The sequence below is a fragment of the Panthera uncia genome (assembly GCF_023721935.1).
Source record: "Panthera uncia isolate 11264 chromosome C1 unlocalized genomic scaffold, Puncia_PCG_1.0 HiC_scaffold_3, whole genome shotgun sequence".
NCBI lineage: Eukaryota > Metazoa > Chordata > Mammalia > Carnivora > Felidae > Panthera > Panthera uncia.
Genome location: NW_026057584.1, coordinates 3651289 through 3721343, shown reverse-complemented (window position 1 = coordinate 3721343; position 70055 = coordinate 3651289). Strand labels below are relative to the sequence as shown.

At 55.6% G+C, this 70055-nt stretch overlaps 1 protein-coding gene across 3 annotated transcripts; it reads left to right on the top strand.

The window, feature by feature from the left end:
* The first annotated feature begins 22325 nt into the window (after positions 1-22325).
* On the top strand, positions 22326-67673 carry MLPH (melanophilin). 3 transcript variants are annotated; one of them, XM_049614610.1, is made up of 16 exons: positions 22326-22548; positions 26479-26609; positions 40056-40277; positions 40405-40517; positions 43135-43173; positions 44707-44810; positions 45975-46091; positions 47230-47431; positions 49488-49627; positions 54111-54296; positions 54565-54720; positions 56163-56255; positions 56789-56866; positions 58438-58495; positions 60599-60699; positions 63243-67673. In XM_049614610.1, the coding sequence occupies exons 2-16, from the start codon at positions 26500-26502 to the stop codon at positions 63267-63269; spliced, it is 1746 nt and encodes a 581-aa protein (XP_049470567.1). In that variant the 5' UTR covers positions 22326-22548; positions 26479-26499; the 3' UTR covers positions 63270-67673. The 3 variants fall into 3 exon arrangements, with proteins under 3 accessions (XP_049470567.1, XP_049470569.1, XP_049470568.1); XM_049614612.1 differs by lacking the exon at positions 43135-43173; XM_049614611.1 differs by lacking the exon at positions 63243-67673 and having other exon boundaries at positions 60599-60799.
* The last annotated feature ends 2382 nt before the right edge of the window (positions 67674-70055 follow it).

Here is a 70055-nt window from a genome sequence, read left to right as displayed (position 1 = left end):
CCTCTTTCAAAGAGAGGTTGGAGATTGGGGATTTTTATGAGAGTTTTCCAGATTTTTCAATGTGAGTGACTGACTCAAAAGTTGTCAAGCAATGGGAGAACCACCCGTGGCATGTCACAGACTGAAGCCCAGCCCTGGCCGTGCAGCCTCCAGCCCCACTGAGAGAGACCCGAATGCACATCTGTGGGGGCCACCCTGCCCCTCGTTCTTCTCTCAGCATGGAGAAAGGGCCGTGTAACCAGGCTCGGGGAGAAACGGGGAACCGAGAAAGTCACCTGCCTCTTCCTCCTGAAAGATGAAAATGTTACTTAAGGAGGGTCCTTTTGTTTCAGTGATGCATCATTATGAAAATGTTCAAACATACAGGAAGGGTGAAAGAATATTACAGCGAATGTCCTTATCTCCACCACCTAGGTTCCGCCATTAATAATTCGCGGTATTTGCTTTATCGCATACCCACCCGTCTATCCGTCCCTCCAGCCACCATCTACATAGACTCGTAATGAGGCTCCGGGCAGATTAGCAGGGATGAGGTCTTGGAAGATGTCCCGGCTCCTTTCAGATTCGTATCCTGACTTTTCCTTCCTCTGCTCTGATTTAAGGGAAATAGGATTCCCAGGCCCTGTCGTCTTCTAGCTTGTGGGTGCAGGCAGAGACACTGGTAGAGGCCGACAGGCAGGAGAGGGATTTGGGCATTTCTACTTCCCTCTCTCTGTTTTAGGTGGTCCCCAACTGCACTAGAAGGGACCCGCCAGTCATCCTCCTGGGGTCTCGTCTCCTACCTGACATGCCTGAAGTGACTCCAGCATCTATCAGGTGGCCGGAGATCCTGGGCTCCAGAAACACCTCCTCCTCCTCCCTTTGACCCTCTAGTCCTAGAGGGGACCGTGACTTCCTGCTCCTGTCGATGTCTTGATTGCCTTACCATTCTGTATTTCACCCCTTACCTCCCTCCATCACCGTGGAAACACTTCCCTGCATCGCATCCTCTATCTGAAATCAGCAATGTGGATTCTATTGTCTTGATTGGATCCAGGCTGAAACAAGAGGTTAGTACATCTGTGACCCTCGGTCTTCTGGGAGGCACAGGCCACGACACGAGATCCTTGTTGTGGACAACACCTGCGAAAGAAGGAGGGGAGGGGGCTGTAGAGGAGGAGACAGCCTCAGAACCACCATGATGGAGGCTATCTGACACCAGCCAGGAGGAAGAGGGTCGCATGGACCAGCCCTCAGAAGGTCCTGCGGGGGTAGGAAGGACCAGGCTCTATCGTCCACTGTGCCCAGAACCTGCCAGGAGCTGCTGACAAGGAGAAGCCTTGGCCCACACACCCCTTCAGGGTCCTAAAGGTGTTGCAGCTGGAGGCTTCCCCACAAACTCACCCACTTTCCAGAAAGTTCTTCCTTGAAGGGAGAGCCAAGTGGTATGGCTCCATATCCACAACAGCAAGCCCCTCCTCTGGTTTTTAAATTTTTTTTAATGTTTATTCATTTTTGAGAGAGGGAGAGACAGAGCGTGAACAGGGGAGAGAGAGAGAGAGAGAGTGAGAGAGAGAGAGTGAGAGAGAGAGAGCGCAATGGAATCTGAAGCAGGCTCCGAGTTGTCAGCACAGAGCCCGACGCGGGGCTTGAACCCACAAGTCATGAGATCATGACCTGAGCCGAAGTGAGATGCTTAACCCACTGAGCCGCCCAGGTGCCCCTCCATGGGGACTTATAAGTTAGTGATTAATCACATGGGTCATAGTGGATGGGATGGTTGGGGCCCAGCTGAAATCAGTTAAATGCAGAGAAATGTTTTAAGAGATAAATCTCATCCAGTTGTCAACTGGGACATGAGAAACTGTGCTCTAAAACTGACAACCAGAACCAGCTCTAGCCGCTGGACTGAAACACTCCAGCTCAGACTTAAAACCTTTGTCATCAGTTATAATTTATAGCCAATAAAATGCGCTCCTTTAAATGCACATTTCAGTGATTTTTGATGAATGTATACACCTATGTATCTGAAGAGTACATCTTGATGAATTACAACGTAGCCACCACCTCAATGAGGATATAAAACGTTTCCATCACCTCCAAAAGGGCCCCCTGTGCCTCTTATTAGTCAACCTCCACCCTCAGCGCCAGACAACTGCTTACCCAAACCAAATCGGATTTCTCTACTCCAGAGTTTCCTATCAATGGAAGCTGATTCTACCCTGTTTGCTTTTGTGTCCGACTTCTTTCATTCAGCATAATGTCTTTGAGAGTCACTCAGATTGCTCTGCGTATCATCGGTTTGTCATTTTTACTGAGGATACGCTAGCATTCCCTTTCACGAATGACCCCACTTTGTGTACCCAGCCACCTGTTGACAGATGTTTGCATTATTTCTGGTTGTAGACAACGATGTCCTGCCCTGCTGTCACCAGGTTTCATTTCTCTGCAACTCATTCATTGTTTTAATATTTTCCTTCGGGTAATGGTAGAATCGCATGTAGCTCTTAAGAAACACTACAAAGAGACCCAAATGTCCTTTACCCAGCTTCCATCAAAGGCAGCATCTTGTATGACGATAGAACAGTACCAAGACCAAGAAAGTGATCTTGCTACAATTCGTCGACCTTATTCAGATTTACCAGCTATGTATGTGCTCATGTGTGTGTGCGTGTGTGTGAGCGTGTGTTTAGTTCTGTGCAACTTTATCACACGTATAGATTCGTGTGACCCCCACCACGCTGAGGAGGCAGACCAATTCCATCACAGGATCCCTTTTGTAGCCACAGCCTCCTCCCTGTCCCCCTCCATAACCTGGCAACCACTCGTCTATCCGCTGCTATAAGTTTATCGCAGCAATGCTATTTACATGGAATCATGCAATTTGTGATGTTTGGAGGCTAACTTTTTTCATGCAGCATAATTCCCTTAAGACCTATCCCAGGTCTTTATGTGTATCAACGGCTTGTGCCTTCTTATTGCTGGGAAGTATTTCAAGATATCAACGCATGAGTTGGTTTAACATTTCAGCCCCTGCAGGACACTGAGTTATTCCCAGCTTAGGACTAATACAAATAAGGCTTCTCTGAACGTTTGTATACAGATTTTTTGTGTGAACACGAGTTTTCCAATTTCTGGAAGAAATGCCCAATGGTGCAATTGCAGGGCTCTATGGTAAGAGCATGTTTAGTCTTGTAGGATAGATACTGCCGTATTCTTTTCCAGAGGGGTTACATCCTCTTACATCTCCGCGAGCAAGCTTAAGTGGCCTAGTTGTTCCTCGTCCCTGCCAGCATTTGATGATACCACAATTTTTTGTTTTAGCTATTCTTACGGGTAGAAATATGTCATTTGTGGTTTTCTTTTGCATTCGCCCCATGACTAATGCTGAGCATCTTTTCACGTGCTCATTTACTATCTGTGTGTCCTGTTTGGTGACATGTCTGTTCATGCCTTTAACCCATTTTCTAATTGGATTGTTTGGGTTTTAGTTGGTTTCACTGTTGACTTTTAAGAGTTCTTTATATATTCTAGGTACTAATCCTTTGTTGCAAGTATGTTCCCCCGGTGGGTTGCTTTTCTTTTTAGCCTCTTAACAGATTCTTTAACAGAGCAAGAGTTTTTAGTTTTGATGCAGTCCCATTTATCCCATTTATCCATTTTTTTCTTGTTTTTCTATTCTTTTTTTTTTTGTTTTTGATATTTATTTATTTATTCTGAGAAAGAAGGAGAGCTAGCAAGCATGCGAGTTGGGGGACGGGCAGAGAGAGAGAGAATCCCAAGCAGGCTCTGCACTGTGAGCACAGAATCTGACATGGGGCTCGATCCCACAAATCATGAGATCATGACCTGAGCTGAAGCCAAGAGTCAGACGCTTAACTGACTGAGCCACCCAGGTGCCCCCCTTTTCCTTTCTTTCTTTTGGTGTCAGGTCAAACAACTAACTCTTCACCTAGGCCTGGTTTAAAATATTTTTTTCATAAACATTTAGTCATTTTATATTTTACATTTAAGTCTGTGATTCCTTTTGAGTTGAGTTTTGTGTAACATGTGAGATTTAGGTTGAAGATCATCTCATTGCCCACAGATGTCCATTGGCTTTCACACCATTTGTTGCAAAGGCTCGCCTTCCTTCATTGGGCTGCTCTCACACCTTTGACAAGTATCAGTTGGGCATACGTGTGTGGATCTATTTCTGGGTTCTCCATTTGTTCTATTGACCTGTGAGTCTTTCCCTGTGGCAATTTCATACAGTCTTGATTACCGTAGCTATATCATGACCCTGACATCATAACCCATTCTTTAAAAAAAAAATAATAAATTTGAACTAAATTTCTCTTTAACTTCTTTCACATACTTTGAAGATCTCACCGGAGATGGGACACAAGTGAGAGTCAGGAAAGTTAACACAGAGGGTCCTGAGCTAAGCCAATTCTTGAGCAAGGAGGAGGATGGGAAAGGCTCAGCAGGATTCCCACTCCCACGGGGTGGTGGTGGAGTAGGGCTTTAGTCACATGGCACTGGAGATTGGCACACAGGGCAGGAAGTTTTGGTAAAGGTCCTGCCATTGGGCTAGACCAACCCCAAGACACAGAGCACTTAAAGGAATTATACCAGAGGGATGCTCAGTGCCACATTTTTGTGCACATGGAGCCATTACTGGAGGCTACTTATTGGTAACCCCAAGACTCTGTGTCTGAGGCATCTTTCCTGAAAATAGGACCCTCAATCCACAAGGGGCAGGGAGCTGATAGATAAAACCTCATCCTCCTCAACCCAGGATGGAATAACTCAGAGGTATGATCTCTCCTGCCTTCCCGTCTCCAGGCAGGCATGGGCTCCAGCTGCCCATGGGGGCAAACATCTTGATCATATACTCTTTCACCTCAATTCCTTGTCCTACATTTCCCACTCACCCTGCAGGTGCTTCCCTGGGGTGGCTTCTGAAAATTAATTATTTGCATCAAATGTGCTCAGGGTCTCCTTCTAGGGGACACAAACCAAGACAGGGGCCGAGGGCTGACTTTGAGCTGGTTGCCCTTGGCCTACAGTTTGTGTTGGTGCCATATTGCTGTCACTACATGTCTGGATTCTTATAAACCAGCCGTTCCCTAAAAATTCCCATTCTTGTGTGATGAAACCTCCTGTCTCAACTAACAGCAACCTGCATCTTAGGTATTTTAACCTGGAGACTTGGGGAGGGGGGCAATTATTTGAATGCTGTACTTTATTCTTAGCTTATAAAAAGGAGTAGTGATGTGGGACTGAAATTGTCGCCCCCAAATTTATATGCTGAGCCCTCATCACCCTCCTCAGTATGACTATATTTGGATATTGGACTTACAGGGAGGTCCCTAATTTTAATGAGGTCGTCAGGGTAGGGGCTCTGATCTAATAGGATTGGTGTCCCTATGAGAAGAAAGAGACCACAGATCGATCTCTCTCTCTCTCTCTCTCTCTCACACACACACACACACACACACACACACACACACACAGAGTGAGGCAAGGCCACGTGAAGGCCATATGAGGACACAGCAAGAAGGCAACCATCTGAAGCCAGGAAGGAAATTCTCTCCAAGAATCAACCAAGACCTTGGTTTTGGACTTCTGGCCTCCAAAACTATTCAAAAAGAGATTTCTTCTGTTTGAGCCACTCAGCCTATGCTCTTTTGTTATAGCAGCCCAAGCAGGCTAATACAAGTAGTAGATAGATGGGGGGGGGGGGGGAGACAGGGAGTGAGGGGGGAGGGAAGGAAGGAAGGAGACGAGGAAGCTAGTTCATACTAGTGAAGAGTCTCCTTAACTCAAAACAACTGAGACCGTGGGGGGAAATCTTTAGAAAGGCCAGAAGCGGGGAGTCAGCTTTGATCAACACTCACGGTACCAAAGGAAAGGAACCAAAGTAAATGACACATTAGAGTACTAGAAATGCTTCCCACGAGATCTGAAAGAGGCATGACTATGGAATTCTGTCATCTTATCTGGGTCTTATGGAACCAACTCGTCTCGTCTCCACAAGTAAGCTTCTGCTCAGCTCCCGGCCCCCCTTGTCTGACGGTGGCAGAGGGCACGAGTGCCCAAATCTGAGCAGCACTGGGGACAGAGCCGCCCCGGCTGCCCCACCAGGGCTCTGCACTCGTGTGCAGGGACACACAGATGCACCTGAGGGGCTCTCACCACCTGACTGGGGAAGCTCTCCCAAGAGGCTCGCTTCCCAGGCTGGCAAACGTGGTTCCAGATTTGACACAGGGGATGTTTTTGGCCGAACCGCTGCTGACTCTAGCATCCAGACGTCTGAAATCATTCTGCCTGGGAAATGAAGCAGAGACGTTGTAAGATTCCAAAGAGCAGCAACTTGAAACTGGACACCTAAAGACGTGGCAAGCCATTTAGCAAAAGAGCCTAAACGTTAAAGCACTAAAGCATGCCCCTTAGGTCTGCTCAGGAGAAATCTGCCTTCTTCTAGGTGCCTCAGACCCTAACGGAGACCAGATGGGCAGGCTCACAGCCACCCAAGCTCCTCACAGTGGGTGGGGAGGGTTGCTTAGGCTCACTGTGGGCTCCGGGTCGGGGCAGATGGTCTCGTCACGCCGATGGGGGTATGCCGCGGGGCTGGGAGTATGTGTGGTCGCTCTGGACCTGTGCTCACCATCCCGAGCACCCCCCACCCAATCCCGGGCTCCAGGCGTGCAGGGTCAGCCTCAATAACCCACTCCGGCCAATGGAGGGCAGCAGAGGGCAGCAGAAACCAGCCTGCTGTTCAGGCACCAGGGAGCCTGTCCCTAAAGGGTGGTGGCTGAGAGTGCCCAGGCCCAGAAGGAAGCTCTCCCGGGATCCCAGCCCGGTGAAGCTGTTGGACAGAGGCGGACAGAGTCATCGGGCTCCTGCGGCACGGGCCCTTGGGGACGCTGGTTCTTTCCTCCATTCCGGGAGGAGCCACTGGCTGGCTTAGACGTCAGGGTCAGACCTGTGTGCCGCTCTCCCTCCCGAGCTCCTGAAGGGTGGTGCTCCTGCTACGTGCACCTGCTATGTGCCAAGGCCAGAGTTGCCGCCAGCCTGAGGCGGAGGAAAGGCCCGCATGGGGGCTCAGCACTGCAGGCCCAATGTCTGAGCGTGTGGCAAGGACGGGGTGCAAAGCAGGGCTTGGACGGAGCCCCGGAGCACCAGGCCACGCAGCCGAAGGACTCAGGGCCCCGGGGAACAGGGAAGGCTAATGAGGAGATGTGCGTGCCAGAAGCTCCCTAGCAGAGAGGTGAGTCATTTGGCTGCAGGGATGAGTAAGGCAGCACTGGGAATCTCTCCAGGGGGTTCGTTCCAGGCCCCGGGTGCTGGGGCCGGGTCAGGCTGTGGTGGGAGAGCGGAAGGAGGGTCTTGGAGGGAAGGGTATTAGAGAGGCAGACGTGGAGTCCTGATGCCTGATGGAGCCCAGGGTGACTCCCGCCCGGGGTCTGGCCCAATCATCACCAAATTCGGGATCAGTAGAGTTGCCTTCAGCCATCAACTTCCCAAGGATCACCGAGGCCCGGAGCCCATGCTCGCTCCAAGACAGGCCTGAGTGGGAACCCCAGCTCCACCCACACTGCCCAGTGGCCTCTGGAAAGTCACTTAACTGGCACTCATCCTGTCTGAGCCTCTGTTTCTTGACCCATAAAATGGGGCTGTGTATAGCAGTGCTTACCCCCCACAGGAGTGTTGTGGGGACTGAGATCATGTACGTGACACTAAGCACAGGGCCGTGCGTGGTTTAAAGGCTCAGAGTCTGGGAGCCACTGAACATCACATGGCCGTCACTTGATGTGTAGCAGGAGCAAGTGACCGTCAGCTGGGCCCAGGGCAGGCCCTGGAGGCTGCTCCCAGAGTGACTGCCTGGGAGCTCACGTGGCCAGGCTGGTCAGGTGCCTGGGATTCAGGCAGCAACCTCTCAGTTCACCAGCTGCTGCTCATGAGGGCCCCCGAGGATCCGGGGGGGGACCGAGAGGGTTGCTGGAACTCAGAAGCCCAGGGCCACGTGGGGCGATCTTGTGCAGGACCCCCGTCTGCCCCTCTGGAGGCCCTCCCACCCCCTGCATCCTGCCGTGTGTCCCAGACTCTGACCTCTGCTGCCCACACGCGCTGAGGCCCTGCCTTCTGGCTTCCGCGTGGGCTCAGCCGATGACGGGCGCCAGCCGGGACCCGGAGTGCGGGGAGCCAGGCCGTGGTCCTTACCCCCCTGCCTCCCCGCTCATGGCCCTCACTGTGCCCTACCCCACAGTGCTGCAGGCACAGCGGCTCTGCCAGCCACGTCCGGAAACCACTCCCTCCTCTGCCCCTTAAGGCCTAAGGTGGCAGATGGCTTTCTCTGTGACTCCTGTGGCTCCAGGAGCAACTCAGCCTCCCTCCCTGGTTCCCTTAACTCCACCCACACCTCTGCCTGGAGAGGGGGTGGTGCCCTGCCCAGCCCCTGGCCGGCAGGGAGAAGGCACGAAGGGAGGCCCCTGGGGTGCACAGCCTAGAGCCCCCGTGAGGCCAGGATAAGAAAGCCCGGGCTTTGTGCTCAGGCCGGGAGCACTTAGGTTACCAAGTCCTGCAGGGGAGACCAGACAGCACAAAACCCAGGGTGTGGGGACAGAGGTCCCAGAGCCGCCCCAGCTCAGACTTGCTGTGGGTTAGTTAGGCTGAGTGACGACACCAGAGGACACACACCCACCAGGGAAGCCCCCGCAGGTAGGAGATGCTGGGCGTGATCGGGCAGCGAGAAGGAGCCCTTCCCAGAGTCTGTACGGAGCCCTCGCTCCATAGAGCGGAGCCTGGAGCCCGGAACACGTGTTCCAACAGCCACAGTGGTCCGGCCCCATGCCAGAAACCACACAACCCATGACATGACTAACCTGCCAACAGAGACAGCCAGCTTCCCATTGTTTCCTGGGAAATGGCAAGCCCAGATCCCACGCCTTCACATCCTGAGAATTAGAAATAGCGTCTCGCCCCTTCTCCCCTCCAGCCCCCACCCCCGCCGGGGCCACCCGCCCACGCACTGTCCCCCACCCTACAGCTGTGGCCAGATGGGATGCCCCTCCAGGGCCTGCCCCATGGAGGGAGGCAGGGACCGGGCCTCCCCGGGTGGGGGTGGTTCGGGTCAGAAAGGGAGTCGTTGGAGGTTGGGTCTTCCTAGAAGTAGCTGCTAATTGGGGTTGGGAAAGAGGGTACAGCTCTGAATGGAACAGCCCCAGGCAGCTGTGGGTGGGTCCCTGGAGGCATCTGCAGGCCTTGAGGTCCTGGGGCTGTGAAGGCACTGGGCCAGGGATCTTGACCCTGTACTTGAGGACAGAGGGAAATCCCAGAAGGCCCATTCCCCTGCCCCCACCCTCTGAAGGCCCAGGACTCCCTTAGCTGCGCTCCGGGATCAGAAAGTCAAGTGATGCAAGGGGCTGATGGAGTTAGCAGCAGGTCCCAGACGACAGCCTGCTGAGAAGTGACTCCGAGGGGCCAAGTCAAGGGGACTTAGACCACCAACCAGCTAGGCAGGGGCACCGGGAGATGAGACTTCTTTTTTAATTTGCTATTAAAAACAAAACAGAGCGAAACAAAAAAGCATTCAAGTAACTACTGTGGATAAAAACACTTGGCTTGGGGGCACCTGGGTGGCTCAGTCAGTAAAGCGTCTGACTTCGGCTCAGGTCACGATCTCACGGTTCATGAGTTCGAGCCCCACGTCAGGCTCTGTGCTGACAGCTCAGAGTCTGGAACCTGCTTCCCATTCTGTGTCTCCCTCTCTCTCTGCACCCCGTCCCCCTCGTGATCTCTCTCTCTCTCTCTCTGTCTCTCAAAAATAAAATAAACATTTAAAAAAAAAAAAAGCCACTTGGCTTGAGGGCCCAGTGCTAAATTTCCATAACTTATCTATAGTCTGGTTTTATTTTGTGTTTGTTTTTTTAACGTTTATTTATTTTTGAGACAGAGAGAGACAGAGCATGAACAGGGGAGGGGCAGAGAGAGAGGGAGACACAGAATCTGAAACAGGCTCCAGGCTCTGAGCTGTCAGCACAGAGCCCGACGCAGGGCTCGAACTCACAGACCGTGAGATCATGACCTGAGCCGAAGTCGGACGCTTAACCGACCAAGTCACCCAGGCGCCCCAGTCTGGTTTTATTTTGAATCATACGATTGGGAGGGAGGAAGAGTAGGGCCACCTAATATGTCCAGTGTTCTGGGTTTACAGGTCCTAGTCGCCACTGATTCCCCATAATAGTGTGGCTTGTGACGAGAGTCTCCCAGTAAAAGGGCATGAGGCTGGGGGCCCTGTGTTCCAAGGAGTCAGGGCCCCCGGGAGTCCACAAGGAAGGACTGGAGAGCAGAGGGCCAGCATTCCGGGGTTTCTCTGTTGCTGCCGGGCTCCTCCGGGGGCGGGGGCCACAGGGGCCACATGCAGCCCCACCCAAGGGGCAGATGTGCGACGGTGGGGCGCCTGCATGCTTGTGAGGGGCTCACCCTCCAGCAGAAACCACATCCCTGCCTTTAATTATGCATTGAAGTTAAACTCCCTGGAAGCTTGTTGGCCGTGCGGAAAGCCTTGAGGCCCCAGCCAGGCCTGGATTGGGGGAGGGTACCCGGAGGGGGAGGTGGGTACAGGGGAAGGAGTTGGGCTAGTGAGAGAAGGCATCCACACTGCATTGGAAATCTCATCGCTCAGCACAGGGCCCTCATTCCAGCCGCAGGGGGACCCATCCACGCTGCACAGAATTCTGTTGAAGGCTCACCTGTGCCCTCTGAGCCCAGACGCCAGAGCTGGGGAAACAGTCCCAAGGTTAAATGTGGGCAAGCTGAGGCCACCACGGGCAGGAGTGTGGGCCCCCACGCCAGCTGGCCTTAGGAGGATGATGGCCCCGCTCCTGCCCGCCCACCCCTTTAGAGCAGGGCTCCCTCTGTCCCTCCCCAAGCTGCCATCCGGGGCAGGAGGCTGTGTGCCAGTCCTGCCGCTGTTGGGGATCAGCCTTGGAAGATGCGTCCAGCCCTCGGCAAAGACAGACCCATGGTGAGAACGCAGGAAGGAGAGGCAGGGAGGACAGACGTCCCCGTGTGATGAGCACCGTCCTAAGGGTCTTTAAAATCCTCGAATGGAGCCAGGTGCCAGGAAGGTAGGGCAGGTGCATTCCTACTCCACCTGGTAAGTACTGTGCATCTTAGACAACGCCCGCCCCTCCATTTAGTGCCCTCTCACATGGGGACAGCTCTGGTACCTTCCTCGTGGGAGGCTGTGCGTATGGACTGTGACCACGGGGGTAAATCCTACAGAAGAGCGCCTGGCACTCAACGAACTGACCCCAGCCTTGCAGCACAGTGAGGCTGACAGTCTCCTCCGAGATGACACAGCTAGGGTGACATCCAGTCTCCCAATTCGGACTGTTGGTGTTTTTATAGACTGATGATTTGTAATCGACTGTCCTCGATGTGAAATGAAAGCATTTCTCTGACACCGATTTATGAAACATGTTTACGACAGCTGCGTTCAAATCCTCGTCAGGTCCTTCCGACCTCGGATTCATCTACGTACTCCCACCTGCTGTCCTTGTCCGTCCCAGAGGCATCCCTGGATCTCGGTATGGTGGGGATTTCGTGCTGTGTCCTAGACATTCTGGTTATCGTGTTAGGAGACTTGATCCCAACGAAATGTATTTCAGCAGATAATCGCCCGGCTTCTGTTGAGGTCGAACTTGCGGGCGTCAGCTCCAAGGACGGCTTAGTTTTTGGAACACACGCTGTGTCATTTAGGTCCGCTTCATTCTTCCCGTGCTGCTGGGGCTGTGGCTCCATCCCTGCAGGTGTGGTCCCCGGGGGCAGAGGTCACTGGGCCCGGGTGTCCTTACATCACCAGGCGGAGGGCAGTGAGACACATGGCTCCTGCGGCTGCAGGCAGGCGGGCCCCCGGGGGTCTGGCTGTGGAGGGGCCGGGACAGTCGCGGCTGCTCCCAGATTGGCCGGCCTGCTGCAGCCCGGTGGCTGAGCGGGGCTGGGGCTGTTCACTGAGTCTCTGTTGGGTTCCCCTTTCCCAGCCTCTTGGCCAGAGAAAGTAGGCTTTTTGAGATTTTCTTTTCATCTCTGCCTGTTGGAGGTTCTGACTACAGGTCTTTCTGGCACCCAGATAAAATGAAAACCCAGCGAACATCATTCCTCGGGCCCCGAGATCTCCGGCCTCCACCTTCTTGCAGCCTATGTTTTGTCCACGGTGAACTCAAAATCATTTTCAGGGGGTCAGGTTATTTTTAGAATAGAGGAACCGGGGAAAGGAAGTCCAGCATCATTTTTCCAGAATCAAAATCCTAAGTCCTTTATAACCACACGTTCCAAATCTTCTCTCACCAGGTCCCACTAAATACCCCCAAATACACACTAAATACCCCCAAATAGTTCCACGGGGCTGGCTGGTCTTCTCAGGGGATGGTTCCGGATAAAGGGCTCATCGTCAGTCGGATAAAGTAAGATCAGCCTTGGCGAGAGGAAGCCCGTGCTGCTGGACCCACGGTGCAGACCTCCAGGTGACCAGGGACAGAGGCTGGCCTCTGACGGAGGATGAGTCCCCAGCACACCCACTGGCTCAGCGTCTCCTCTGCAGGGGACGGCCTCTGGTGAGCACTGATCTGAGATAAAAACGCAAACGTGGTGCCCACTCCCATCTTGGATCTTGGGAGAGACACGTGGCTCCTCGTCTCGGATCTTCCCATCTTCCTTCCTCTGGTTCCCTGACCAACCAGAGAGGCTCGCACCACAGCCCGGACCTGCTCAGCACCCTCCCGTGCTTGCAGCCCAGCTCAAACCTGTCAGCCTTCCAGGTCACTTGCTAACTGGACTGGAGCCCTATTCCCACGTGAGGCATCTGCTGCCTCCAAAATCCAGAGTTTCGTCTAATGCTGGTGGCTCTGTGTCTGCCGTGGGGATCGCGAAGGGAATATCTTGCCGTGACCGAGAAGGCATGTCCCAGCATGCTCTAGATCACTGGACCCCTAAAAATCCCCCCAAAGTTGCGCACCCCCGAGTCTTACAGGATTTGCTTCCAGTTCCCGATACTCATGTCCTACCCGGGCAGCCAGCCTCCCCGCCGCTCCCGATGTGCCAGGTCGAATTAGAAAAACATCAGTACGTGGGACAAGCATGCTCAAGGTTCCTGAGGATTCTATGAAGACGCCGATCAGAGAGTTAGGATTGCCCCGAGAGAGCAGAGAGGAGACGCTACTTTCTTCCTATGTGAAAGCGAACTCACTCCGGATCCTCTTTCCTGATGACGATGTGGAGGCTCCCTGACGAGTGTCAGCCCAGAGTCCGCATCCAGTCACCCTCTTAAGGCCAAGCATCTTCCTTCACCCAGTACACAGTTACTCTGCCAAACAGCCATAGGTCCCTCCGGGGGAAGGAATGTGGGATATTCACGGCATATATTGTAATGACCTTGCAAGGTCTGTCCTCCAGGGGCCCGGCTTCTCCTTGGGTCAGCGGGCTCTGGGTCTGAAAACTAGTTTCGATCTGGAAACTGGAGGGGATTCTGATTTTTCATTGCAACATCTGATATCAGCCTTCTGTTTTTACTAGTTCCTGGCTTCTTCCGCATAGACCAACCCAGCAATGTCCTAGCTGGAGCCTCGTCTTTTGCGTCCCGAGGAATACCACGGTCTATTAGCCAGCCCCATAGATACCAATGGGCCAAGGGGCCGTGGTCGCCTTTCTGGATTTTCTGCCATTATGGCAACTCTGCCCGCCTTGCCTCTGACGGTTGAGCACCTCCACCTAAACTCCGTTTGACGATCCTGACACCCCTTGACACTAGGGAGTGAAGTTCCACGGCACAATCTACTGTCAACATTGACAGCATTGAGCACAGCCAGTACTGAGTTGCCCAGAAACGCAAAACCACTCCTCAGAGGCGTGTTCCTTACTGTCTTGGCGAGAGAAGTGTCCTCCGGGCCTCCCGGGGAACACAGTCAAGTGATAGAGCCTTCAGCCTCACATGATGGATTCCTTCCCGCATCTCTACTTGCCCAAACCCTCTCCGCTCTTTCTCGACACTCTAGAGAGACAGCCTCAGCACGACACCTCGCCTACAGCATCTGGATAACTCCCAAGTATGCCTGCTGGGAGGTCAGATCCTGAGACACGGCCACACTCTGCCAAATCAATAAACCCAGTTCATTATCTTCCAGTCTGCCCCACACATTTCTTCTGTCGCTCAGTGACATATACAAGCCGGGACCTGCGCTCCCATCCGCGAAGAGGCCGTTTACGCCCAGAGCAGGAATTTTGTTTCCTCACTTGGGCTTCGCTGAGACCTGGCCCTCGTCGCTGGCCTAGAGGAAAGAAGGACAGACGGGGACAGGTCTTGAGAATGGCATCCTGTTGTCGGACAGCTACAACAGGTGAAGCTGATGTCCAGGCACCAGCTGGACCAGAGGCTGCTTCTTCATGCTCAGAGCGTTCTGGGGTATCTGGGTGTTCAAGCTCAGACTCATCCACCCAAACGTCCCCGTCCCAGGATGCCCCCACTGCCCTATGAAGGCCCTGGCTGCACCACAGAAAACCTATTCAGGGCATTCCCTCTGTAGCTGTGGCACACATTTGCCAGATATCGGTATCAGCTGTCCCGTGAAACCTGAATTTCAGAAAAAGACCGAACATTTTAGTAAAAATAAGTATGTCTCGTGAAATATTTAGAACATACTTATACTTGGGGAAAAAAACAACTGTTTGCTGTTAACCTAAAATTGAAATTTAACTAGGCAGCCCGAATTTAATCTGGAAACCCTCCACTGGCACCCTTACATTAAAAGCTGGGTCTGATTATCAGCACAGGCTGCCCAAAGGTGTCAAGAGATACGGATTTCTTTCAACAGCATCACCTGGAGGCCCTCTGGCTTTCCCAGTATGTCCTGAGAGACACCTGTACCTGCCGCTTATTTCTCAGGTTTGCGTTAGGGTTAGGGTTAGGGTTAGGGTTAGGGTTAGGTTGCATTAGGTCTGTATTACAGTTTTTAAATGACTTTAAATACCTGAAAATTCTAATCGAGTGTCTCCGAAACCCTGAACTGCATTTACAAAACTAATTTCAGGGGTGCCTGAGTGGCTCAGTCAGTTGAGCGTTGGACTCTTGGTTTCCCGTCAGTCATGATCCTGGGGTCATGGGATTGAGCCCTGCTATCGGGCTCCGCACTAATGCGCAAAGATTGCTTGGGATTCTCTCTCTCTCTCTCTCTCTCTCTCATTCTCTCTCTCTCTCTCTGTCTCTCTCAAAATAAATAAACATTAAAATAATAATAATTATAATTTCAAAAGCGGTGACCTAGCCCATGCTCCTGGGCAGGGGGATCTGAGCCAGTTTGGAAGGTTAACTTGGGAAGGGTGGAGTTCGAAAGGGAAGGCACAGAAGCAGGTGGACATCAGGTTTCCACCCTGGACCGAAGGCACATCTGTGCTCTAGGAAACAAGTGTGCCCATCTGGGCTTGGGGGGCAGGAGCTCTGGGAGAGGGGGCCGGGCATTTGAACTGGCTTGGGGTGCAGGTGGCTGGTTCACGTGAAGACGGGTGAGCATGGGCATAGGGGAGGGTGGGGCGAGGGTGAGTGGGCACAGGGTGGGCTGCAGAGTGGAGGGAGGACGGGGTGAGGGGCCGCGGGGCTCTTGCTCCTGGCTCTGGCTCGCTCTCCGGTTGGCCCTGACCTCGGAGCCCTTGCTGGCTGGTGGCGGGATGACCTGAGGAGGTTCGGGGGCAGCGGTTCAAGGGAGTCAGCGGGTGACAGATTAGCCACACGGCCGATGTTCGGGAACATTCGTTACAAGAGTGTAATGTGAAGTATGAAGTGCAGCTCATGTGGTCGAAACTGAAATTAGGTCACTCCGAAGTGTGGACGTGAAGAAGAGGTGGGGAGAGTTGGGGCGCCTGATGTAACCATGGTGACGCGGGAAGGGGGGGGTCACGGCCACCAGATGTCTCGTGGTGCACGGTCAGGGGCTCCCCGGGCCGCCCCCGCGCTTTGCTCCAGCAGGTGAGCCACAGAGGGGCTCTGGCTTTGACGTCCTGGTCTGTTCCTCTGACCGCACTGCCCGGGCGCAGGTGGCCTCCCCTGCGGTGCTGGTGCCCCGCCGGGCTGCGCTTCAATCTGGTCTCCCCTCTCTGACGGTGACAACTGGCCCGGCGTCTGGGCTTCCTCACCTGCTCAGCCCAGGTGGTGCCAGCAGGCGCCCCACACACGTAGTCAGGCACCCACGCTGCCCGGCACTCGGCGGGTCTTCAGGGAGGACCGGCCCTCCTCCCTGCGGAAGGGGGTCTTGGCACGAGATAGAGCATGCAACCATATGGCCCGGTTTCTTTCCCTTCCATTTGAACCACTTCTGCTCCGGGCCTGAACCCCTGGTAGCAAGAGCCCCTAACTGAGCTCGTCCAGGGAAAGGCAAGTGTTCACTGGCCCGTGCCTCACATGACCTGAAGCCTCCAGAACCCCGAAAGCCTGAGTGGTCTGACGGTTTTAGAGTCACGGGCTTCGTTCCTCGGGCGACTTCTCTCTCTCTTCGGCCTGGGCCTCTCTGGCTGCTTAGAGCTTCCTCCCAGCAATATCAAAATCTAATTCCTTACGTGTTCTGATGAGGAAAAGCACATTGCCTAAACGAATTTGCGAATCCTACGTTTCTGAGCCCTTGAACACGGGGTAGGAACAGGCAAATGAAATCCTGTCCAGCTTTGGGTAGAAGGAAACTGTTTCTTGCCCTCTGACCTCCTTCCTGGGGAGAGAAAGCAAGGACGACCTCGGCCCAACTCAAGATAGAGGAGGAGGAGGCTGAGCTGGGTTGGGGCCCGGGATCTCCCAACACTATAAGGGCCGGGGGGCGGCAGAAGCAAGAGGAGAATGTCGGCCCCTTCCCAGCAGACCCCTTTCCCCAGGAGGGCGCCGTGGGCACTGGGTGGTAGGGGCAGAGCTCTGTTTGGAAAATGCCCATCAGTCAAAGTTAACGACCAAGGCATCATCATCGGCAATGACACGGATGGAGCTGGAGGGTATCACGCTAAGTGAAATAAGTCAGAGAAAGACAGATACCATTTGATTTCACTCACATGTAGAATTTAAGAAACTAAACAAATGAGCGCAGGGGGGAAAGAAGAGAGAGAGGCAAACCAAGAAACAGACTCTTAACCACACAGAACACCCTGCTGGTTGCCAGAGGGGAGGTGTGGGGAGTCGGGGGGGGGGGGGGGGGGGGGGGGGGGGGTGGGGATCAGGGAAACAGGTGCTGGGGATTAAGGAGTGCACCTGTCGTGATGAGCACCGGGTATCGTAGCAAAGTGTTGAATCACTACATTGCATACCTGAGACTAATATTACACTGTAGGCTAACTCACAGGAATTTAAATAAAATCTTTCTTAAAAATCAAGGACATCACCAAAACATCATTCTGACTACCGGTTTATTCAACAAATAGTTCTCAAAGACCTACTGTGCACCAGGCACATCAGAGTGAACATGCCGGTCCTAGTACCCTCAGAGACTGGAGCAGGGGAGCCCAGACGTGAGCCAGGTCCCCACACACATGGCAGGTAAACTACATAGGGGAGGTTCTGCAGGAACGTGCAGGGAATAAGGGCACCCCATGTGGAGAGGGCTGGACGCTCCGAAAATGCTTTTCAGAGAGAGGGGTGTTGAGCTAGGAATGAAAAAGGGAGAAAGATCAGACCAGGGGAGGGGAGGGGAGGGGAGGGGAGCCATCCAGGGCTGGAGCTCAGAGAGCAAGGGGGGAGGGCGGGACAGCTCGGAGACAGCAAACGGGTGTGTCACAGAGGTCAGGGTCAGTGTGTGTCCCCAAAGGGGGGGGGGGGGGGGCAGTCACGGGGCCCTGTGCACTGAAGAGCTGACTGAAGCAGGGTCAGGTGACACCGCCTCGAAGTGATTCCCTGCCCGGTCCCCACAACCACAGAGCCCAAAGAGTGCTTCCAAAAAATGGGATTTTCCCCAACTTCTCAGATTCGTAAAAGAAAAATGAAGTCATTCGGTACCTGATGAGAACATGTTTTCCTGTAACATACAGGTGGTTTCCTGAACATGGCTGGGGTTTGGGGCCCTGTTTCATATGCGTTCAGCTTCCTGTAAGTTCACCTCCAAAATTCAGTTGCCTCTTGCTAACCCAATGCCGACCTGGCCCAGAGGATTTAGACAGGGGAGAGCGAGGGAAGGATTTTAACGGCTGCCTGCAGCGACCTAGAGGACCCGGGAGAGGCTGTGGGTTGGGGACAGCCAGCCTTTCAGCACAAATCCTGGACCCTGCCACCTCGGAGATGCTGTAGGGTGCTCCCTGGTAGGCCGCGGACCTCCTTCCCCCTGGAGCCCCCTATCTATGAGCAGAGATCAGGCTCAGCCCAAGCCCAGGCTTCAGCGAAACTTGCCTGCGTGGCTCTAGCCCTGGAGAGGTGGGGTCTCCCCAACTGTGAAATTCAAGGATCCTTTTCTGAAGGCCGTCTTCCATGTTGAGCTTCCTGCGGGAATGGCCCAGACCCTAATGCTTCCCTGCCTGTCAGGCCTGCCCCGACGTCCCAGCAAAGGCAGGGTCTCCAGACAGCCACCCCTAAGACAAGGAGGTGGGGAGGAGGCCTCTACTGCCCTCTGGTGTCCACCCATCAACCAGATTGCAGAAGAGTCTGATGGCTCCGTGGGCAGCTCACTGCTAGAGAGGTAAGCTGTCCCTAACCCACTGTGTGACCTCAGGTATGCACCGCCCCTTCTCTGTCTCTAAGAGACAGAAAACACTAGTTCAGAAAGATACAGGCACCCCTAAGTTTACTGCAGCATTATCGACAATAGCCAAGATACGGAAGCAACCCAAGTGTCCATCAAGACTTGAGATGGATTTCTGCAAGGTGGTGTAGACAGACAACGAGCCATAAAAAGGAATGACAGCTTGCCACTTGTGACAACACGGATGGAACTAGAAGGTATTATGCTAAGGGACCTCAGTCAGACAGCATGACACAAATACCATGTGCTTTCACCAGATGCGGAATCTAAACAGAACGAATGAAGAAGCAAAACAGGAACAGACTCACAAAGGCAGAGGACAAACTAGTTGTTGCCAGAGGGGAGGGGATAGGGAGATGGGCAAATGGGGGAAGAGGAGTGAGAGGTACAAAGGTCCAGTTAGAAAATAAGTTAGTCACGGGGATGGGGGTACAGTCACACTATTGTAATAGCCTTGTAGGGGGACAGGTGATAACCACACTTACCGTGGTGAGCACAGCATCATGCATAGAATTGTGGAATCCCTGTGTCGTACACCTGAAACGAACAGGACATTGTTGGTCAACTCTGTCAATCGATCAATCAATCGACCAAGAGATAGGATTAAACCACAGAGCACTGAGAAGGAGAAAGCCAGCCCCAAGCAAGTGAACAAGGAAGGATAGTCACAGGGGCAGGAGCAAAATGTCAGGGAACCAGAGGGTACCACCAAGGGCACACTGGGAGCCCTGAGAAGCTGGGAAGGGGTGGGGGTGGGCGGAGTTCCAAAGGTGAGGCCCAGATAAGGCAAGAATGTTGGGTGACGACAAACAACCGAGCCCCAAGATCCCGGCCAGAACCCACCAAGCGCCACTGCTGAGCTCTCTCTCTTTGCTTCCCTGTCCTCTCCTGGTTTCCCCTAAATAGCTAAAGTAGGAAATCAAGGTATTCTCAACTGGATCCTACGCTCCAAAGGATATTATTGAGACGACTGGCGAAATTTGGAAGGGTTCTTGTGAGGAGATACGGCAATGGATCACGATTTTGCCAGTTAGACCATTTTTGGAGGAAATTGCCCTTGTTTGTATAAAATACAGACTAAAGAAAAATCATGTCATCAACTCACAAATGGAGGGGAGGAGATCTTTGTGCGATAGTTGCAAATTTCTCTAATTTTGAGATTGTTTCTACAATTAAAAATATTTTAATTCTAGAGTTTCCTTGTAAAAATTGCATACATTCTTTGACTCCACGATTCAATTTTAGGATTTTATTCTATAAATATATCGGTATAAATATGTATGTACCATGATATGTATCATTATAAATATGTCAATGATATGAAGTATTGTCTACAATATCTACATGACAGAATTTTTTTGCATAGCAAAAAATCAAACATTGGCTGTCCATCAATAGGAGAATGGTAAAATAATTACGATAAACTCATGCAATGAATACTCTGCAACAATTAAAAAGAATGAATTTGGGGGACACCTGGGTGGCTCGGTCGGTTGAGCATCCAACTTTGGCTCAGGCCATTATCTCACAGTTTGTGAGTTCAAGCCCCGCCTCGGGCTCTGTGCTGACAGCTCAGAGCCTGGATCCTGCTTCGGATTCTGTGTGTGTGTGTCTCTCTCTGCCCCTCCGCGACTCGTACTCTGTCTTTCTCGGTCTCTCAAAAATGAATAAATGTTAAAAAAAATTTTTTTAAAGAATGAATTGGGTCTATAGCAGTAGCTGTCAATATTTACCAAATATTCACCATATGGCAGGTGTCACCCAAGCGCTTTATGTATATTGATTCAGAACCACCTACTATGTGGATCCCACTGCTATCCCCACCATGTAGACGGAGAAGTGAGCCCCCCCGAGGGGGGTGGGGAATAACATGCCCAGGACATCACAGCTAGAAGGGAATACACCCAGTTGGGAGTCCCAATCTTGCATTTGGATCGAGTCTATGTCCTTTCCCACAACCACAGTAATTCCGGAACAATACACGAGACACCATTAGCAATAATTGCCTTTGGGGAGCGGGGTCGGGAGCAGAAACAAGGGCAAATCTGACTTTTCATTTTATGCCGTTTATGTCCTTTACCACAACTCTTTATCATGTATCACCAAGTATCACTACAGTGCATTTTTAAAAACCCACCCATTAAAATAAAGTATAAAAAATAACATTGAAAAAAACACACTTCTGCCCTTAAGGAACTTACAGTCCCGATGCCAACTTTTAAAGGATTTATTCACTTTACAAGAAATAGTAAAATACATGGTAAGGAAATGAAAAACGTAAGAACCGGCTCATATGGGCTGTGGAAACTGGCTTATAAGTTGCAATTATTTCCAGGGTTTGCACCCCCACCCACCCCACCCCCTCCCCCCACACACACCAGTTGATGATGTTTGGGGAGGGTTCCTATCCTAATGGAGCCCAAGCTCCTGAAATACCCAAATTCACTTGCGGTGCTTCGTGGGCACAGCCAGGTAACCAACCACTCTAACCGGGTCGCAATTTGTGGCTTCTGAAAACTCCTTACGAATCATACCTAATGTGACTTCCCAGTGTTCCTACAAGGTTTAGTTTCCTCTTCTGTATGGAGACGATAGTATCTGTTCACCTAACTGCGCCCATTATGTATCTATTACTCATCCTACCCCCATTTTGCAGATAAGGAAACTGAGTTTCAAAGGTACCTCCTGGCGCAGGGGGCGGTGTACTTTTCATTTCAGAATTTTTTAAGGATAAGAGAGACGGTGGAGGGGGGAGCGCTCTGATGCGCCCAACTCCGGAAGACCGCGGGAAGTTGGGAGCTTCCCTAATTGTCCCCGCGAGTTCCCAAGGAGCGGCGGGGGCCGGGGCTGGTGGCGGCGCTTGGAACCGGAACTCGAAGCGCCCCTGAGCGCGCGCGCGCGGGGTCCTGGCGGGGAGGGTGCGGGGAGCTCGGAGGAGGGGTCCCCTCCACTGCGTCCTCCGAAGGCACCTCGTCTGGTCTGCGCGCCCCGTCTGCTGACTCCGCCCCCAGCCGCGGCTGTGCGACCCGCGGGACTGTCGTCGGTAGGCAAGGCCCGGGTGCGCTCCCCGCGCGGGGCTCCTGGCGCTGTGGGCTTCCCGGCCCTGCCGCGCCCCGGGCAGGATGGAGGGCGGCCAGCGGCAGGACCCGCGCGACGAAGCCCTGGGCTCCCGGTCCCGCTTACCAGTCGGCATTCCCATTTATTAGGCGGTGGCTTTCGGTAAGGCTCTTTCCTGAGCCTCAGTTCGCCCACCGGTAAAGCCGGAGTAAATTGCGTTCGCCTGCAGCATTGGGATGGCAGTTCAAAGTCCCGCGCGCTCCGAGGGCGCGTTCAGACAAGCGGGTCGTGGCGCGGAGGGCCGGGCCGCCGCAGCCGCGTCGCCCCGGCAGAGTCGCCGCAACTCCCGGTGTGGGCTCAACCCTCCCCCTCCCCGCCGCCACCTTTGTCCCGGAGGGTGGCTTGGGGCGCGGAGTCGGGGGCGAGCCTCCGCACCTGCGCCTTCAGCGCCTGCGCCCTTCGCGCGGCACCCGGAGGCGCACCCGGAGCTGGGCGGGGCGGGGCGGGGCTCGGCCCTCGTGACCCAGGCGGGCCCCACCCGGCTGTGGTCCGAGCCCGGCCACCCTTGCAGGTCAGGTGCCCCGTGCCCGGCGCTCCGCGCCCTGCCTGGCCCCCTGCGCTCAACGCCCCGCCTGGCCCCGACTATACTGCCTCGCCCCAGTGTACCCGGACCCGACACCCTGCCTTGTCGCCTTCTTTTCCCTCGCAGGACCGGAAAGAGCAGCCCCGGGGGCCGGGCCAGGGCCTGCACACCCCTGGAAAGGAGCCGGTGAGTGCCGTCAGAAGAGGGCATGTGGAGGCCGGTGTGGCGCCCAGGACTGGGGACTGGGCGTAGGGAGAGTCCGCGGTGACGTGAACAGCCCCACCGGCCCCCAGCGGCTCCCAGGTCTTTGTCCCGGCTAGTGGGGGGGGAGGGGGGCGCTCCCTTTCCACCGAACCGGGCCTCCCTTTCCACCCTGATCAGACCAGCCTGGGTTCTCAACCAGCCCGTTTTGGACAAACGAGTGGTTTCACCCAGAGCCCTGCCGCGGGTCCTCGTGCCAGTGGGGCTGAGGCTGTGGTCAGCCCAGGAGACTCAAGGCTGCATGCCCAGGGGCCCGAGGCTAGCTGATCAAAGACTGACCTCTGCACTGCAGTGCCGATTTGGGGGCACAGAGCCCGGTGATGTTTCGCCATGGGAGAAGGGTCCTGGCCTTCCTCTGGGCTCCCGCAAAGCCCCAGCTTTATCACAACCAAATCACCTTCTGTTTGCCAACAGCCCCCCTCCTCACCCACCCCCACCGCCCATCCACCTGCTGCAGAGATGTGGGGAAGGGTCCGTGGGTGGTGGACATTGCGTAGCCGGCCCTGGTCCCACTATGGGACATTAGCTCCTGGCCTGAGCTCAGCCTCCCGTAGAAATCCACTAGAGCTCCATAGACTTGGACCCCGGTTTCCTACTAACCTTAAGCAGATGCAGAAAACTCCATTTTCAGTTGGGTCGGGCTTTTACATTTTCTTTTTCTATGTGGTGTGTTTTGTAAAAATCTTCTTTCCTTCTGAGAGGTTGCAATGGTGGTGGGGGAGGTGAGGCCCACTAGCCTGTGGCAGGCACCGGTCATGGCTGTGGAGCCCACAGAGCTGAGGCCCAGGGAGGAGGCCAGCTGGTGCCTGAACTGAGACAGGAAGCCGGCTCCCGGCTCCTGGCCCTGTCTTCTCCCACAGCCTCGCCCTGGGACCCGTTCTTGCTGTGGACACTAGAGCTGAGGCTTCAGCCGGACATGCAGAACCCACGTCCGGGTATACATGAGGATTGCCAACGACTTCCCAGGGACCTGAGAGAGCAGAGAGGATGGGCAGGTGGGCAGGCAAAGCTAGAGTGCCACCCAGCGCGGTTGCTGCTGGGGCAACTTGTGCCTGGTGCCCCTTGAGCAGGGGTTGGGGGAAGCTTCTGGATGGAAATGCGCCACTTTGCAGCTGACGAGGGCTGGGGCTTTGGTGGCTGCAAATGGACAGCAAGTCCTGCCCGCGGGAGTAACACCAGCCAGCGTGAGGGTGGTGCTGAAAGACAGGCAAGGTTAACACACGGGGCCCCCGAGTGGGCACCTCCACCTGTGCTCAGGAACGTGCCTGCACCTTTACCTACAGACGCACCAGCTCGGCCTTGACCGTGAGTCAGGGAGCACTCCTGCCTTTGTTAGCTGGGCATTTGCTGAGAACCTTTGACTTGCTTTCCAGTTTTATTCGCTCAGGCGGGTGACCACTCCCAATCGCCATTGTGCTCCAAGGCTCCAAGGGCAGCTGACCCCAGAGGTGGTCAAGCCAAGTGTCGTGTGGGTGGAACCCCGGCCCAGACTTCCCTTTGATTTGGCCAGAACGTGAACTCAGTTCTTTAGCAGACAGAGACGGACACACCATCGAAATTCAGTGGTCTGCATCTGGGGTATCCACTTTATAAGACCCATTCCGCTGTCTTTGCAACTGGTCAACCTCCTTGCCCTAATGGCTTTTCTCCACTGTCACTCCGAACCGGTTCGGGAGGGCTAATGGTCTCAGAGATTAAGACTGTGATTAAATCCGAGCAGTGGGACGGGCAAAACTGAAAGCATTTCGTTTGGGAACCTCGTGACCAAGAGTGATCGGCTCTGAGACAGAACTAGGAGCCTGGTGGAATCCGCCCGCCCCAACACACGTGCCCTGGGAGGTCCCCCCACCACCCCGCCCCTGCGTTAGCCTTCTGCCGTCATGCTTCCCCGTGACTGCTGCGGGTGGAGGGGTTTCAGGAGCAGATCGGGGTCGGGGCGAGCCAGCATGGTGTGTAGTGATGGGAGAGGAGATCGCTGGCTGAAAGGCCATCCCCTCCAATGAGCCCAGCGGGGGGGGGGGGGGGGTCCATGGTGTGGCTGTGTCTGGCTGAGGGACAGCCCACATCTGTGTCCCAGTCGGAGCCAAGCCAGGGCGGGTGTTCGGGACGACAGGGACTTGTGGGATGTGCGTTTTAAACGCTAAACTCAAACATACTCTCCGTTCAGTTTAAGGTAACTTTTTAAACATAGTTTTCAAAAAGCATGAAAAGCCTCTCCATGTCATTAATTCACTACATGGGAAGATTCGGTCACAGTAGATAAAGACCCGTGTCGTGGGCCACTGGCTCTCAATCCCTGGCCATGGTGGGAACACGCTCCCCTGGGGATCCACCCCCCCCCCCCCCCCCCCCCCCCCCCCCTCCCCCCACCCCCCCCCCCCCCCCCCGCACCCACCGCCTCCCCTGGGAGCTGGGTCCGAGCTGAACGTAAGCATCAGAGTAAAATCTTTCAGGTGACGTCGCACTGGGAGCGAAGCACCTGTTGGTTTAGCTGTGCCGGGTGTATGTTATTCAAAGTCTGTTATCACATCAGCTCTGGTTTTAGTAAACACCGCATAGCGAACAGAGGTCACTTCCCTTAATAACTCAGGGTCATGACTGGCACGTTCTGGAAGGTGTTAGGTCACACTTTGTGTAGAAGCAGGTGGGGCCACCGGCCACCCTCTGCCTGCTGGTCTCCCCTATTCACATCTCAGCTGCTCCTGAGGCCTCACCCCCTCGGCAGGCACCCCCCTCATCACAGGTGCCCAGACCCACTGGGTCCAGCATGCATCTGGTCCCCCCGACCTTGGTGATCTTTGCTATCCAAGCTGGGAAACCAAGCCATCATTACAAGCAAGAAGCTTCGGAAAGAAGGAACAGGTGGGGAAGGGGGCTTGGGGGAGACACGTCCCCAGCCTCTGGGGCTGAGGGGGCAGCTCTTGACTAAGTAGTGGCCTCCTGTCCATCCGCTGACCGGCCACTGACCATGCTCTAAGATACTTAGGTGCGAAAAGCGTGCTACTTTCCTTTTGTTTTGCTTTGCTGCCTCACCCCTCGCCGTCTTCCAGGAAGCCCGGAATTGTGTCCCTTCAGAGAGGAGACAGAGTGGGAACTAGTCAGCTGACAGTCACAGCTCTCTCATCTGCTCTGAAAACAGAGCTTCAATGAATGTGCTTCTTATGATACAATTTTTTTTCAAAAATGGCAAAAAAAAAAAAAAAGAAAAGAATAAACTTCAGTCATCTATCAAAAAAGAACTTTTTCATCCAGGTTTTTAAAAACCAGACACTATGGGTTCTAGGGAAACAGCAGTGAATTTTGTTTTCATGTTTTCTTGTCCAAAATCTAAATTTGACCATAAGTGAATATAGTCTGAATGACTCTGGCATATCAGGGCAACTTCTGGATGCACCATTCACAGCCAGCATTGTGCTTGAGGGTGGAAATACTGAGGGTTTGGTGCAAAAAAAATTTTAAGAAATTGGGGTGCCTGGGTGGCTCAGCTGGTTGAGTGTCTGACTTCAGCTGAGGTCATGATCTCGCGATTCACGAGTTCGAGCCCCGCATCGGGCTCTGTGCTGACAGCTCGGAGCCTGGGGCCTGCTTCGGATTCTGTGTCTCCCTCCGTCCCCCTCTCCGTCCTCCTCTCCGCTTGTGCTCTGTCTCTCAAAAATGAGTAAACGTTAAAACATTTTTTTAATTAATAAATTATTTTTCACCAATTTAAGGCACAAGTCAGGGAATATTTTAGTTGAGTGCCATAGGACCTCTGAGGAAGTTTTCATTTTAGATGCTGCCTGGGTGATGGTCACTTGTCATAATTAACCCCTTGTGAAACAAATCAGAGTCCATTTCTATCCTGTCTTATTCCAGGTGTGATCCTCACAGGCAGAGATGGGGAAAAAACTGGATCTTTCCAAGCTCACGGACGACGAGGCCAAGCACATCTGGGAAGTGGTTCAGCGGGACTTTGATCTGAGAAGGAAAGAAGAGGAAAGGCTGGGGTGAGTGTATGAGGCCGAGCCTGTCCCTCCGGTGTCCTCTGGAGGGGGCACCTCCCCGGGACGCTGGGGGTGAGCAGACAGCAGGGAGCTTGGGGGGCAGGACACCGGATGGGAAGCCGGATGCTGGGAAACGTCCTGCTGTCCGGGCTCAGTTCCCTCATAATTAAAGCGAGGGGATCTGACTCCCCAGCCTGCATTCCGGTGCATCCCACTGTGCCCTGAATACTTTTAGTTCATCCTGGTCCAGCTTCAGGTCCCGTCTCCTGAGCCAGGAGATGCTTCAACCGTGGCAGGGCAAGGTGAAGGTGATAAAATACGGAAACACCCGGATGTCAGGCTGGAGGGGTTTTAGCATCAAGGCTGAGTTTGTCTTTCTTTCCAGTGTATTGGGGGGGGGATCCCATCCCCCAATGGGTGGCCATGGACTGAGCCAACACCCTCTGCCATTATCTACTCCTCCCCCACCTCTAAGGCTTAGCTGTGCTGTGTGCTCGCTTACGAGACTTTCCTGGTGTCCGTGTGGCTGGAAGGCCTGTCGAGGAGACACGGGGGCAAGGGCTTCTGGCGAGGGTGGGGCAAGAACGTGTCTGAGAGAGCAGTGCAGGCAGGGGCAAGGCCGCAACGAGAGCGGCTTCTGCGCTGCCAGCTGCGGGCCCCCGGGACGCGGCCAAATGTACCGGGAGGGCAGAACCAGCCAGTCTGCCCACGACTGCAGGTGGGGGTGACGAGGGCGACTCGTGGCCTGAGTGACCCGGAAGGTGCATCGGGGTGGAGCAGGCCTGGGGGAAACCAGGAGAGGGTCGGACACGGGGGTTAGGTTGCCTGTCGGATGCCCGGCGGACAAGAGGGCTCCACGCGTGCTGGCCGCGAGCCCAGAAGGGATGGTGGCATTGTCACCGGTAGATGATACTCGTGTCCGTTTCCTGGGGCCGCTACAGTCGCCACAAGTCTAGTGGCTTCAGATGCACAAATGTCCCGTGGTTCTGGAGGCCAGAAGTCTTCCAGTCACGGTGTCGGCGGGTTTGCGTTCCTTCTAGAAGCTCCAGGGGAGAGTCTGTGTCCTTGCCTTTTCCAGCTTCCCGAGCCCCCTCCCCCCAGCCCTGCCTGTCTTCAGGACCTTCATCACAGCGTCTTCCACAGCCCCCGACTCTGCTCTCCTCCCCTTCTCCCTCCGTCCCTTATACAGACCCGTGACGACACAGGGCCCACCCAGGTAACCCAGGGTAACTTCCCGCCTAAGATCCTTAACTTAACCGCATCTGCAAAGCCTCTTTTGCCATGTGAGGTGACGCGTTTACACCTGGGAACCAGGGACGTGACATTTTTCGTGCGGGAGAAGCATTATTCAGCTGCCCCCGGTGTTTAGGCACCAGACAGGAGGAGACCCCGCAGGAGGGGATCCAGAGAAGAAGGCAGGACCCCCGAGATGACAGAGACAGACCGGGGCTGGGAGGAACTCTAGGTCCCGACATGGGACAGAGGCCACGAGAAACAGACAAGGCACGAAGAGAAACAAGTGTGTTTCTGATCAGCGCCCCCAGGGTCTGTGGGGAGGGGTCCAGGTCAGTGCTGCCAGGCTTCCAGCTGTTTCTCTGTGCAGCCCCCTGCCTTCCATTCTGCCCTGGGCTCCCGGGTCACCCCCTGGGCTTTTGTCGCTAAGACACTTCCACCCTGCTGGCCTCCAGGGATTGTCAGCCGCTCACCCACCCACATGAGACCTGACACCGGGGCCCATGGCCAGCCTTGACCTGACCCGACTTCCGAGTACCAAGCAGGGGTCAGAGCTTTGCACCCACCTGCCCCAGCCCGGCCGCCTGGCTCTGCCAAGGCCCACGATGCCTATGCCAGCAAAACCAGCCCAACCTTTCCCGTTCACAGCACCCTCTTCCCCGGGGAGGGACCAAACCCTGCCTCCAGGCAGCTCAGCTGTTGGCAACTTTTATTTGAAATGTATACAGAAACACAGATAAATGGGACAGGAGGGGAGCCCAGCTCCCCAGGGAGCAGAGGGAGGACCCCACGGGCCAGGTCCCAAGAGGCACCCCGTTTCCCAGAGACCCATGAGCTGGGCAGCTCCTCCTTCATCTAGACGGCTGAGGTGGGTTTTGCAGAAGTCCCTGTGTTTCTTGCATGAAGGTGAGTCCCTTCTGACGTCCGTCCTTCCTTATCTTCCTACTCCTTTGGTCATTTCGCATTGCAAAGAGGAAACGGGCCCGGGGACCTCTCCACACTGTCGGAACCAGAAGGCTCCTACAAGGATGTGGGCTGTGTCACCCCCTATCGGGCGCACAGCCTGTAGCTCAGGCCAGGTCCCCGGGCCAGTTATGGTCAGGGCAACCCCCTGTCTCCTCGTCAGGAGGTGCCCAAAGCCGTCTGCTCAGAAAGGGCCAGGGTGGGGAGTGGGAGGCAGGGCGTGTTGGGGGATTGGCCCGTTCTGCCGTGTCTACTCCGTCTTACTTGTGGTTGGGGACGGGCTTCTTAAACACCCCCCATCAGACATCAGACGGGGAGAGGTTGTACGGGGAACGTTAATGCAGTGGGAGGTTGTGTCTCTCCCAGAAATGCAAGCATGCAGCGGTGTGGAAAGTTTGTGTCCAAGTAACATTAGGTCAAGGGCAGGGACGCCCAAATGGCACTACCGTGGCCGGATCTAGCAGGTGATCACGTTTGGGAAGTAAAGAGTCGTTTCAGGGGGTGCAGGGAGGGAAGGGTTTTTACATTTCTTATCATATTTGATGGTTTTGCCTCAAATACAAAATTAGGATGTTAGTACAAAAGCGGGGTGTTCACGGCATTGTTAAACACGCCACAAAGAGTAAAGCTGCTTCTGTCCGTGAGGAACCTTTCCTCCAGTGTCCCCTGACCCCGGGGTGCCGCAGGACCCAGGCGCGAGGTCTCGAGGCAGGTAGACGTGATGAGCACCATGAGGTCAGAACCCACGGGTTCGAGTTCTGCCCAGACGGGCAATGCTGCCTAGAAATGCTACAACCAGCACAGCGTAAACACTCTGGGTTCCCGATGCCAGAACTCGCTCTACAGAGCCATTAGCTAACATGCCTCACTCTGGTTCTCTGATCTGTGAATCAGTCCTGGGCTGAGCTGAGAAACCAGTCCTCCAATGACCACCAGGTGGGTGGCAGCTTGGGGATCGCGCAGATGGGTTTCTGATGTCTTTGCCATTCCCCCAAAGAGATGCCGGCTGGACAGACAGCAGAGCTGGAGGAACCCGCCACAGTGGCTGACAGAACGGAGCTCATGGGGGAAGAATTATGAAACCAAGAAACAAGCATGTTCGCTAAAGGGAAAGAATTCTCCTGCCCTGAATGTGCCTCAGGTGGGCACAGTGTGTGGGCCTGATTCCCCAGGAGCAGACCTGCCAAGGGGCGCTTTGCTAAACAAGCAGTCCACCGAATAGACCAATTTGAAGACAACAGCAAGAATATTTCTTTCGATATTTACAAGTTAAGGAAACGTGTGTCAGGCAGACCTCTCCCCAGACGTGAGAGTACCAACCCGTTGTGGAGGATGCTGGGGCAGGGCCTGGCTGAAGATCCCCGATATGGGGAGGACGAAGTCCACGTGGCTGTGAGACTGGTTTCAGTAACACCCACAGGTAGTAGAGTGTCCCCCAAACACTGAAGCCCCTGGTCCCTCGCCGGGCCTGGCCCTCCCCAGCCTGTGCTGAGGACACTCACAGCCCCGTGGGGAAGACAGAGCCCGTCCCAGCTGTGAGAGGCAAGGGGTGAAGGATTTTGGCCGCTGCCTCAGCCCGAAGCTCCTGACGTGGCCTTCCAAATAGACGACACAGATGGCTTCCCTCTGAATCGACTAGGAGGAAGGTGGAGGCCACGCCATCATTGGCTTAGCCCCAGGCACGCAGAAGTCGCCCCCTGAGGGTGGCGTGTGGGACCAGGGACTGGGGAGGGCCATGGTTACCATACAGGGTGAGGGTGTCATGTTATTCCTGGCTTCCCTTCAGGACGTGCTGCTGCACCCCAAAGAGTGGGAAATTCAAAGATATACAAAATCAGGGTGTTCACACCATTGGCATCAGAAAGGTGCTTTAGGATAGATTTCACATACTACCTGTTTCCTACCATCGAGTCCTGAGCGTTGGGCTATAACGAAGATGCGTGTCTTCCTGTGGATGAACTTTGAGCCTTCAAACATGGCGGACGCTTGGGTGAGACAATGGCCCCCCTTATGCTAAGTCTGCTACCTGGGGCAGGGCTTGGGCCGTGAGCCTTCATGAGTGTCAGGGAGACAAAACTTAGAATTATCTCAGTGCCACCGAGGAGTGTTTGGTAGTGTGCTCTTTCCGATCTTTTTTTTTTTTTAATTAGTAAAGTGGAAATAAAAATTCTTTCTTAACACGATAAAAATATCCCCCAAAGAATAGCCATCAGGATAGATTAATGTTAGAAACAAGAAAAGGATTTCTATCGGCACCACTCATCACCACTAATTTATCATTGTTTATCATTGTTGTTGATATGCTAGCCGATGCGATTAGAGAAGATAGCAAAACAGAGCTATTATCTACAGGTGTGAAAACCCAAGTTCTCTGAAAGACAAAGAAAAAAGAGAATTGAGTAGCCTGCCTAATTACAAAAGAATGTAGAAGAAAATCGGTGTCCCCCTCTTAGACACCAAAAATAATAAGAAAATATATAGAAAAAAATTCTATTTACGATAAAAACATGAGGTACCTAGAGATACACGTATCAGAAATGTACAAATGCGGCATGACGAGTAGCACAAAACATTATTGAGCAGCATACAAAAATTTTAAATAAATAGCAAGTGATACCATACATTCTAAGTGGTGCAAGCATCATACTGCAGAGGAATCAGTGAATTGTAACCCCAGTCAAATCCCCGCGGCAAGTTGGGGAATGTGAGAAAATGGTATGGAGGAACAAGGACGTAAAAATAGTAAGAAGGACCTTGTTCCGTGAGATAATTTATTTCAGTGCTACATTAATGAAAATAAATTGGTTCTCCATGGCTGTCATCAAGGAAACAACATGGAAAGGTCTAAAACACAGCAAAGTATGTGTAACAATTTCTAGTACAGTAAAGGTAACATTTTGTAGCAGTGGGAAAGGTTACTTTAGGGACAGTTGACCACGGGTGAGGTTTAACCTCCGTGAGATTTGTAATTGATTTGTTAAAAATATAAAACATGCAACTATGAAGATTCCTGGAACAGAATAGAGATAAATATGAACTTAGTATTGGTCTATGAACTTAGTATCGACTAAGTAAATATATGCATTATATGTATGTGAATTTTAAAAGAAAAAAATTTTTTGTAAATTTTAATGTTTAAAAAGTTAGAAGAAACAATTTAACAGAAATGGTGACGATTCATATCCTCGATGTATAAGAGCTTCATAATATCAGAAAGATAGGTAAGTTTTCCAAATTAGAAAGCCATGAAGAGCCCAATGAAATAGGAAAAGAATACAAACAGGAAATTCACCAGCTGAAAAATGCACGTAACCAATAAACACAAAGCAATAGCTAAAAGCATGACGATAGAAATACAAACTAAACAAAATATATTGTTTTCACATATTTCCAAAGATGAATGAGACTCCCAGTCTGCAGCCTGGCTAAAGGGTTCAGGCAAATGCACAAAGAGAGGGATAGAGTTGGCCTTTGCAGAGGCCAGTCTGGCTGGCATCACGTAGCAAAAGCCCTAAATGTGTATTCACCCTTTGAACCTGTGAAAAGTCATCCTACAGAAAGAATTAGGAGAAGCTATTCCTCACAGCAAGGATCATAAGAGCAGAGAACTAAGACCCGAATGTCCAAAATTATAAGCTTTGGTTATGTGGAAAAAGCATATTGTGATTTTTTTTTTAATTTTAATGTTTATTTATTTGAGAGAGAGAGAAAAAGAGGGAGAGAACGCCCGAGCAGGGGAGGGACAGAGAGAGAAGGAGACACCCAATCTGAAGCAGGCTCCAGGCTCTGAGCTGTCAGCACAGAGCCCGATGCAGGGCTCGAACCCATGAACCGTGAGATCGTGACCTGAGCCGAAATCACAAGTTGGACACTTAACTGACTGAGCCACCCAGGCTCCCTGACATTTCACTTTTTAAAAAATGCATAGAAAAGTCTAGCAGTAACGGAGGCTCCGTACCCACTGAGCTTTTTCTTGCTGCCCACTCGTGTCGTGGGGTCCAGCCCCTTCTGTTTCCTTTGCTGATCTTCCTGGACCCCCCAGTATTCACTTTCAGAGGGTCCGGGGCCCCCACCCCTTCTCACCTCTGTGCACACTCGCTCCCGGAGCGGTCTTCACTGCACTGTGGCTCTAATGCCCTCTAGACCAGCACCGTCCCGCTGGCCTCCGCACCTGTTAAGCATTTGAAATGGGCTCGTGCAACCGGGGAACCAGCTTTGTCTTTCTTTTTTTCATTGTAACTAAAATAGCCACATGTGCCTAGTGGCTGCCATATTGGACAGTGCAGGTCTCGACAACAAGTCCTGCAGTGATGCCCTCAGCCGAGAACTTGCCTCTGAACCTGTGACACATGGGGACGAATGCCCACTGAGCACCTTGGCCGGGGGTCTAACCAGCATCTCTAATCCAGCCTGCCTAAGGCAGGTCTCGATTCACCCAAGGCCCCCACTTCCCCATCTCGGAAACAGCCTGGTTGCTGAGGTCTAGTGCCCAGGGATCACGGTTGGCTCCTTCCCCTCGTCCCACATTCCGTGCCTCAGCAAGCCCTGTTGGCTCAGCCCTCGAAATAAATCCCAGCTGTGGCTCACCAGCCACACGGCCAACCCAGTTCATGCCACACCACCTCTGCTGGACGTCTCCCCTCCGCCCTCCCTGCCCTGTTGTCTTTCTCTCTGTGGCCCCCAGGAAGCTCCTTTCCTCCTATTGCTGCCTCCTTCACGTCCCTTCTCCGATGTCACCTCCTCAGAGAGGCCTCCCTGGATTGCCCTTTCTAAAATAGCCGCCACCCTCCCAGTGCCACTTCTTTCTGCTTAGCCTCCTGGATCTCCCTCCACAGCACTTAGGGCTGGTCTGAATCCATATGAGTCACGTACTTGTTGAGTTAGAGTTGGCCTCCCCACCCATGTCTCAGCCCAGGGAGGGCTCTGTTTTGTCACTAGCGCCCAGCACAGTACCTGACCACGGAAAGACTCAAAAGCTGTCTTTGTGCACGGATCATTAGGAATGTGCACGGAGTTACATCGGTTACTCCCCGGACAAGCCTGCCACGTGGCTCTTACTATTATCCCCATTCGCAGGGGAGGACACTGGGAATGGGCCAGGTCTCCCGGCTGTGAAGAATGGCCAGGTAGCCATGGGAATATCGGGGGGAGGGGACATCTTGCTGGCTGTCGGTCTGTACCATCGGTCCTCTCCGTGTTCGCCGTTTGTTCTCCTTACTTGGGTGTTGAGAACGTTAGCTACAGGAAAGATACACGTTATTTTTTGATGTCACATCAGTACAGAGTAGTAAACCTCCAGAGAGTGGCCCCACTCTTTCGCTCGCTCCATCCGGGGAAGAGCCAGTCCTGTGGACACCCGCCTCCTGGACCCCACGGATGCGCGCAGGGGAGAGGATGGCGAGCCTGCGTGGGGCATCCGGAGCCCGACTCCCTGCCGGAGAGCCTGCTGTCTGCTGTGCTCCTATGAGGACCTTCCCGCAGATCCGCCCAGGGTGGCCTCGCAGCTGTGTCCGGGTGGGAAGGGTTGGGCAATCCGAAAGCCCTGGGGGCACAAGAGTGCTCAGCACAGTGACTCATGCCCCTGGGCGAGGACGGAGCTTACCTAAATAGAACACCCTGTTGCAAAGGGCACAGCCCGAAAATCAAATATTAGGCCTGCGAACGTTCCCCAGGAAGGCAAACAGGTGGGGTTGTGGATTGCTGTTTCCGCAAACAGACCAGGGCTCCTGAGATTCTCTCTGAAAGTTCTCCCTGCGTGAGACGTGAGCTTTCGTGGCTCGCTTTGGAGATACTGCCGCCAAGGAACGTGAAGTGTGCCCCCAGCCGGGCCCCCTGGCACCCCAGACCGACCAAGACCACTGCCGAGACTCCCGTGACACTCGGGGCCCGTGGCTCACGCAGCCGTGAGGATTTCCTCCTAGTCCTGTTGGTCGTCCTGTGGCCTCTCTCTTCCAAGGTCTGCACGGGACGTTAGCGAGTTTCTGTTCTTGTTCCCTATCATTCCCGATACTCCTTCCCGTGATCGGGACTTTAGAGCCCCGTATCCGCTCTTCAGTTACCCTTGCACGACACGGTCTCTTTCCTCAGTTGTGTGGGACGGTCACGCTGCGTTTGGACGCCACACCTTCAAGAATTTCGCCTCTTGAGTCTGCGACTCAATGGTGCCTTCGGGCCCCCACGCCCCATTCTTAGGGTCACCCCTGGGACTCGTCTCTCCGTGGGGGGCACGTCTGCAGGTTAGGTTCTCCGGAGAGGCGTGGCCCGTGGAACTGGCGGTCGGGAATCTCTCAGCCGGGAGGGAGACCTCTGCTCACACTTCCCCTTTGGAATTTTGGTGGGATAACACCCTCCCCCGCCAAAGACGCCCACGTGCGGATCCCCCGAATCCGTGATCGTGTCTGGCCGTGCGCCAAAGGAAGATTAGGTTGCAGAGGCCATTAAGGCCTCTAATCAGCTGGCCTGGACCTGGGGAGATGGTCCTGGATGACCCGCATGGCCCAGGGTGATCAGAAGGGGGCCGGCAGGTGGAAGGAAGGGAGGCAGGACAGCACGAGAGCCAGAGTGCTCTGCCGTGGGGAGGAGCCCTCCTGCCACACGGGCTCTGAAGGTGGAGGACGGGGCCGCGGGCCCGCGACGTGCCCTCTGGACGCTGGAAAGAGCACAAGAACAGATTCTCCCCCAGGGCCTCCCGGAAGGATTCCGTCCTGCCAACAGCTTGATTTGGGCCCAGTGACACCCACGTCAGGCTTCTGACCTTCGGAGCCATCAAATGAAGAGAAGGTGTTATTTTAAGCCACGAGATGTGTGGGAATTTGCGACAGCAGCAACAGGAAGCTGGCCCATTGCTGCTAGCTCGCTCGCTCTCTCTCTCTGTCTCTCTCTGTCTCTCTCTCTCGGCCTTGCAGAGAAGCCACCTGCCAGCCCACCCACGTTCCCCGAGAGCGAGCCCGCTTCGTCGGAACCGAGCGGTGCCGGCAGCCTGCCCCTGTGCGGTCTACAGGCCAGCAACTCCTGACCTGAAGGCCCGGATCCTCCTGGTCTCCTGGCCGGGAGACTTGTGTGTTCTTCTGGTGATCACTGTCTCCGCAGCTTGGTCAGGACTCACAGCCAACCAAGCCGTGCCGAGAAAAGCAGTCCGTTTAGCACCTGTCCAAGATTGCCCGTGAGTCCCCACCGCTGGGGCAGGAGATGGCTTCAGCCTGTCGGTTTCCAGTTTCCGAGACTGCTCACTTACACGGGCGGACTCTTCGCGGCTCAGTCTTCTCCTTCCGAGTCCCACATCCCCACAGCCCCTGCTTGTGGCCAGGGCAGCGGTGGGTGTGGGGGGAGCGGCTCCTGGCCCCCAGGGTGACAGCGCTGCTGGGGTCTCGACTCCGCCCACTGTCTCCTGGCTCCTTGCTGGTCCCTGTGACGGAGTGGAGGGTCAGGTCTGCTTCCAGGATCGGGACCATCACTCGTGTGTGAATTCTCCCGGCGTCGGGCACGGCTGGCACCCGCTGCTGAGATCCCCGATCCCAGCCATCAACCCCTCTCCGCCCCAGCCCCCAGACTGCCAGTCCCCTGGTCCCTCGGCACCTCGTGCCACCCTGCAGGGACATAGGCTAAGGACCGCCCAGCCCAAGAGGCAGAGAGCAGAGCACTGGTCCGAGCCCATCCCTCTTTCAGTGGCTGCTGTGGGATGTTGGTGCTGTGGCCACAGTGTGCTCCTCCCTAGCGGACCTGGAGGGAGCACCACCAGCCCCTGGGTCCTGGCTGTCCCCGGTACTCACACATTTCCACCACGCTCCCCTCCGGACTCCCCCCGAGAGGAGGAGAGCAAGGACAGATAGTTCTGACCTCTTTGCGTCGCCTCCAGCCCTTCTCCCTTCCACGCCCGGTCATTGCCAAGAGGGGGCTTCCCTTCCCTGCCCTGTCTTGAAAGGGCTTTCCTTGCACCAGACCCCCCCCCCTCCACCTTGTCCTCAGAGGACCCTCAGCCTGTCTTGCAGAGAGCACTTGACGTTGGTGTCTCACAGTGGGCTGGAAGTCGGCTGTGGGCTTCTGGTCCCCAGACACCCCTCTGCTAATCTCCTCCTCCATCCGTCCCTGTTTCCACCTCTGCCCTCCTCCTCCTCGTTCCCGTCCCTTTAGCCCTTTTCTCTGCGTCTGGGGCAGCAAACTTGCTTCCAAGTCCACCGTTCTCAAGTATTTTGGCCTCAGGGTCCCCTTTACATTCTTAAATTATAGAGAAACCCCCAAGAGCTTCTGTTCATGTGGGTTATTCATGTCAATATTTACCCTATTAGAAATTGAAACCAGACATTTAAAAAATATTCATTCATTCGCTTAAATAACAACAGTAAACCCCGTATGTGTTAACATAAATAACATTTTTTATGAACAATAACTTTTTCCGTAGCAAATGAGAAGTCTGGCATGTTCTATATTTAAAAAAATTTTTTTTAATGTTTATTTTTTGAGAGAGAGAGACAGAGCATGAGTGGGGGTGGGGCAGAGAAAGAGGGAGACACAGAATCTGAAACAGGCTCCAGGCTCTGAGCTGTCAGCACAGAGCCCAGTGTGGGGCTTGAACCCACCAGCCGTGAGATCATGACTTGAGCCGAAGTCGGACGCTCAACCGACTGAGCCACCCAGGCGCCCCTGGCATGTTCTATATTTTTGGAAATCCCTTCAGTGTCTGGTGTAAGAGGAGATGGTTGGATTCTCATATCTGCTTCTGTTTCCAGTGCATTGTAGTATGTTGTCTTGGCTGAGGAATTTGAAGAAAATCTGGCCTCCTCCAAATGTATAGTTGGAAAAAAGAGGGGTGTTTCAATAGCCAGATGATTATGAACATTGTGTTTTGATTCTACATGGAAACACAACAAATGGGTAATTTTTAAAAAAAATTTTTAAGGTTTATTTATTTTTGAGAGGGAGAATAGCAGAGGGGCAGAGAGAGAGGGAGACACGGAACCAGAAGCAGGTTCCAGGGTCTAAGCTGTCAGCACAGAGCCCGACACGGGCCTCGAACCCGCGAACCACGAGATCATGACCTGAGCCGAAGTCGGACGTTCAACCGACTGAGCCACCCAGGAGCCCCACAACTAGTAATTTCTTAAAGGAGGTTGCACGGTGGAATCTGAAACCATATCCGTGAACTTTTCCCTCCCTTTTACATTAAAATCCGTTGATCTGTCTTGCACTCAAAGTGAATCTTTTATCCATGTGTAGTTTTGTTGTGCACTATGCAGCTTCTGGTGACACATTTCATTATATACCCAAAGGAATCACATTGACTCTGTCACCACTGATGTCATCAGCAACCTCTAAAAAAACATTAGCAAAAAAAAAAAAAAGAAAGAAAAAAGAAAAAAAAAAACATTAGCATTGGACACCATCAAACTCATGGCGGCAGACATAAATCTCCCAAGATCCTTCTTTGTGCTTGAAAGCTTGAATTTTGTCATTGGCCACAAAGACTGTCACTTGTTTCCTCGAGGTGACGGGCTCCCTCTGTTCATTCCTAAGAAAATGTCTGGCGAACGCCCAAGTCAGAATAGTTTCTCTTTCAGTTGTTCTTTTAAGTAAAAGTGATGTCCCGTGAAAAAAGCTTCTAGCTCCCGTTGGAAGTCCGGCGAGTGCCTGCTTCCCCTCCTCAGGACCTTGGTGGTGCTTCAGGATGTAGCAGAAATGCTTCCTGTGTGTGCGTCCCGTCTCTCCATTCATGCAGAATATTAAAAAGACACGTGCTCAAGGGTCAAGGTGTAATTAGTTGAATAGCTGTCATTGTAGCATCGAGCACCTGCCTTTAATCAGGACACACTTCATCAAAGACATGCTCCCCTTTACTTCTGTGACAAAGACTGGAATGGCAATTTGTAGTTTGCCCCTCTGCCTTGACTCGTGCTGAGGTCCTAGCTGTTTGGCCATCATTGCTTTTCTACGGCCACTGCAGGCATCAGAGAGCAAACAAGAGGAATAACATTTCAGCATCATTACTAAAATAATTTTGGCCTTGTGAACCCTTTGAAAGGGTCTTGGGAACTTCCAGAGGTTCCCGGACCCCGCCCTGAGGGCCACCGGTCTAAATCTTTGGACTTCGTACACTCTGGTGGTAATTCTGCCCGTCTTCCTCCCCGCTATCAGTCTTCATTCCTTCCCATCTTTATTTTGACCATCTCTTCTCCACCTCGGTGAACATAGCCTGTGGTCTTTCCATCTCAGCCTGGTTCCTTCTTTATCCCCTCCTCTCAATCCCAGTGAACGTGCCAAACACACTTGTTTCAAGTTGTCTTCTGTTTCCGACAGTCGCACTCAGGGTGTCTTTTTTTCCTGACGGTGACTTAGACTTATGTCTGCCGAGGCACCCGTAGTGGAGGGACATCTGGTCAACCCCGTGTTTGCAATGAGCATCCTGTGTGCGTTGGCCTGGCTCCGCCCACCTCCTCCCTGTGCAGCTCCGGGTCAGGGTGATTGCCCTGCAGCCGGCAGGAGCCAGCTGGGGTCACTGTGCTGGACCAGCACGGGCTCTCCCCTTCTCTCCTTTCCTGCTGTCCAGCTATGAAGAAGAGAAGTTATGTTTTAGAGAATCTGAGGCAGAGTATAATTGTCCCTTCCCCCATAGTTGGCACTGTCCGTCTCCAGCCACCACCCCTGGGGCTCTTATTTCAGGGGACTTTGCATCCTGGGATGCACGGTGCCTCGCATGTCCTCATCTTTCCTCCTGCCGTGCTGGGAGGTAGTTCTGCCTGGATAGAGAATGACGGGCAGTCAGTAGGAGAGGGGCACAAGGGTGGCCTCTAGATTTTCTGACTGATGCAGATACAGTCCAAGTGGAAGTGGAGGAGGGTTGGCCCTCCCCTCCTGGCTTCAGGTGCCTGTACTTGTCTCTGTGAGGCAAAGTCTACCTTGTCAACGCAGCTGTGTCTGGACCGTGGTCAGTGGATGACATCACCCACCCTGGATGCCACCAGCGCTCGGCCACGCTCTCTTGGTTTTCCAAGCTGACACAAGAGTTTCGTGTGTGTGCCTGTCTTCCAGAGTGTTTGAACGGAGAGTGGGGAGAGGGAAATCGGCGAAGTGCAGTCCGTGTCACTCAACACGGGAAGTGGTGTCCCAGGGCCTCTTAGGGTTTCTTCACTGCCAAGTTATTGTGTGTGTGTGTGTGTGTGTGTGTGTGTGTGTGTTTGCACACACACGCGTGCAGGCGTGTAAAACCTGTTGCAAGAACAAGGTGTCTAATGTAGTTCTTGTTTCTGATATCTTCCTTAGGGGATTGAAGGACAGGATTAAGAAAGAGAGCTCCCAGAGGGAGCTGCTCTCGGATGCGGCCCACCTGAATGAGACCCACTGCGCCCGCTGCCTGCAGCCCTACCGGCTCCTCGTGGCCCCCAAGAGGCAATGCCTGGACTGTCACCTCTTCACCTGCCAAGACTGTAGCCACGCCCACCCGGAGGAGGAGGGCTGGCTCTGTGACCCCTGCCACCTGGCCAGGTGAGCCGGGGCGGGTGCCTGGGGTCCAGGTGACCCTGTGGGTTTCAGGGTCCGACACGTCCCCTCAGAGGGGCTGGCCGAAGAAAGGGTGGGCGGGGCCGTGGGCCTGAGCTCCGTGTGTCCGCAGGGTTGTGAAGATGGGCTCGTTGGAGTGGTACTACGGGCACCTGAGAGCCCGCTTCAAGCGGTTCGGGAGTGCCAAAGTGATCCGGTCCCTGTGCGGGCGGCTGCAGGGTGGAGGTGAGGAGTGTACCTGTCTCGGGGGGGGGGGGGGGGCTCTTTTCTGTTCCCAGGCGTGTCATAATGTTTCCGGACCCAGCAGATCCTTTGGAATGTGTGTGTGTGCACCTGTCCGTGCATTTCGGGTATTTTCTGTGAAACTGGCTGCTTTTCGTGTGGTGCAAACTTCTGCACCCCCCTGGCCTGGCCCCCTGGGAAGTCCTGCATGCTATTGACACCCCCCCACTCTTTGAAGTCATATTTTTCCAGTGCTTCCTAGCAGGTTGAGAACTCAGAGCCAAAGATTCTGAACCTCAGTGGCTAATCGAATAATAAGGCACTTGTGTTCTCCAGACCCCTCCTCCCTGGGCGTCTGGTTTGGGGCCGAGACTCCCTCTTTCCACACACATTCCCTGGGAGTCGGGTGTTTATCAAGACTTAAAGAAATTAGTTCTAACTCAATGGTGTGTTTTCATATTTTGAATCCAAGTATTTATTTCATTTTTTTAACGTTTATTTACTTCTGAGACAGAGAGAGACAGAGCATGAGAGGGGGAGGGGAAGAGAGAGGGGGAGACACAGAATCCGAAGCAGGCTCCAGGCTTGAGCTGTCAGCACAGAGCCCCACGTGGGGCTTGAACTCGGGAACAGGGAGATAATGACTTGAGCCGAAGTCAGATGATTAACTGGCTGAGCTACCCAGGCAACTGGGAGTCCCATTTCTTTTTAATAATTTTTTTAATGTTTATTTATTTTTGAGAGAGAGAGAGAACAAGCAGGGAGGGGCAGAGAGAGAGGGAGACACAGCATCCGAAGCAGGCTCCAGGCTCTGAGCTCTCAGCACAGGGCCGGACACGGGGCTCAAACTCACAAACTGCGAGATCATGACCTGAGCCGAAGTCGGATGCTTAACCGACGGAGCCCTCCAGGCACCCCCCCCCCCAAGTATTATTTCATAATGAACTTGAAATCCATACTGTGATCTTACACCAAACCTGACAGGTATGTTCACCTGTCTTGTCCACCTTTAAGGTGTTTGGAAAGTGAGATCATTTCAGGGGAAGGTTGAAGTTTGGAAGGTTGACTTGAGCGGAGATAATTAAGCAGTGTTTGCAGGGAGCATGCCTTGTCGCTGTCATTCGCTGCCACTTGAATCCCAGGCTCTGCCATTAAGCCTGGCCAAGGCTTCAGGCTGGGAGAGCTCACCAGGCTGGGGGTGGGGAGGGGGGGGGGCAGGCTGGGCGTCTTGAATATCTCCATCTGAGGGACCGAGAGGCAAGGGCCCTAGGGCAGGAGGCACATCGGGGGCAGGTTCTGTGCTGCTTGGATTGGAGGTGTCTCCTCCCAGGCCTTCTGGGGAGAGGTCTTACTTGTGTCTGTGTCCTGTAAAGCCCCACGCTGGTAGGCAGGACCTGAAGTTGGGCACAGCCACCCCCAGAGCGCTTGGGCGTCCACTGAGGTGTTTCTGAGGCATCTTAGCACACTTCTGAATTTAGGACAGGGACCACCCCGAGGCACCCTCACTCGGAATGACTTGTAGCTCCTGGAACAGTGGACCGTGGGGTGAGGGGGCTTCTTGGGGAGGGAGGCATATGATGAATCATTCAAATAAGAACATTTTCATGAGTAAAAGGAGACTTTCTGGGTAACTATGCCGAGACAACAGATGTGACCGAGGTGGCACAGGAAGGTGCCCAATCCTTGAAGGCCCTTCCTCATCTCCCTCTGCCCTCCCACTGCTTCTCAAGGCCGTATCTGTGTCTCAGGCTGGAGCCCATCAGTAAAGCCCATGACCCCACGCCCCCTTGGCCAGCCAGGAGCCGGCTTGGCAGGTGAAGGAGGTTGACAGGGCTCACGGGTGAGAACCACAGGAAGCAGGGCCAAAAGCCACGCTGCAAAGCATTTGAGACCCTCAAGCCCAGAGACGGCCCTGCTCACAGAGGAAACCGCAGGCCACCGCGTTAGAACCCCTGGGGACCTGGCCTCACCCTGAGAGGTGCGGATTTCCAGGGGCCGGGTGGGCTCAGGAATCTGTGTTGTGTGAAAGGCTGTGGGGATTCTGATGCCCGGCCGGCGTCCCCAGCTGCTGGGGCCAACACCCCAAGTAACCTGCCAGTTTCAAAGTAGTCACCACCGAGGGCCACCAGGTGGCGCTGTGGGGCAACAGGAACCCCGGCTCCCAGTGGCTGCCATCCCCAGTGAGGGGTGTCTCTCAGGTCCCCCCCTCCCCCGGAGGGATGCCCAGGGTGCATTCTCCCTCCTAGGCTCCTGGGACCCCAGCACACTGAGTCAGAGAGGGTGCAGGGAAGGAAGGTTGTGTCTTTGTGGGGTTTTTTAAGCCGTCAAACCGGAAAAAAAATAGAAACGATTGAAGTTAATGACTGGTGAGCTGGTGGGGGCCACTGGGGGGTCTTCTCCCAGGGAATCCACAGAGCAATGGGGGTGTTTCAGCCACTGGGGGGGGGTGCTCTGCTCCGCAGAGAAATGGGGGTGTTTTCCCGAGTCCCCCACATCAGGATGGGCAGATGCTGCGGGAGACGGTCCCAGGGCCAGGAAGGAAATGACAGGAAACCCCATCCTTCAACACACAGTCTCCGGAGGGTGTCTGTGTTTCTCAGAGGCTTTTCTTTGGCTGTAGGTTTGCCTGACAGGGCACGTGACTCACCTGACCTCCACAGTAAGTCCTTCATGCTCACATGGCTTTATTTTTGTTTCCACCCCGCTATCAAGAGCGGTCAAGAAATCTCTTCCTTGGGTTTTATTAAGAATGACTCGATCTCCGGAGATGGGTTAAAGTCGCTCAAACCCTTGTCTCAGGTGGAGAGAGGGATGGAAGGAGTTGGTAACAAACAGGGGCACAGAGATCCTGTTCATATTCAGTCTGGGGGGCAGGGGGGATGTCACACACACACACACACACACACACACACAGGCCTCCGGGAAGCACTTCTACATTCCCGTGGTGCAGATAGAGTTCGTCCCTCCGTCTTCTGTCTGGCAATTTGGGGTGCATTCCCTCAAGACTGCCACTGCCCAGAGAAGCGAAAATAATTACCCAGGCTGCCGGCTGCGCAGTTCTGAGGGGGGCAGAGAAAGGCTTGCAGGGCGTTCGCAGATACGTGCAATTCACTGCTTGCTTGCACATGAGACCTGCCCGCACCCAAAGGCCCAGGGGCTGAGGGCCGGGACACGGGGTGGGGGCATGCAGGGCAGCACGTGCTGGGCCTGGCCTCACAGGCCTAAGCACCCAGTGCCGGCCCTTGTGGCCCCTGAGAGACGGCGGGTGATCCACCCCAGGGCCCATTTCCTGGATCCCGCTCTGACGGCCTAGAGGGGCAGGCCAGGCCAGGGTGAGCAGGAGAAGAGGGGGAAGAGGTCTTGACAGGGGGCCACCTGGGTGCTCAAGTGAAACAGGGCGTCTGGGGGGCCGAGAAAGGAGGGGTGGGAGCCCCGGGGCTGAGGCTCACCTCCGTCCCAATTGTGTCTGACGCCTGCAGACAAGCAGATGAACTGATTGTGGGTGAAGCAGTCCATCTGAGAAAACATGACGTAGCTAGAGCCCTCCTTCACCCACCACAAACATCAGTGATTCCGACTCCCCAAGAAGGAGCCGATGAATGGGTTTGTAGGGTGACCCTCGACAAAATTGATGCAGAATAATAGCTTTCTGCTGAGATTCAGACCAGTTCTAACTGATGCTTGGCTAGGTCTTTGTAAGGCCAGCAGATGGCCTTGCCTGGAAGTGTCACAGTGGGTGGGCGGATGGATGGGTGGATGGATGGATGAATGGAGAATGGATGAATGAGTGGGTAGGTAGATGGATGGGGATGTGGATAGGTGGTGGGTGGGCAGGTGGGATGGATAGATGGGTAGGTGGGGGGGCAGGTGGGTGGGTGGTATGTATAGGTGAATGGTAGATGGATGGACAGCTGGTAGAGGGTGGATGGATGGGTGTGTGGATGGCTGGTAGATGGGCAGGTGGGCAGGTGGATGGGTAGGAGGGTGGGTGGGTAGACAGATGGATAGGTGGGTGGGTGGGTGGATGGATGGGTGGGTGGGTAGTAGATGGGCAGGTAGGATGGGTGGATGCATGAGCAGGTGGGTGGGTGGATAGATGAGCAGGTGGGTGGGTGGATGGATGGGTGGGTGGATGGATGGTTTGCCCCCATCTTCCCCTCCCTGGGTGGACTCATGCCGGTATCCACTGCAGGTGGGCCTGAGCCAAGCCCTGGAGAGGGAAGTGGAGACAGTGAGCAGACAGAAGAAGATGGAGAACTGGACACAGTGGCCCAGGCCCAACCCCTTGGGAGCAAAGTAAGTCTTCCCCAGTCACCCTGCCCCTCCCCCACCTGGAGCCTTGGGCTCAGATTTCCTAAAAATCTCAGTGCTCTCCACTCCAGCAGGAGCACGAAGAGCCTGCCCCCCTCTGCCATGCCCAGACGGTCCGTGAGACACTGAGCAGCAAATGAGAGCATGCTTTCACCATGTGGTGTCACCATCAGAAACCCCGGGGGCAGGCTGCGGGGTAGGCAGAGCCTGCTGCGAAGCCTGCTTGGCCCGCGGGTCAGGGCCCCGGGGGCCCGCGTGTCAGGTTGTCAGGGCAGGCAGGGGTCCCAGAGGGCGCGCTGGTGTCTCCCAAGGCGGCCTTTGCGTCTTTGAGGGAAGCAAGGCCCCTTTAGACTCCCCTCTGTGAACACTTTTGCTTCTGTTTAAAAGCCAACCACGAGCCTTGCCTTTGTTGGTGTTTGTTTCTGTCTTGAGAACAGAAACTTATTTTTCAGTTATTTTTGGTGATAGAGAAGCATCTGGGTGGGATGACGGAAGGGGAGCAGCCTGGGGCAGGGGGACAATGATGGAGCCACGGGGAGGAGGCCAGGGTCTTTGAGATATGACACTGGACACGTCTGGCCAGTCTACAGTGAGAACACTGTGTTCCTGCCTCGTCCTGAGCTTAAAGAGCACTAGCCAGTGTCTGGAATATTCCCTATACAATACCTTTAAAGGATCAAGATCATTGTGAGGGAGGATTTCAGTAGACGTATGCCCTTCATCTGAACAGCATGGAACTCTTCCCCGCCGCTGCACCCCCACGGCAGGTGCCCCTCATTTGTCTGAGCCTCCTCCCCCCGCCCCAGACACCTCCCAAGGGAGAGAGGCACCTGTCGGCCCTCAAGCAGACTGCCTGCCCGCCCCCCACCCTAGGGCCGCGGTGCTCCGGGGCCTGTGTCCTCAGCACTTCTGAGCAGCTAGATACCTCTCCTGCTCCTCTAGGAGATGCTGAGGAAGCAGGTCTCGCAGGATCGGGGGAAGGCGCTCTGGGCCCCTTGGCGAGGCCTTGGAGCTCCTTTGGGTCTGTTTCTAGTGCGGGAGGTGGACATATGCCCATGGAGGCTCCCACCCAGGACTGAGGGGGCCCCCGTCCTCTCTGTCAGACTGACCCTGACTCCCCCCTTCTTGCCCGTGTCTACACCTGCTCAGAAAAAGCGCCTCTCCATTCACGGCTTGGACTTTGAGGCAGACTCTGATGGCTCGACTCAGTCCTGCGGTCACCCCCCGTATCTGTCCCCGGTCCCGATGGCCACAGACAGCCTGCAGGTCAGTGGGCTCTCATTTCTGCCCCCGTCCTTCCCGGCCACTCGGGGCCCCGGGGGGGTAGGTGGGGGAGGGCACTCTGGGAAGGAGTCCGATGACCATGGCCAGTATCAGGGCACAACAGGCCAGGGGAGAGTTGGGGAGGGGGCCCAGGGTCTCTGCAGAGACGGGGCTGGCAGCTTGGGCAAGTGGAGTGCAGGATGGGAATTAAGGCTGGACAGACGAAGGGGCCGAGGGAATTCGGGCTGGCTGCTTATCCCAGAAGTAAGGCAGAAACCCCGTGACTTGGGAGGGCCAGGAGAACGGCTTCTGCCCTGGAGTCCGGGCCTGACGTGTGCCTGGACATCCATCTGGAGGTACCCGGCCGGAGCTGGGGCAGGGCCACACCTGCCCCGGCTGATCTGCAGACTGCTTTGGGGGAGAGGACAGCAGGGCAGGGAGCCGGCACCCCAGAGGTCTCTGGGCCCCAGGTCCTGCTCCGGCCACAGGACCAGCCGCTGCTGTCTCCGTTTCCCGTGGCCTCCAGGGCCTGAGGACTGCTTCCTTCCTGCCCCCCTCCAGTTGGCAAGGGGCTGGGGCACGTGGTTTCCCGAAGTCCTCAGCACCTTGGTTCCCTTGGGGTGACGGCACAGCAGAGAGAACCCTCTGCCGCCTGAGGAAGGGAGAGGAAGGGAGAGTGTTGGGGTTGCAGCCAAGGGGCCACCCGGGAGCCCTGCCCGCACTCACTCTTGCCCCCCTGGCCTTCTAGGAGTATTAAGGTGCACGCAGTTAGAAAAATGCACCCGCCCCCAAAAAAGATAACTTCCCCATCCGTATTCTCAAGGGTTCCATCTCTAGGAGGGTCAGAGCCCCCGAGGCTGTCAAATGGGTTTCAGTTCCCTTGTATGATGAGGGGTCAGGGCGTCGGGAGCCCCAGCCTTCCATGGACACATGATACAGAGTGGGCAATAAATGGTTTTGGCAGAATTTCTGAAATCGAAGGGAACTGAGTTGGAAGGGGGCACAGCAGATGGCTGTCTAGTGTGCAGTCAGTCGCATGATGTCTGGACACCCCCAAGACCGGGACTGGAAAGACCCCGATGCCAAGGAGCAGCCCCCTCCTGGTGAAACGTCCCGCAACTGGGGGGTCCTGTGTGCTCAGGCCCTCACAGGTGAACCCCGTGCCAAGGACACCTCCCAGGAGGCCGTGGTCCTGGAAGAGGCTGATGGCGGTGCCCCTGGACGCCACCCTCATCCAGAAGAGCAGACAGACAGCCTCTCAGCTGCCAGACAGGACACCCTCACTGAGCCCCGCTTCCCCAGACAGTCCTGCACAACAGCCCTGGGGTTGGCTGTCACACCCGGTAGGTGCCCTGGCTGGGGTGTACAGGTGGGGGAGGGGAAGTAAAGACCTGCCTCGAGGTCCTGATTCCTGCAGACACACTGGCCGGTTTGTAGCAACTCCTTCCTTCCCCGTGATTGTCCAGCACGGCCAGTCCCGGCTAACGCCATCAACACCGGCCTGCTCCGGGCTGGGTGCTTCTCTCGCAATGCTCAGAATACCCAGCATTAACGCCTCAACTGGCCACACAGCTCTAACCCTGACGCCTTTTAGGGAGGATATGGACCTGGCTTGGGGTAGGGACACGCACGTTTCCCTGAAATGATTAGGATCACTGGTCACCTGGACCAACAATCCTGACCAAAGAACAGGGTGGCTCCAAACCTGGAGACCGATGGTACGCTTGGGGACCAAGAGTCCACTTGGGGCTGGTTGGTACACTCGGGGACGGTGGCACAGGCTCCATTGGGGCACTGCTTCCCCTGGCCCACTGTTGGCTCCCAGCTGTGACTCAGGAGGTCTGTACATGCCCAGAACCTGGATTTGCTCAGTGTAATTTCGTTGTCAGACAGTTCGCTTCGTAATGAAATCCTGAATCGCCGTCTTTTCCTGTGCCCTGTGGGCGTGTGGGTTCAGGAGTTGAGACCCCCTACTGATGTCGCAGCAAATGAGATCATGGTGGCCGCGCAGCCTTCCTGCTAATGAGCCCCCACGTGGCCGTGGCGTGGGGCCAGCTGCCGGGGAAATGTGGTTAACACACCGTCTGCCAGGAAATAGGTCCTTTGTCCGTTTTCCCTTCTCATTATATTACAGGGACATAATCTCATGGTCTGCAGGCTGATTAGGACGCGGGAGGCATTTGGGAGGCATTGTTCCCTCTAATCAGTGAATAAATATATCTATATTGAACAGGTCGTAGGATGGGGACTTGCACAGACGTGGTGTCCCTTCCCCTGCCCCGTGATCCCTGACCTCCCCGAGCACCCAGGGCGGCGGGCGGGGAAGGAGAGGCCGAGGGAGACCGTCCGCGCTGAGCTCCAGCCCCGGCGTTCCTGACCAATAGTTGCTCTATTTGACCGATGCTAACACACGATTTGCACCTCGTCCCTTAACCGGGGAGCAGCTCACGGGACGTACTGGAGTTTGATCGGCCGCGTTGTGTCGGGAGCACATCACGGCCTGCAGGTGCATCACCTGAGGTGAGATGTGCTGCCACCTGATCAACCCGCTTAGCCATCGTGACTCCGTTTCCTCGTCGCCAAGAGGGGCGCGTGCCCAACGCGCGGCACGGTTGTAGGCGGAAAAGAGACGGTCGTGTCCGCTAAGTGTTACCACACAGCAAATCGTCACCAACACAGCGGCTCGAAATCTCACTGTGGGCGGAGTCCAGGCGCCCTCAGCACACGGTGTCCCAGGCTAAAACCTGCGTGTTCCCTGCACTGGAGTCTCGCTGGAGCTCGGGGACCCTCTCCCCAGGCTCACTCGGGTTCTCGGCAGAGCTCATGGCACCCGTGGGGCCCTGCAGAGCCGCTCCCGCCGTGCCTCCGGGCTGGTCAACCCTGAACGCACCTCGCGTGGCCGTGTGTGGTGCCGTCCAGGCTGCCTGGGGCCGTGGGTGAGGCGGTGGGGACGGCGAGCTTCCCCCCACGGCTGGAGCCCAGGACAAGCACGGCCGGACACCCAGGTGGTCCCTGCCCTCCAAGAGTCTGGCATGAGAAACGGCCCGGAGTGCCCAACGTGGAAAGACTTGTGATGCCTCCTCCGCTCGGGGAAACTCCCCAGGACCCACGCGTGCCACCCTCCAGGCACGTGGACAGGGGTGTGCTGTAATCATCCCCCGCCTGCTGCTTTGCGGACCTGGCTTCCTCCTCTCCGGGCGTCACCGCGAGGGGCCTGAAGCTCCTTGCGAGAGGACGCGCAACGAGCCCCACTCTTACTTCGATTTCAGGCACTCCGCTCCCTGACCTCAGGGGGCGGCGGTCACGTCTTCGGTTTCTTTGACCTCTTATTGGGAAAAACGTGTCCAGCGGCTTTCGGCTTTTCACCACAAATAATTCGAACCCACTGTCACTCCAAAGGTCCGGGCGTCATCAGCAGTGAGCGGCTCTCCTCCCGGTACCCGGCTGACGAAGGCACCTCCGATGACGAGGACACCGGGGCTGACGGTGTGGCCTCCCAGAGCCTCACGTGGAGGGACTGCGCCCCGGCTGAGAGCCAGGTAAGGCAGCTGGGACGGATCCGTTCTTGCTGTCGCTGTGGTGGAGGCTTTTTACCTTCACACCAAGTCACGGCAGAGGAATCAAAGCTTCTGATATTCATTTTAATTTTTTTTAACGTTTATTTGTTTTTGAGAGAGACAGAAACAGAGCATGAGTGGAGGAGGGGCAGAGAGGGAGGGAGACACAGAATCGGATGCAGGCTCCAGGCTCTGGACTGTCAGCACAGAGCCCGACGCGGGGCTCGAACCCACGAACTGTGAGATCATGACCTGAGCCGACGTTGGACGCTTAAGCAGCTGAGCCACCCAGGTGTCCCAGTACTTGATTCCTTGTGATGAAAATGTTTACTATGCACCCTTTTAAGCATTATGTCATTTATAAGAGGAGGAAATAATCCGTCGATCTATACCTTTAGCAGACTTTATGCAGCTTTTAAGAAAACGTAACTTACAACACTTGGCGCCTGTTGAATGAGTGCGACTCACTCACACTGCAAGCCCTGATTTATAAAATCAGTGACAAGATTCCTGTGAGTACCCAGGTTTCCTTCGCGGAATTCAAACCATGATCCCGTTTACAGACCACCGATTTCGGTTTGAGCAGGTACACTTAACTGGGGGGAAAGGCAACAATGCTTTATATGAGGCCGTCCTGACCGCTAGGTTGATAAAGACTCATCAATGATCCTGATAAGGTCTCGACTGCTACGGGTGAAATCATGAGGCCAGGCCGTTGTGTAACTGAGGAGCCCAGAGGCAGGTTGAGTAGGAGAAGAGCCCCCACTCGGGATGGAGAACTCCAGACTGTAGCTCAGCCCAGGCCGGTCTCAGGCACATTTGCAGGAGCCAGGATAAGTGCTGGTTCAGCCTCCCGTGCACCATGATGCATGGCACGGAGCTCCTCCTGGGACCCTCCCCCAGGGAGGTTTGAGGGGTCGGGGATGCCTCTGGCGAGCTTCCCTTCCGGGCACCCACGGACTGAGCTCCGGGCCGCCAGGTGGAAGACTGAGCAGATGTTGAGCGTGTTCAGAAAAGGCAGGAAGAGGACGGTGGAGGACAGTTGCGGTCGCTGCAATTCAAGTAGCAGATGGTAGGGGCAGGCGAGGGGCCCGAGCTGGGAGGGGCTGCTCCGCAGGGGACTTGGGCCTTCCCCGGCCCCTCACCCCTTCCGGGCACCCGGACGACCCAGGAGGAGCCTGACTCACAGCCACAGGCTCCACGGCAGGCTGAGTCCTGGCCGTGGGTAGACCAGCGCTGCCCAGGACCATCGCTGACGGATGGAGCTGCCCGGCAGGGCCTGGGCTTTGCTGAACCCACTGTCCCCAGGCTCCCCAGGCTCGGCTGATGTAGGAAAGGTCAGGGTTTCCTCTAACCTCCATCCTCTCGCTGCCGAGCCCCAGGACACGATCTGCCGAAAACAGCGGCAGACTTGGAGAAGGAGTCCTGTCTTGCATGGGTTTTGAGGAACCACTGTACGTTTTTTGTTGTAAAATTCATGGGGCTAAAAAACATCAGCAGGACAGAAACATGGTGTCTTTGAACTCAGCCTCTCCAGAGTCACAGCTGACTCCCCTTCCTGGGATGTCACCCAGAACTGTCCTACAAGCATGGGCTGGAAGCTCTCCTGTGCCCACCTTCCGTCTCTGGAAGCAGGGCAACCCCCGCCCCCCCCCCTTCTGCCCTGAGCTAGGCAGGGTGTGAAAGGCCCTGAGAAGGTCTGTAGTGAAAAGCCACCTACCATTCTGCACCCAGAGTGGCCCACACTTCTTGGAGCCTGAACCCCCTTTTACGGAATAGCAAGGAAAACACTGGCTCAAGGAAGTGACCTTTGACCAGACCAAGGCTTGGCCCCGGGAGGGCCGGGGGGGATGGTGGTGGAGGGGGGAGTGAGGCCAGGGCAGGGACCGTCCCGTGTGGCAGGACCACAGCGGGCAGAGGAGCCGGATCGAAGACAGTGGGATACAGACTAGAATTGCCTCCTTTCAGTCAGTTTTTAATTTAACGACTGTGGGAACTTGCAGGAACACACACGCGCTGGTCTCTAGCCCTCCCAGGGCCGGCCGTCCTTTGTGCCTCCTTGAATCCTTGAATTATCCCCCATTTCGTTCCTCTAGCTCGTCTCTGGAATTTCCTGTTTTTACTTATTTTCACTGACTCCACTTTGAGCGACATCTCCCTTCCCCTGAATCTTCACGTAAAGACAACCGGCTGCTCACAGAGCTGGTGCAAAGGGCAGGGGTTCCGGCATGTGGGTAAAAGCCTGGGACAGACTCTTTCAGGGGACCGTGTGAGAGCCGCTGCAGGACCCCCCACGCCTGCCTGCCCCCAGAGCATTGTTCCTGAACCCAGACTCACAGACACGCCCTGGGGTGCCCAGAGTCCTTGAGCATGATGCGTCCTGGGGTTCATCGGCATGTCCTGCTCTGGTGCCTGTCTCTGTCCTGTATTCAAGGTCAAGACCTTCTGGATGAGGGATATTCAGGAAAGGCCTTCTGTAAAGAATTGCTCACGCCAAGAGAAGGCCAGCATGGGTGTGAAGGGCGCTTCCGTGGGGCTGAGATCCAGAAAGCCGGGAAACCACAGCCCCGGCATGCACCCCCACCCCTCCCCGTGGTGGGGTGCGAGCCCCCACTCCCCAAACCCAGCCTCGAGGCCCCTGATGCTGGGCACAGGCTGCAGACTCTGACTCGGTTTCCCCGCAGAAGCCTCACGGGTGCCAAATTGTGGTGGTTCCATTTTAATCCACGGCCTGTGTCTGCGTTGTGTTTATAAATTGCGAATTTCGGTTTTGTTGCCTCCGAGTTGAAAGCACCAGGCGTCCGTGCCGAGCTTTATGTCCGTATGTGTCCACGAAACGTGGTAAGGCCGACAGCTGGAGCCCACACAGGGGCGGAGGCCGCCAGCCAAGCAGCTGCTGCTTTGGGCAGAAAGGACGAGGCCACACCAGCCTCGTGGGGGTCCCTCACGAGTGCCGGAGAAGCGGGCGTCCCACAGGGGTTCCGGGAAGGGGCCGGCGGCCGTCCACACCAGATGGAAGACCAGAGTGGTGTTACAGTTACGGTGTCCACGCTGTCCTGGATGCCTCCTACCTCCTCCTGCCTCGGGAGCCCGGATGCCGCCAGGGCCCTGCTCAGAGCAGCCCTGGGCCCTCAGATCCCAGCCGCGGCCTTCCGGCCTCTCCGTGGCTCCCTGCTGCCCCCCAGCCCCAGATGAGAACTTTCCAACTCGTCTTGGGTGCTTTTCTCTCTTTGCCACTCTGGAGGTGACGTTAGGCCATGATGGCGTCAGGACTCTTCTTGGGGCGTGTGGTGGCAGGACGTGTCCCATGCACGCTGCTCTCGGGGAGACGAGCTGTCTGTGAGCACTGCCCCCGCCTCCCCCGTATCGATCGCGCCTCCGGCCACGCAGTGCCACCAGAGGGGGGCTCCGTCACCAGCCGCCACTCAGACTCAGACCGAATCCTAACCGAGACCTTTGCCTTGTGTCACTCACCTTTCCGCTCTTTTCCGGGCAGCTTTGGCTGCTTGGGGCCCGTGGCACTGCCGTGGACACCAAACTAATGACCTGCCCCACAAAGCAAAAGCACCTTCCTGTTCCACAAGTGCCTCTTAAATGTCCCTTTTAAAACCAGGTGAGCCACGGAGGGAGATAATGGCCGGAAGGACGCGGAGGCTGGGCTTGGAGGAAAACCGAAGGATTGATTTTCTCGGGTCCTGGTCTGGGAGCTAAGAGACTCTGGTGACTCAAGAGGCTGCTGACTCAGGGGACGAGGAAGTTGTGTTTTTAGTTGTTTCAGGTTGTTAGTGGTCCCTCCTGGCCCGCAGTGAGCCCGGCTCTGGCCAGCTGACGACTTTCAGGTCAAGCAACCTGGCGTAATTCATTGGCGCCTTCCTGTGCGGATGGGGAGCGGCGGGGCCGTGTCAGACGCCCTTCAGATGCAGCTTCCTGGTCTTGCTGAATTTGTCATCTCCCCTGCTGTGCTCACCCCCTTACCCTCTCTGCTGGGATCACTCCCAGCTTTCTCTTGGTGTTCCAGAACTTTCTGTGTCAAAATGGGCTTCGTGCTTACCCTTCCCAGCTCACGTCACGGATGGCGGCCTTAGCTGGCCTTCTGCTGCTCAGTCATTTGTGCCGTGATGGGTGCCTGGTGAGACCGGACTGTGTCCTCTGGCCACCCCCTCGGCTTGGGGACCTGATTTGGGGCTAGAGGGAAGAAGCGTCCTTCCGTGGTGAAAATGTCCACGAAGGAAAGCTCAATGTCTAGTTCACAAATCGTGGGTCTTTGGCGTGGGTGGTGGCAGGATCGCTGGGAGTGCCCTCCTACCCTGACAGCCTGCTTCCTGAGGGCCGGGACTGGCCCCCCAGCACGGGCACTGCGGACAGGCTCTTCTGGAGCGTGGACGGAGACCTCTCCCAGAGCCCTGCCTCTGAGCACGGTGCACACAGGGGACCAACTGAACACAGACCCGCTTGTGCATTTCAGCATCTCACCGGCCACCAGCCCACAGACGCCGACAGAGAAGAAGAGACCCTAAAGAGGAAGCTGGAGGAGATGACCAGCCACATCAGTGACCAGGGGGCCTCGTCCGAGGAGGAGGGGAGCAAGGAGGAAGAGGCAGGACTGAACAGGAAAACTTCCATCGAGGACCTCCCCGGGGCAGCCCCAGAGGTGAGGCCACCCGAGCACTTGGCAAGACCTGGGCAGAGGTGGGGCCAGGAGTCAAGGGTTTGTAACCATGCCACTGGCCCACCCCAGGCAGGAAGCCACCCCCCCGGTGGGCACTGGGCCCCAGCAAGAGCTGCATGGGGGACCCAGCCCCTGCTGGCCGATCGGCTCTGAGTTCAGGGGAAAAGAGTGTCGTAAGCCTGGGCCCGTCTTGGGGAGAGCCCTGCGGTCTCTCCCGCTGGTGGTCATGTTCCGTGCTCCCCTCTCCTAGGTGCTCGTGGCTGTGGGCCAAACGTCCAGACAGGAAACAAGCCCCCGGGATCCTCAGGAACTCATGCAGCCCGGCAGAACCACAGACCAGGAGCTGCTGGAGCTGGAAGACAGAGTGGCCGTGACGGCCTCCGAGGTTCAGCAGGTGGAGAGTGAGGTAGCCACTAGCCCCAGGGGCGGGCGGCTCCCCAGGAGGGATAGTGATGGGCCCTGAAGGTCTGGCAGCCGTGGACAGTCCACCCGAGCTCCAGAAGAGGAGCTCGGGGGTTTCTGGGGGAATCACCCAGTGCACTACCCTGGCCGCCATCCCGTTTGCCTTGGAGAGAGGCAGGCAGGGTTTTCCGCCCTTAGGAAGATGCTGGAGGAAGGGCTTCCCAGGAGGAGGGGCTTCTCTAGAAGCAGGCTCAGGACAGCCCTGGGGCTCAGGACCAGACTGTCACCCGAGGGACATCCTGTGAGCCTGAGCACGGGGCCAGGGCTTGAGTTGGGTGAGGGTTGTGTCCGTACCATACAAAGGTCGAAGGGCAGAGCCGGGGCCTCCCAGAGACGGCGAGGTGACCGGGCTCGGCTCTGCCCTCCCCCTGGGGGCCTGCAGGGAAGAGAGGGTCTCCCCCTCAGGCTACAAGGGGAGCCAGCACTTCTGCTCATCAGCAAGTGCTCTCCAGGCCCAGGAGGATGGGGTGCGTCCCCAGAGCTGTGGACATTAAGGGGTCAGGTCAGCCCAAGGACTGTATTCTTTTATTCCTTCTTGCCTGGCAAACAGTTTTCAAACTCCTGAATGTGGCAGGCATTGTGTAGAACACAAAAGACACAGCTGTAACATTCTTAGATGGGGCCTCTGTCTTCATGGAGCTTACGCCTGTAGCAGGTGGGGACAGAGGACAGGCCAATGATGGAGGAACTCAGTTCACGAAGAGAGCCGTGCAGGCAGGAAGTGACGGTAGCCCGGCAGAGCGGTCAGGTGGGCTGCTCAGGAAGGGATGTTACAAGAAGAAGGCAGCGCATACGTGCAAAGGTCCTGAGGTGCTGTTGGACTTGGCATGTTCAGGAATCAGCAGTGAAACCCTGAGCCTGGGGCAGAGGGAGTGAGGGGGCGGGGGTGCGAGGCAGGTCTGAGAGGAGAGCAGATTCCAGAGAGCTATTGGAGGGATCAGAACAGGGGCAATGGGGCCTTGTTTCTGTTTCCAGAAGTTTCTTCTGGCTGGTGTGAGAGCTGGGGTCGGGGGGTGATTTGAAATGATGCCAGGAAGGCAGACTCTGCCCGACGCCAGCCAAGCCTTTCCCCATAAAATGTAGCCCCGTCCCGTAGGGCTGCGGTGACACGGTCCCTGATCGCTGCTGCTTCTTCCATCCCTGTGGGAGCCAAGCTCCCTGATGCGCCAGAAAAGGTCCAGAGCCCCCCTGCTCCTGCCTGGGGTGACCTACAAGGAACACCAGCCCCCTCCTGATGGCCCTGCAAGATGAATGACAACGGGACCCCAGGAAGCGCCTCTTGAGGGGAGACAACGAAATCAGTGAATCGGCAGCTGCCCTACCCGGGCTGGGACATTGGGTTGGCACATCAGAATAACATCCGTGTGCCTGTCCTTTGTCCCCCAGGTTTCTAACATCAAGTCCAAGATTGCCGCCTTGCAGGCTGCCGGGCTCTCGGTGAGACCCTCGGGAAGGCCCCAGCGGAGGTCCAACCTCCCGGTGAGTGCAGGGGGCCAGAGCCCGCAGGTCTGTGCCCAGCTGGGTGTGACGGGAGCAGACGGCTGGGGACGGCAGGGCAGGTCTGGGGCCAACGGCCTCCTCCCCAGATTCCAGCTGGGGTCTCCAGGCGGGGCACAGCAGCGGGGAAACCTGGCAGGCCAGCGGAGGATGGGCCGGGGAGGGCCCTAGGTCCCACTGCAGGGAAGATACAGGACGCCCAGTGCACCTGAACTTCAGATAAAGGACACATCATTTTCTAGTGTAAGTACATCCCGTGCAATATTTGAAACATTCTTATAAACATACATTATTCGACATCTGTCTGAAATTCAAAGCTAACCAGCCACTCTGTGTTTTACTTTGGCAGGGTGCAGGGGTGGTGCAGGGGGGTGTGGGGGGGGTGGTTTGCTGACGGGCCGAGTGTTTACAGAGAACAGGCATCCTGTCCTTCGGTCCCTCCGGCTTCCAGCCCTCCTGTGACAGGGGTCAGATAAGCAGTAATCAGGTACAGGCCTCTTCCTCATCCTCCACAGATATTTCTTCCCCGACTCGTTGGGAGATTGGGCCAGACTCCTAAGGATCCAAACGCAGAGCCTTTGGATGAGGTCAAGGTATGTGTTGTTCCGAGAGTAAGAGGTCGGCACAGCTTTTTCCAGAAGGTTCCAGGGAGTGGTGGGGCTGAGCCACACAGAGCTTGCTTTCTCGGCCGGCCCCTCAGGGTGGCTTCCTCAGAGGCGCGTGCTGAGACAGGGTGAGCATTGACGTGTTTGTTGGGGAAACCCAGGAACACCCAGCTGGGGCGCGGGAAGGTGGGACAGAGAGGGAAACACAAAGGAAACCTCCCACGGTGGCAGACCCCACGCAAGGGGTCCTCAGCTCGGAGTAACGCAGCACAGTCTCCTGTGCAGGGCCCGTCCGTCATGGACGACATCCATTCTGGGCTCTTCTCCCAGGCCCCGCGCAGGCCGGTGGGTTCCAGCGGCCTGGGGACGGGCCCGCATCTAGGGGAGGCAGGTGCCGACTCAGCGGCGGGAGCAGCAGAAGCCCGTGTGTGTGTGTGCGTGTGTGTGTGTGTGTGTGTGCGTGTGTGTGTGTGTGTGTGTGTGTGCAGTGGCCCAGGGACCAGGACCGTGGGCGATGATGGCACTATTAACAGCTGCAGCATGCAGGGGAGGGGCCAGCCTGGGAGGGAGCCAGATCTCCTGGGTGTAGGGGTGCGGGTGCCACCCCCAGTGCCCCAGAAAGTATGGTACCTGCTCCCAGCCCTGCCTGCCGCCCGCTAGGAGCCGTAGGGAACATCCAGTCGCTTCTGTTTATCATAACGGTGACACCGGGTAGCTTTTCACAGTTGGGAACAGCGTTCTTCCCCTCCTTCCAAGTGACCTTTACAAAGCTGGTGAGTAGACACTGGTGTTCACCCTGTCATAGCAATGAGCAAACAGAAGCTCAGGGAGGTTGACATCTATGACTGAGATCACGCAGACCGTAAGTGACGGAGGGGGTCTCAGCCCAGGCCTCCCGGCCCTGACCTCCCTCCCTCTTCTTGGATCCTTCCCGATCTGCCCAGGGAAGCCCGGCCCCGAAGGCCTCTGCAGTGGGTTTCCAGGGGCAGCCCACGGAAGGAGCCAGGCAAAATCCCAGGGTGCCAGATTCTAGGGAGATTTCCAGGGGAGCCAGGCCAACTGCTCGAGCCCGAAGGGGGCAAAACGGGGAGTGGACGATCCCCCGGCAGAGAGGCAGTCAACAGGAAGGTGGGACAGAAGGGAAGGTGTGGGGGCCCCCAGCCGTGAGGAACAGTTCATCTTCCAGAGTCCCCAAGAAGGGGGCGCTGGCCCGGTTTCCAGATGAGTCCAGAGAGGACACGCAAGTCGTCCACACCACGGGGGTGGGGGTGGTGCCTGGATGTGAACCCAGGTCTGCGCGGCTGAGACGTGTGCCCTCCCGACTGTCCGCCCACAGTTGACAAGCATAAACCTCTCTTTTATACTCTGGCGTTTGGTGCTTTGTGTACTGACACCATGTATTTTAATACGACGAAACTTCAGATGCTGCCTGAGAACAGGAGACAGCTGACCTGATTCTCTAGAATCTGGAAGAATGATAAAAAGTCCAAATTTGGCTCCCAGTGTGGCTGAGAATTACAGCAATTTCGCAAAGCCCAGAGACTTCTTTTTTCTTCCAGGTGATGACTGCACCCTACCTTCTGAGAAGGAAGTTCAGTAATCCCCCAAAAAGTCAAGGTGAGGGTTAGTGGCTTCCCCGGTCCCCGTGGGCCTGGGAGGTGAGCTCAGGGCCGTGAAAGTGGCCAGTGGGAGTTCTGCATTTCTGTATAATCCGGGGGACACGGCATCCCATGTCCCTGTGCCTGGGACACTCCCAGGGCCACTCCGGCCACCGTCGGGGAGCACTCCAGTGGGTTGGTGTTCTGGATAACTGGAATTTGCTGGTTGAGCATGCAGAGGTGGGGGGGGTGTTGCCCTGTGAATTGCTCTAATGCTGTGCTCAACCGCCGCCCACCTCCTTATGCAAAGCACAGAACATACCTTAGCCGCCCTTGATGTCTCCATGGTGACTAGGACATCGACTTTGTTCCAGATGGAACAGGATGGAAAGCCTGGCTGCCCCATCCACAGCACGTGGCCGGGCTCTCAGGGAATCGTATACTCGTCCGTCACTCCCCTTGCAGCCTGAGCGTGGTTCACCAGAAGAAAGCGGCCCCCTCCCGCCATCAGGGTCCAGTCCCTCCACTGCCATTTGAGTCCCTTCGCCACCGTGGCGTTCCCCTGTTATCCCTGCATCTGAGCTCTGTCCTCACCACCCCGTCATTACAGCCCTGTCATAGCCATGGTCCCAGCCCAAGCTCTCTTTCCGCTCCTGCTCTGCTCCGGAACAGTCGTTGGCTCCCACCTGCCCGCAGAATGGGTGGGATTACTTAGCACGGGCTTCCAGACCCTCGCTGCCTGTCCCACACAGGAGCCCTGGGAGCGCTTTGCTCCACACTGGACAACACACACCTCACAGCCACACGTGGGGTTCAGAGCGCCCGGTGCAAACACACGCCTCCGTGCCTTTGCCTGGGCCGGGCTTTCTGCCTGGGGCGCTCTCTTCCTTTCCCACCCGCCTCCGCCTTCAAAGCCCTTCCAGGCCAAGCGCAGTGCCTCCTCCCAGGGCGTTCTCCTCCACCTCCTCGGGCACGACTTTGAGCGTCCGTGTTTGCACCCAGCTCACCTCCGTGCCGGCCCCCTCCTTCCGCCCCAGAGCTCCCCAGACACAGGCAGGTCAGTCCAGAGACAAGGTGGGTCCCGAGGTCCTTTGAGGCGAATCCCCGACTCAGAGCCACCGGCCACGTGACGGACTTTGCCAGAGACACCACCTGCCACGGGGCCAGCGGGAGGTTCCCGGGTGCGCTGACGCTGGGGGCGCTCCCAGCAGGTCTCAAGGCTACAACCCAAGTGGAGGCCCACGTTTCCAGCAGGGGGACGAGCGATGAGCCCCTTGTCGGTCAGAGGCCTCTCACCAGTCCCAGCCCAGGGCACCTCGCCGCCGGGCCCCCTAAAGCCGACGGGCATTTTAGGGTCTAAACGGCACAGGCGAGGCTGCTCGCCGGCCACCGCGGCCAGCCCCGGCGGGGGGCTTCTCGCCGTCTGCCAGAGGGCCACCCCCGCGCGGGCCACAGGTCCCCACGCCTGCAGTGACAGATGGGAAGGGCCACGTGTGTCCTCACCGCCCCGGAGTTGGGATTGCTGGCTTAGCAACTCCCTCGGTGGAGTTTGGTCCCAGAGCAGGGACGTGTGGCAAAGCCAGGCCACACGCCCTCTGCCCAGCACGGAACCATGGACGGGTTCGCCAGCCCCCTGCCAACGAACAAGCCACCACCCAGAACCCTTTGCAGCATCTGCCGATTTCCCTGGTGTGAACACCTCCCCCGGGGCTGATCTCAAGCTGCCGCCTCGATGTCCCGGGACTCGGGGCTGGGAAGAGGGGACGTGCCCCCCACACCCCCGAGGAACAGGTGCAGCGTGCCAGGCGGGGCCCACGCCACACCTGCCAGAGAGGAAGGGGGGCTGCCTGCCCTCCCCCGGGCTCTGCTCGCTTGTGGCCACGCACGCAAACAGTTCACTAGGGTGTGACCCCAAATGCCTCGCTCTGAGGGGCGGGGTCCTGAGACCCCCGCAGCCCGTGTCACATCACGGAACTAAAGGAGAGGCCGTGGCAGTCTCTGGAGGCCTGGTGAGGTGGGGCTTTACTGCTCCAAGGCAAGGGAGAAAGAATCGGGCTGAGTTGTTGCACACCTGCCGTTGTTCACTTGCACACCTGCTGACGTGCCTCTGTTTCCCCTAAAGATAAGGCTGGCGACTCCTTTGACCGGCAGTCAGCGTACCGCGGATCCCTGACGCAGAGAAACCCCAACAGCAGGAAGGGGGTGGCCAACCACAGCTTTGCGGTAAGCTTTGACCTTGCTTCCTGAGGCCTGTCAGATTTACAGATTGACGTTAAGACCACGGAGCAAAGAAAATAGGGATAAACTGACAAGTGCAGTAAAACCAGCAAAAATTTAAAGGAAAGTTGAACACGGTTTCTTAAAGGTACCAGAATACACCGACGATAAGGGTCTCTGCCTACCCAGGGATGGGTCTCAGCTCGGGGAAGGGGACCATCCATGGAGAAAGGACACTCAGGGGAGGGGACCGTCCACGAGACTTTGAGGACACTCAGAGGAGGGGACCATCCACAAGACAGTGAGGATAGTCGGGGAAGGGGACCATCCACGAGACAGGACCCTCGGGGGAGGGGACCCTCCACGAGACAGGACACTCAGGCGAGGGGACCATCCACGAGACAGGACACTCGGGGGAGGGGACCCTCCACGAGACAGGACACTCGGGGGAGGGGACCATCCACGAGACAGGACACTCGGGGGAGGGGACCCTCCACGAGACAGGACACTGGGGGGAGGGGACCCTCCACGAGACAGGACACTCGGGCGAGGGGACCATCCACGAGACAGGACACTCGGAGGAGGGGACCCTCCACAAGACAGGACACTCAGGGGAGGGGACCATCCTTGAGACAGGACACTCGGGCGAGGGGACCCTCCACAAGACAGGACACTCGGGGGAGGGAGAGGGGACCATCCACGAGACAGGACATTCGGGGGAGGGGGAGGGGATCCTCCACGAAACAGGACACTCGGGGGAAGGGAGTGTCCAGGAGACAGTGAGAACACTGTCCTCATAGCCCCACCGGCTTACCGGTGCTGTAAAGGTCATTCAGCAAACCGCATGTACAGATGCTGGGTCAGGCTGTCCCCGGGTCTGTGGGAGAGAGGTCAAGGCGACCCCAGCGGCACGTCGCAAACATGGCACTGTCACAGCTCAGAAAAGCTGATCTCTTGGGACCTCAAGGCCACGCCCACGTCCTGGGGATGGACATGATGAGTGGGTGCCAGTGGTCACAGTCAAGGCCCAGATGGCTCTGCACCCCCACCTCCCACCGGTGACTTATTCTCTCCGTGGACTCCAGCTTTTAAAAAGGATTTCAAAGCCTCTCGTGATAGCGATACCCCAATACAGGGATAAGGCTGTCCCTAACTGTGTGAGCCTCGTGCTGGCAGACGGGGATGGGAGTGATATGGCTGTCATTAAGCCGCACCGACGGGGGGACGGGGCCGTGTGTAGGGACAATGACAAAGAACGGAGGCGCCCCGCGGGCCCCACCTTCACCAGAAGGAGGCATCGGGACTGTGGCTGGAGCATGGCCGTCCCCGACGGAGGGCTGATAACCATTAATAAGAAACTTGCCGACAGGGATTGAAAACCTCCCTGTATTTCCGAGCCTTAAGTTTTCAGATACTTTCCGTCCACTCACCCCCTTTGATGAGAGGCCAGTGGCACTGACCCAGCTTCAGAGCTGGGGAAACAGAGGTAGACAAGTTGTGTAAAGACCCCCAAGGGGATTGACTACATGTTCATGTGTCTTGTGTACACTCTGTGTGTGCACGCTCGTGTGTCTTATGTGCGCACTCGTGTGTCTGTGCGTGTGCATACGCTCATGTGTCTTGTGTGCACACTGATGTGTCTGTGTGTGCGTGCTTGTGTGTCTTGTGTGCACGCCGGCATGTCTGTGCGTGTGTACACGCTCGTGTGTCTGGTGTGCACGCTCGTGTGTGCATATGTGCGTGCTTGTTTGTGCTCATATGTGTGCACGCTTGTGTCTGTGCGTGCTCATATGTCTGTGCATGTGTGTGTGCTTATGTGCCTGTGTGTGTGCACACTAGTGTGTCTGCATGTGTGTGCATGTTCATGTGTCTACGTGTGTGCATGCTCGCGTGTGCACGCTTGTGTGTCTGTGCACGTGTGCGCTCATATGCCTGTGTGTGCACACTTGTATGTCTGTGCTTGTGTGCATGCTCGTGTGTCTTAGGTGCACACTCATGTCTGTGTGTATGCACACTGGCATACCTGTGCATGTGCACACGCTCATGTGTCTTGTGTGCATGCTCCTGTGTGTGCATATGTGCCTGCTTGTGTGTCTGTGTATGTGTGTGCTCGTATGTCTGCACGCTCGTGTGTCTGTGCGTGCTCATATGTCTGCATGTGTGTGTGCTCATGTGCCTGTGTGTGCACACTAGTGTGTCTGTGCACGTGTGCCGCGCGTGTGTGTGCATGTTCATGTGTCTACATGTGTGCATGCTCGTGTGTGCACGCTTGTGTCTGTGCATGATCATACATCTGTATCTGTGTGCACGCTCATGTGTATTGTGTGTGTGTACCCTCGTGTGTCTGCATGAGTGCACTCCTCTGCACATCTGCGCACGCTCATGCATCTGTGCGTGTGTACGTGCTCATATGTCTGTGCACGTGTGCCCACGCTTGTGTGCCTGTGTGCGCTCTCGTGTGTGTGCACGTGTGTGCATGCCTGTGCGCACATGTCTGTGTGTACACCCAGCTGTGCACAGCCACTCCTACACGTATTTGTGCTTCGCAGAAACCCGTGATGACCCAGCGGCCCTGAAGGGGGGTTGTCAGAAGAGGACGGAGCGACCCCGGGGCCCCGGCTTTCCCTCCACCTCAGCCGTCACGTTCCTCCGCCTGCCGTGCACTTTGTGCTGCGCTCAGTCCAGCGGAGAGACGCGACGGAACAGCGTCCATAATGGAACCCCGCCTGCGAGGGGACTGCCGTCGTCAGAGCTTCAGCTATTCGCCCACGTTCCCTGACGCCCTCCGACACCACCCCTGCCGGCCTGCTCTGATCCGTGAGAAACATCTAAGCTGACACTCTTTCCTTTAGGACCGTGTTCAGCTTTTTGAAGGACACAAAGTAGAACGTTCTCAGTGTCATCTTTCAGCCCTTTCCCTGCTGGCTGGGACAGTAAAGGGCTGGCTCCGCGTAGCACCTGCTATGTGTGTGCCCCACACCGTACCGGAGCACGAGCAGGTGTGTGTGTGTGCGTGTGTGTGCGCACGTGCGCAGTCAGACAAGGAAATTGGGCGTCATGGCAAGTGACTGAACTCATGGCCAGCCGACAGAGAGGGATTGATCCCCGCCCCCCACCCCTCACACCTATTCTGCAAGTTCATCTGTGGCTCACAGACCAGGAGAAATTCCACTGGGGTCAAGGGCAGAGCAAGCACGTGGTAGCTGGTGAGCATCTGATCGATGTCCAAGCGCAGGTACAGAGGACCTGCTGGAGAAGTGGACGCTGGGGCTCTAGACAGGCAGGACGGCGGGTTCCAGCCGGCACTGCCACTCCTGCGGTGGCATCCAGTGGGACAGGGGAGCAGGACCGCTTAGTGATGCTTGCTGCCCACCTGTCGTCAGTCTTGTAGGTGAGCTCCGAGGGCTCCTCCACCAGGACAGCCTGGGATTCGGGCTTACTTCTGGGCATCTGTGTGGCTTATCCAGCTTTAAGGGGAGCCCACTGGGACCCTCGGGGCTGCCTTGGAACATAGTAATGGTAATGGCACCCCCCCCCAACTGAGCATCATTACATGCTTCCCAGAGACTCTTTACTCCTTGGGTTAAATTTAAGCCCATTTCTTTAGGTTTATTTATTTTGTGAGAAAGAGAGAGAACCTGAGTTGGGGAGGGGCAGAGAGAGTGAGAGAGAATCCCAAGCAGGCTCCGCGCTGTTATCGCAAGGCCCCACGTGGAGCTCGATCCCACCAACTGTGCGATCGTAACCTGAGCTGACATCCAGAGTTGGACACTTAACCGACCGGGCCACCCAGGCGCCCCGCCTTTAAGCCCATTTTGCAGAAGGGGACACTGAGCCCTGTGTGTGCGGCAGCCTGCCCTGGGAGCTAGAGGCTACCACGTGATGCTTTCTAAAGTGACTTTGGGCCAGCTTGAACTTTTCTCTCTTAAACCTCTCGGGGACGGAAGGGAACGAAAGGCAGGTGGAGAACAGAGGGGAGCGGGCGAGCCTGTCTTCTGACCTGACGGGGGTCAGAGTCCCACCCCCACCCACTGCCGTGCGGACCCTGGACCGCTAGCTCTGTGTTTCCACTGAGCCCAAAGGCGGCGGCCGCAGAGCTCACGCCGTCCCCAGGCCCGCCCGCAGGTTTCAGAAATCAGTTTGAACGACTGGGCTTCAGGTTATGCTGGGGTCTATACAAAAGACAGACGTGAGGCCCCTTCTCTGGATGGAAGCTGGTGCAAATACGTAGCTCCTAATTCAGTGCTAGAAACGATTAAAAGCTTCCTACAAATGAAAGGAGATCAAGGGGGGGGGGGGGGTACACCTCTCCTTATCCACAAAGTAAATCAAAGTCAACGTGAGTTCCTAGGAGTTAGAGAAGAGACGGTCTGCTGGCCGTGTGTCCCCGAGTGTTCATGTAATAGGGACAACGGGTCCCAGGTACTACTTGTTCCTACCGGAGGGCTTTATTAGCCACGTTCGTTCCCCCACTGCCGACTCGAGCGCCATCAGAGCGAGAGCACGTACTCATTCACTCATTCACTCAGCGGCACCACAGAGGCCCGGTGACCTGTGCTGACCTGGCGGGCATCCTCCCAGCCCCCAGCACCGGTCCCTCCACCCCTCCAAAGCTCCTCTCAACCCCCATCAAGCCCCACGGCTCTGTGCACCTGTGGGCTGGAAGTGCAGCCAATTCCACACCGGAGACCAGCCACCCCCTCCTCCAAGCTTCTCAGAGTCCCCCTTCCAGCCGAACTTGGCCTCACCGCCCCCAGCCCCCTGCTGTGCCCAGTAATGTCCACCCCAGCCTTCCAGCAGCTCACTCCAGGGCTTAGGGCTGTCTTTTCTTCTCCTTCACCCCCACATTCTGTCGGGAGAACCTGGCTGTTGGGAATATACCTTTATGCCAAAGACTGCCACTCGGTTCTTTTCCACGACGCCTGGATCTTGTCCCTCGTCTCGTGACAAACCCGTGTGCTTAGTCTACAGCTGTGTCCTGTCATATCCGTGCTGTCTCTGCTCTCGCTTCCGTGGCCGGTGCTCTGTTACTCTACCGAGACCTTCGTTGTGACTTGTGAACGAACTCGCGTCCCCAGGGAGCCCCAGCTACTCCACGTGCCGTGCGTGGGGGCAGCCTGGGAGTCAGAAGGGTGGCCGTGAACCTCGCTACAGGGATCCCCGTGCCTTCCAAACAAGCCCCAGCCTGGGATCCGCCAGCCCTGTCGGTTTGGGGGTCTGGGGGACCCCTGTCCAAGGCAAGCCGGCCCCGCCTCTTTTCTCCAAAGCTCCTCCTTCCTCAGGTCGCCTGCCCTGCCTTTAGGCCTCGGGCCACAAACCTGGCCACGCCCACCTGCCACCTTATTGTCTGTGTCGCTTTTGTGCTGCAAAAACAGAATTGAGTGTATATACCATCCGCCCCTTCACGGGAAGGACTCACGAGGCCTTCTGGGTCTCCCAAGTCTCCCTCTGCCCTTCTCTCACGAGGACGCTTGCCCTTGGATTTAGGACCCAGCTCGATTATCCAGGGTAATCTCATCTGGAGATCTTTACCCTAAATACATGTGCATGGACCCGTTTTCCAAATAGGGTCACATCCACAGGTTCTAGGAGTTAGGATAGGAGTCTGGGGAGCCACCATTCAGCCCACTGTAGCTAAATTATAATCACGCTGACAGAGATCAATGGAACACCCCCCTCCCCCGGCCAGACCCTAAGAGAGAGCACGGGGAAAGCAGAAGGTCACGGCACATGCTCCCGTGAACGGCCTCCTCCCAGCCTCCCAGGGAGCCCTGGGCTCAGGCACACGCTTCACTTCCGAGAGCGACCGGGAGCATGGACAACAGGCGTCCTCCCCGTCCCGTCCACTGGCTTTGCCACACGCTCCCCCTTGTCCTCTGCGCCCCCATCCGCATAGAATCCCCCCCCCGTGACTGTTCTCACGTCACCCAGCAGCAGGACACTTGGCACTCACTGCCCCACTCAAGGCCAGAGGACCCACTCTGTGCAAGTAAACCTCCTGTCCCACCAGTTCAGTGAAGGGGGACTGGGAGGGGGTAGACGGTGCATTGAGTGCATCGAGTGGCCACGGCCCAGCCTGCCCAGACGTGGTAGAAAAGCTTCAGGAACAATGGCTGTGCGTGTGACCTCATCGAGCAGTGACCTGGGGGCTCGGACACAAGCAGGCCCACGCCCGTGGAGTCCACGGCAGCCGGCACAGCACCCGGGAACGGCCACGGAGCCACCAGACTGCCGGTTTCCAGGAGGCTCCCAGGCACGACTGACCGTCCCCCCCAGAGGCAGTGGCATGTGGACAGCCTGAGTAGGACCAGCGTTCCCCACGCGGAGAGAGGGGAGGCTCCCTGTGGCTGTCACCACGGTTACAATTTCAAAGTGCCCCCGAACTGCCCACTCCGTGCTGGCCTTTCCAGGGGTAACGCTGTGGCTCACTCCAGACAGAGCCCCGAGGCCGCAGCCCTGCTTGGGGGCAGGGCTTCCCTGGGAGCCAAACGGGCGGCAGAGACGAGAGTCAGCTGTGTCCCCAAGGGCTGACCAAGGGAAGCGCTTCCTGCTCCCTCGCAGTGGGACTCTCCCCAGACTGGTGTCGAATCCACAGGGCTCGCTGGGTGCCCACGCCGACAGCTGAGTGCTGGCTCCCTGTGGCAGCAAATAAGAGGTGGTCGTTTTCATATAATAAATTCCATTCTTTGAAAGAGCTTTCCCGAGTCCCTTTCCTAGCAGACGGTCATTCCAGAAGCCCCTTTCCTGGAAGCAGATTACGGGGAGGTGGGCAACCAGGGACCCTGGTGTTCAGCTGCTTCCAACCAAGAGCAAGATGAGTCCGTGGTTTCATTACAACTCCAAGTGGGTATTAGAGTTAGCGTTGAAAACATCTCTCGGGGGGCCGCTCGGTCGGTAGAGCATGTGACTCTTGATCTCGGGGCCGTGAGTTCAAGCCCCAAGCTGGGCATGAAGCCTACTTAAATAAAAAAGTAAAATATTTCTCCAGAGTTTTATTCTCCAACAGTCTTCTTTATCAGAGAAAAGAAAAGAAGCATCATGAGGAGCTAAATGTGCAGATCTTGTAGTTTATTTTCTTTTTAATGTTTATTTATTTTTGACAGAGAGAGAGAGAGACAGAGCATGAGCTGGGGAGGGGCAGAGAGAGAGGGAGACACAGAACCCGAAGCAGGTTCCAGCCTCTGAGCTGTCAGCACAGAGCCCGACGCGGGGCTTGAACTCACGGACCGCGAGATCATAACCTGAGCCGAAGTCGGACGCTCGACCGACTGAGCCACCCAGGTGCCCTGGATCCTTCATGGTTTAAAGTGAATTTAGAATAGGCAGCATGAGGCCCTCTGCTCAGATCACCTAGCGCCCAACACATGGCGGTCCAGGCCCAGATAGCCACTTATGCTTAGTTCCTGCCAGATGCCCGGCGAAGGGTATGACCTTCCAGGCGATTGCCCCAGCGCATCGACCCAAGCCACCCCAGGTCAGTGGTCTTCCATGGCGGTGCTCTAGCCAGCAGCGATTTCTGTAAGTCAGCGCTGTGTGGAAGAAGCTGCTTCACCGGGGGCCGGAGACCCACCCCGAAGGCACAAGAGGATCCCTGTGCGCTTGGCTTCTGGTCCCCAGGCACTCCACAGCCTGCACGCGAGCCGGCCGAGTGACTTCTAGGCATGCTCATGAGGCCTGTGGCACCAAAATCGTTTTTGCGCAGAATTATTATTAGGATTATTATTACTAATAATTATTAGCAGTACAAGCTATCTTTGTGTTTTGTTGGGAAGAAAACAGAAAACACGGAAAAGCTAAGGAAACGAACAGAGAGCATCATCTCTCAACCAGCAACTCTGCTCATTCCTCCAGACGTCCATCCGTATATTTGCTCTCAACTAAAAACTCCTGCAGGTGAGTTTACTGAAGCCCTCTCCGGATGTTGCCCCATGGCTATGGCTAATTTTAGGTGTCAATTTGGCTAGGCCCTGGAGCCCAGACTTTTGGCCAAACACCAGTCTAGATGTCGCTGTGATGCTTTTTTAGATGTGGTTAACATTTACAATCAGCGGCCTTTGAGTAAAGCAGATTCTCCTCCATAGTGTGGGTGGGCCTCATCCAATCAGTTGAAGGCCTTAAGAGAGAAAGACGGAGGTCCCCCGAGAAAGAGAGAATTCTGCCTCAGCGCTGCCTTCCAATTCCAGCTGCAACATCGTCTCTTCCCTGGGTCCCCAGCCTGTCATCTTGCCATGTAGATTCCAGACTTGCCAACCCCACAATCGCATTAGTTCCTTAAACTCTGTCTACACACACACACACACACACACACACACACTTCGTTCCATTTCTCTGGAGAACCCTAAGGCATGGTTCCTACATAAAAGCCACGTCTGATATTTCCCACACCGGATACCCAGAACCCAGTTGGATGGGAGTCACATACAAGCAATGGAGAACGTCATTTCCGATGATGATAAGTGCGATGCCAGAGTTCCCAGAGCCACTGTCCCCTCGGGGAGGAAGACACGCCCGCCACCGCTCATCTCTCACTAAAACTTGACCTCAGCTCTTGGGAGCGGTGTTTCCCTGACACAGACCTGGGAAACAGCTTTCTAAATTAAAGATGAGTCCTTTAAAATGTTCTCAAGAGGGGCGCCTGGGTGGCTCAGTCAGTTAAGCGCCCGACTTCGGTTCAGGTCATGACCTTGCAGTTCATGAGTTCAAGCCCCGAGTCGAGCTCTGTGCCGACAGCTTGGAGCTCGGAGCCTGCTTCGGATTCTGTGTCTCCCTCTCTCTCTGCCCCTCCCCATTTGTGCTCTGTCTCTCAAAAAAAATAAATAAAATAAAATTTTTTAAAAAATGCAATTGATTGGGGTGCCTGGGTGGCTCAGTCAGTTGAGTGTCTGACTTCGGCTCAGGTCATGATCTTGCATTTGACGAGTTCGAGCCTGGCATCGGGCTCTGTGCTGACAGCTCGGAGCCTAGAGCCTGCTTCAGATTCTGTGTCTCCCTCTCTCTCTGCCCCACCCCTACTCACCGTCTGACTCTCTCTCATTCTCAAAAACAAAAATAAACATTTAAAAAAATTTTTGTAAAAATAAATAATTTTTAAAAAGTCCTCAAGAATTTGGATTTTCAGAAAACTTCTGCATCAGAAGCAGCTTTGCTAGTGACTGCAGGCCCCTCCACACACACACCGTGGTCATTCTGCAGCTAGGACTCTGGTGGCTCCCAGTCCCCACGGCCACCTCCTTGCAATCAGATTGTGCACCATTTTTCCAGGACTCCAGAAGGAGCCCACGTTTAAGAAACACAGGCCAAAACCACAAAGACTAGTGTCTTCTAGAAATAAGTACCAGAAAGAAATATTTCATCAGTCACTC

Coding starts and splice junctions, on each gene's coding strand:
- MLPH (XM_049614610.1), top strand. CDS start 26,500: ATGGGGAAAAAACTGGATCTTTCCAAGCTCACGGACGACGAGGCCAAG. Junction 40,278..40,404: donor GACCCCTGCCACCTGGCCAG/GTGAGCCGGGGC, acceptor GTGTGTCCGCAG/GGTTGTGAAGATGGGCTCGT. Junction 56,256..56,788: donor AGCGGAGGTCCAACCTCCCG/GTGAGTGCAGGG, acceptor CATCCTCCACAG/ATATTTCTTCCCCGACTCGT.